General features: G+C 44.3%; 1 protein-coding gene across 1 annotated transcript; it reads right to left on the reverse strand.

Annotated features, from left to right (window-relative positions):
- Positions 1-22,404: 22,404 nt before the first annotated feature.
- Positions 22,405-60,605, reverse strand: TLR8 (toll like receptor 8). The gene is given in 3 exon segments (XM_029604338.1): positions 22,405-25,054; positions 25,056-27,508; positions 59,663-60,605. Coding segments are annotated over 3 exon segments (3,186 nt in total). The 5' UTR covers positions 59,717-60,605; the 3' UTR covers positions 22,405-24,375.
- Between the last annotated feature and the right edge of the window lie 343 nt (positions 60,606-60,948).

Genomic DNA, 60,948 nt, shown 5'->3' on the forward strand with positions numbered 1-60,948 from the left:
GTTTTTCACTGGGTTGGGGAGGAGAATGTTGTCCTTTTTCTTACCTTGTACCATTATGGTATTTTTATCCTACTGTCCAGAGAGTCAAGGAAGTGCAGCTACATGACTTGAAAAAATTATCAGACTATTTTTCATGGATAACATTAATTCATTATTTGAGGGATAATCCGATGATTTTAGCCCAGTGGGTTAAAAATGTAGATGGGGAGGGGTTTATATTTTTTTATTATTAAAAAGACTCCCAAGGATTTGGATGGAAGAAAAAAGAATTATGTTACCTGGCTGTGTCCCTGAAAATACTGGGGAGTGCATGGGGGCTGTCATAGTTCATGCTGTATAATCCTGGGGAAATCCCGGGCCTGTGCTGCAGCTGCTGCAAAGACAGGAGAGGCTGTCAGGGCTGCTGGGGACCTTCGCAGGTATCTCCCGTGGTCCCAAGATGGAAGAGGCAGCTATCAGCTGTTTTTTGACAGTTGCAGGAGCTCTCCGACTTGCGACCGTGAAGAAAGAATTGTATCAGCAGCGTCCCGAGATCCTGGGCAGAGGTGGTGAAAGGCTGTCCCAGGTGGGAGGAGGAGGAGGAGGGATCATCATCCCATGGTCGCGGGAGACCAGGGGCTGCCTCAGAGCACCTTCCATTTTGCAGTGGCAGCACTGGGGATGTTGCTGATGTCCAGGGAAATCAGAACTCAGCATCAGAGACCCGGAAGAAAGTCCCTGGCACCTGCAACATGCAGACCAAGCTGGAAGTGACAACACAGGCTACTTCTGTTTTGGTTTTTTTTGGCAGAAACGGGGTCACCTTTAAAATTAATATTAATGAAAACTAAGTGGCAAAAAATTAAAAGAACCACCGATTGTGGGTGGGAGGACCTTACTTAAGCGCCTACCTTAATTTGAGAGCTCCAGGTAAACATGGACAAACCCAGTCTTAAAGTGCCTCAAATCTCAATTAGACCTTAAACATGGGGAAAAATAAAGTTTGGGAGTTAGGAGAGGGGGAACTTTTCAGGTGGCCACATGGGTTTTAGAGCCCTGATTGGACCCGGATAACCCCATGGAAAAAGGGTGTCAAAAACCACAAATAGCCCTAATTGGACCCAAATGATGGTGGTGGTCCATAGCCCCACTCTGTGTTCTAAGAGATTTTTAAGGGGTTTTAAAGGGCACTAATAATGATGTTTGGGAAATGCTGTAAAAATGGCTCAAAAACATTTTTGAGCCATTTTGAGGAACTCCATAATCAGACTATTGTCCAGCTAACAGAGAGGAGTACTCATAAATAACATTTTTATTTGGAGAAAATGCATTGGGTAAAGTTTAATTTTATTGAAGGACCGGTGACTTATTCTTACTCATAAAATATATTTTTTTTCTCATTGGGGACCTTTCTGCAAAATTTTGGGATGACTGGGAGAACCAGTTTGGAAGGAAAATTAGGTGTAAGAGTCACATTTCTGGGAAGTTTAGACTCCATGCCATGAAAACCTCTGATCCTTTCCAGGTGTTTAATATTGCAGACTCCATTTCAAAGCAGTAATGCTGTAAATTCCAGGCAGCACAGTATGCAAATTAACCAAGCCACCATTTTGTGAGAAGGGGAGGGGCTACAAGGCTGGTGGAATAATATGCTGAAGTTTCCAGCTGATTGTTTAATCCAGATCTCATTTAGGTCTCTATTTGGGCTCAAAAATAGTTAAGTTTATTCTGGCAACTCAGTATAAAGAAGGGGGGGGTGCCACTATGATAAAAACATATTAAAACTTTCCACAAAGAATCATTAGGGACTACTTAAGCTGATATCATCAGAGTAAGGTTCTCTCCAAACTGTTGTTGAAAATAATTGAGAAAAGCCAAGGTAAGAGACAGGATAGGACAGAATTTCAAAACTAGCTGAAACACGAGGTTATTTCTCAACCTTTTTCAGAGGACATATGAAATGAATGATTCTGAGAAATAAAACCTTGATTGACTCACATACATGTAGACTAGCAAAAGTTATTCTAGAATACCAGTGTACATTTGTCTCTCAGAGAGAGAGGGTTAAACTAATAAGTTCTCTATTCCAGGGATGAGCAAACGTTTTTAGCCTCATCCCCCCCACCTCCCACCAAAATTGGGTTACATCCTCAAAGCCTATCACCAACCAATCAGATGTTGAGCCATTTGCCAAATAGCAAGCAATCACACTGCCAGCCAGAAGCTCCAAATTCCAGTTTTGATTCTCTTCAGGTTGCTGATAGGTGCAATCAGATACACACAAACACAAAGAGAGGCAGATAGCACACCACATCCAGACAGGCACCACAGTAAGAGCAGCTCAGTAAAAGCAGCACAAACTCCTTCCACTGCCAGACACATTGTGAGCTAATACAAAACCCTGCAAAGAAGACATTCAAAATCTATACAGCAAACTTATCATAATGTAACGGTAGTAATACCAAGAATGCAAATAAGAGCCCTACCTGTGAAAAAGCAGCATTGTAAATATTACACTGGCTCCCGGAATACCAATACATCACCTACTGGTGAAACGAAACAAACCCGATTGCTATAGATCCCTACACAGACACTACATGCTAGCAGAATCTCTCACCTAGGTCACACGCACAGAGCAGAGGCAGACCTGCACTAAATACAGAATAAAGGATCACAAATTAGAACCAGCAATATGCAGACAAAAACTGAAATGTAAACTCAAGAAACCAGACTCTGTCTACAGTGTAACAGTAGAAAACCAGAACCACCATTCCTCATAAAATCAAGAAACATAAACCATCAATTATAATAGTAGACTCATACTAATACAAGAATAAATACTTCAAAACTTCTGACAAATAGAACATCATCTATTAAAGTCATACACATTTTTAAAAATTTCCCAAGCACCAATAAAATATTTCAAAACAACACACATATCAAATAACATCCAATAATTAAAACTAATAAGGATAAAAGCCCCCGCTGTCCATACCTGGGAACTCTTGATTTCCAGTCACCCTAAGATTGTTGAGGATTAGGAGGCTAGGAGGACACCCAAAGTTTATCCACTCTCGCTCACACACCACTTGTATGTTCATTCTCTCACAAATACATATATGCTCTCATACATACCCACACACTCTCATACATAGAATAAGACCCTCTCCCTCTCACACACACAAAAGCTCTTACTCCACCAAATTCCCTCATACACGCATAGGCTCTCACCCACACAGACCCCCCAAACAGGCACCCATTCATTCTCACACCTACACAGATGGACTCCAGGCAGTTATTCATTCTCACACACACACACACACACACACACACAGCCCAGGTAGGCTCCCATTCTCTCTCACACACAGACAGACTCCCAGGCAGGCACTCATTCTCTCTCACACATACACACAGACCAACCCACAGGGAGGGCACCCATTCTATTTCTCATACACACACAGACCAACTCCCAGGCAGACACCCATTCTCTCTCTCTCTCTCTCTCTCTTTCACACACACACACACACATGTACACACACACACATGTACATAGACCAACCCCCAGGCAGGCTTTTATTCTCTCTCTCTCACATACACACACACACATACATACACACACACACAACCAACCTCCAAGCAGGCACCCATTCTCTCTCTCTGACACACACACAGACCAACCCCCAGGCAGGCACCCATTCTCTCTCACCCATACACACAGAACAACCCCCAGGCAGGCACCCATTCTCTCTCTCTCACACACACACAGACCAACTCCCAGGCAGGCACCCATTCTCTCTCACCCATACACACAGAACAACCCCCAGGCAGGCACCCATTCTCTCTCTCTCTCTCTCTCTCTCACACACATACACACATACCAATCCCCAGGCAGGCATCCATTCTCTCACACACATACACACACACACACACACACACAGACCAACCCAAGGCAGGCACCCATTCTCACTCACACACATACACACAATAGAGACCACCAGGCAGGTACCCATTCTCATACACAAACATATACCCACACATACCTCTCACACACATACAGACAGACCCTCAGGCAGGGACCCATTCTCTCTCTCTCACACACACACACAGAGACACCCCCCCAGGCAAGTACTCATTCTCAAACACACAGAGAACGCCAGGCAGGCACTCATTCTTTCACACACACACACACACACACACACACACACACACACAGACCAATCCAGGCAGGCACCCATTCTCTCTCTCTCTCACACACACACACACACACACACACACAGACCCTCAGGCAGCTACTCATTCCCTCTCAAACACACAGAGAACCCCCAGTCAGGCACTCATTCTCTCTCAAACACACGCCGGAAGGAGTGGAGAGAATGAGACAGGATTTAAGGAAATTGGAAGAGTGGTCGAAGATATGGCAGCTGAGATTCAATGCCAAGAAGTGCAAAGTCATGCATATGGGGAGTGGAAATCCGAATGACTGTATTTGATGGGGGGGGGGGGGCGAAAGGCTGATGTGCACGGAGCAGGAGAGAGACCTTGGGGTTATAGTGTCTAATGATATGAAGTCTGCGAAACAATGCGACAAGGCGATAGCAAAAGCCAGAAGAATGCTGGGCTGCATAGAGAAAGGAATATCGAGTAAGAAAAGGGAAGTGATTATCCCCTTGTACAGGTCCTTGGTGAGGCCTCACCTGGAGTACTGTGTTCAGTTCTGGAGACCGTATCTACAAAGAGACAGAGACAAGATTGAAGCGGTACAGAGAAGGGCGACCAGAAAGGTGGAGTGTCTTCATCGGATGTCATACGAGGAGAGATTGAAGAATCTAAATATGTACACCCTGGAGGAAAGGAGGAGCAGGGGTGATATGATTCAGACTTTCAGATACTTGAAAAACTTTAACAATCCAAAGACAACGACAAACCTTTTACATCAGAAAAAAATCAGCAGAACCAGAGGTCAGGAGCTGAGGCTCCAAGGAGGAAGACTAAGAACCAATGTCAGGAAGTATTTCTTCACGGAGAGAGTGGTGGATGCCTGGAATGCCCTTCCGGAGGAAGTGGTGAAGTCTAAAACTGTGAAGGACTTCAAAGGGGCGTGGGATAAACACTGTGGATCCTTCAGGTCTAGAGGACGCATATAAAGAGCAGGCAGCAAAACACTGCACGGAGCGGCAGTAGCCACAGAGGCTTTCACGGAGCGGGATGCCAGTGGTTGGTGTTCCACCTTCACGGAGCGGAAGGATGGAGGGCTGCCATCTCCCAATTAAAAAAAGAAAAAAAACAAACAAAAAAATAAAACAGGGATGGGTTCATGGGCTATAGGTATTACCAATTATTAGGCTTATTCAATTACCAATTATTAGGCTTTTCAATATTTGATGATAGTTAATGTGACTTTCAAGGCATACTTCACTTTCAATGCATATCCAGCATAGCTCCCTGCTTCAACGGCAGGGGAGAAGAAAAACTAATACTTCACGCATATCCAGCATTGCTCTCTGCTTCAACGGCAGAGAGCTATGCTGCCGCTTACCCAACTAATCAAACTTAATATTTCACTTGGAAGCAGCTCCATCACTGCTCTCTACATTAATAGTGGGGGTGAAAGGGAAATAGAACCTAAGGTTACTAAGAGCCAAGAGAAACAGATAAGTATGAGAAAAAAGAAGTGTGAAGCTTGCTGGGCAGACTGGATGGACCGATTGGTCTTCTTCTGCCATCATTTCTATATGTAAGAACCCCAGTCAGGCACTCATTCTTTCAAACACACACACACACATACACACACACACACCCCACTGGCATTCTCTCACACACACACACACTCCCATTCATACACATACATACACTGAAAGCAGGCCCCCTTTTTTTTTGTTTTGCTGGCAGCCTTGGAGCCTCTCTCACTCCTACTGCCGCTGTCACTGCCGCCACGTGGCTTTTGGGGAGGAACTGATTGCTCATCTCTGCTTCTGAAGCTCGGTCTGCTGCCTCATCCTCTGTGCAGGGCCCCATGATATTAAAAATTGGTGGGAGTAGCACTTCCTTCATGCTGATTTCATGCACCGCGAGATCAGCATAGAGAAAGTGCTACTCTCGCAATTTCCAATACTGCGGGCCTGCACAGTTAGGAATGATGTCCTCTACTCAGCCGCTGGTGGCATGAGGTCCATTGGCGGCTGCACAGCCTCTATTTTTTTCAACCACTGGCGGCGTCATATACCTTTCCCCACAGTACAACATTCACTAGGCTCCAGACATCAGAAGTGCTGGCAACCCACTGGAAGCTTGTTTGCAGCTTCCACAGGGGGGTGGTGGTGCCCCCCCCCCCCCACCCCGTTTGCACACTCCTATTCAATTGAGTGAACTGCTAAAAGGGATCAAAGGAACTACATGAGAATTCTGAATCATACTTTTTAAAATAAATTTATTTATTTATGCCTTTTATATACTGTAGTCCCAAAAGTAGATCACAATGATTTACAAATATAGCAATGAATTACATTTTTAGAGAGATAGTAAATTTCAAACTGCATTAATTTAAAAGTATGAAAAGGATATGAGAATAAAGGAGGAATTCATTGCTACAATAATGGAGAATAATTCCAAGGAATAATTTAAATAGAAAGTTTAAGAAAGTATACAAATCAAAGAAATTTATGATTGAGATCAGTCTTTTTACAAAGTATTTATGAATAATTTCAGGTGAGTTCATAGGCTTTTTTGAAGAGCCATGTTTTTAGGTCTCGTTTGAATTCCTTTTTTTCAGTCGTTAGTCTTAGTGGAATAGGAAGGGTGTTCCAAAGTTTGGGACCAGCAATAGAAAACAAATTATTTCTGATTTGGGTAAGATGAGCAATATTGTTGGAATGTATTGAAAGAATGCCTTTGTTTTGGGATCTTAGGTCTCTTGTTGGATTGTAGAGTTGTAAAGAAATTCCGGGAGGAGATGAGTCATTATTATTGATAATATTGAAGATAATTGATAATACTTTGTATTGGATTCGGAAGGTTACTGGATGCCAAGTAAGATCTATCAGGGTGGGAGTAATGTGGTCAAATTTTCTAGTTCCGGTAAAAATTCTGTCAGAGGCATTTTGGAGTAGTTGAAGAGGTTTAATTAAGTTTGCATTAAGGCCTAGAAATAATGAATTGCAGTAGTCTAGATTAGAAAAAATTAGGGTTTGTAAGATTGTGTGGAAGTCCTGGAATGTTAGTAAAGGTTTCAGATGGTGAAGCATTCTCAGTTTGGCGTAAGCAGATTTGATGTTCTTCGAAATATGTTTTTTCATGTTGAAGTTTTCATCAATTTGGATTCCTAGGTCACGAACTTCATCAGCAGTTGATATATTGGCTATTTCTAAATTTAATATGGAAGGTTTTAGAGATGTATTTTCCTTCTTAGCCAAATTATTTCAGTTTTGTTGAGTAGAGAGTCAATTTTTGGATAGATTTCACGTTTTTGGTTAGGGTTGCTGTTGTTCTCTCAAATGTTTTATCAAAAGGAATATAACATTGAATATCATCAGCATATATAAAGAATTTTGTGTTTAAATTTGATAATAGATTGCAAATTGGAAGGAGATAAATGTTAAATAAGATTGCTGATAGGGCTGATCCTTGAGGGACTCCCTTGTCAATTTTAATTTTAAATTAATTGTGCTTTGACTATAAGCGTACTCCTGTAGTCAGAACAAACCTATAGTGAAGATCAGCTTGCTTCACTAGAATATATAAGTTGTCACCTGAATTTTATTTGTGTGACTTGAACCTACATTCCCTGGTGTAGCTGAACTGTTTAATGGACAAGCCAGTATCTGAGATTCTTTAAAGAAACCAATACAAGTGAGATTATCATTGCAAATTAGCAGATGACCAACTAGTAAACAATGATTGATGTTCTGTACCAAGGAGAAACACACAGGCTGATTTTAAAAGCACTATGCTCGCAAATCAGCACAACGCGTGCTGCACAGATTTTAAAATTCATATGAGTATGCACGTATCTCCTGGTATGTGCACAAATCAAAAAGTTCAAAAAAGGAACAGTGCATGGGCGGGAAATGAGCATGGGCAGGACAGGTCTGTTACACGAAGTCTGCTCGGGAAGGTGCCAGGGTCTTTTTGCGCTCGGGGGTGGACTCTTTGTCCTGGAGCAGTGGAGAATGGCTCCCTGGTAGGGACCAGGAAGCACCTGCCTCCAGGGGGCAGAGCACTGGAGGAGACAGAGGCTAGGATGAGCTTCAGCACTGAAAGTCCACGATCCCCCCAGGTGGAGCCCGTAGGGACCCAGGCCGCTTGGACCCTTTCTCTCGCAGGGTCTCCTGGAGAGATGATAGACAGGCATGCCCCCAGACAGGAGAGGAGCGCGATCAGGTTCGAGACTGGAGGTCAGATGGAGCAAGGAGGACCAGAACAGCGTAGGCAATGACAAGTCAAGGGACAGAGCCAGAATCAGGAGTTGTAGTCAATCAGGCAAAGGTCAGAATCCGGGAGTCAGTCCGAGAAGTGGTCAACAAGGCAGAGGTCAGGTTCCAGAGGTCAGACGAGGTCACAGGCAGGCCGAGGTCAGAAGGCAGGTAGCAGGAAGAGTAGTCAAGGAGCAAGCTGAGGTCAGAAGGAAGGCAGCAGGCAGGAGGGTCAAGGAACATGCCGAGGTCAATACCAGTGAGACAGTCTGGAGGTACTACCTGGGGAGACGACAGACGAACACAGGAACAAGAGGACACTGGAATGGAAGGATGCAGGAACAAGGCTGGAACAGAAGGATCCTGGAACGAGACTGGAACAAGACTGGAACAAGGCTCAGAATGCAGTGACAATCTAGCACAATACTAACCCATTTGCAAAGGCAAGGAAGTGCAGGCAGGGACTTCTTTATATCTGGCAATCAATCAGGGCGCACTGTGGAGCTAAGACCCGCACCTGGCCCTACAAGAGGCTGGGTGGTCCGCGCGGCCAACGCCATGGTAGGCACCGAACCCCGACTTGAGGCCTGGTGCGCAGTGGAAGGCCCGGTGACGGCCGCCATGGGACACCGAGGCCTGGAAGAGCTTGCAGCTGCCGCTAGGGAGGCCGACCCGGGACCCACCGTGGAACCAGAGAGGTGAGCAGGCCCGTGCACGGGCCGGACATGGATGGGATGCGCAACAGTACCCCCCTTCTAGGCCTCCCCCTACGTGGCCGTGACTTGTCAGGTTGAGTCCTATGAAAGGTTTTTAGGAGTTCCTTATCAAGGATGTTGTGGGAAGGTTCCCACGAATTCTCCTCAGCCCCATAATTCTCCCAGCCTAAGAGGTATGCCCATCTCCCTCGATGTCGATGGATGTTGAGGACCTCGTTTACCTGAAGGGAAGCATCTGGTTCTGTAGAGACCCGTGGAGGAGAGGGAACTCTATGTGAGGGCCAGGAGAGGATTAGCGGCTTCAATAAGGACACATAAAACTTGTTATGGATACCCATGGCACCAGGGGCGGATTGGCCTATCGGGGGATCGGGCTTCCCCCGGTGGGCCGGTCTAGATGGTCACGTGGTCTCGACCGAGTGGCTAATGGTGTCTTCCAGCCTGCACTTCCTCAACCCAGCCTCAGTGCCTCCCAGCCAGCCCCCGCTGGAGACCAAGCTGGCGGGGGCTGAAGAAATTAAAATTGAGGCCGGTGGAGGGCGAAGAAAAGACGATGGGCGCCTCCCAGCCAACCCCCACTGGCTTGGTCTCTGGCGGAGGCCGAAAAAATGAAGATGGGCACCTCCCAGCCAGCCCCCGCTGGAGAACAAGCCGGCGGGGGCTGAAGAAATTAAAATTGAGGCCGGGCGGTGGAGGCCGAAAAAATGAAGATGGGTGCCGCCCAGCCAGCCCTGCCGGAGACCAAGCCGGCGGGGGCCAAAAAAATGAAGATGGGCACCGCCCAGCCAGCCCCCGCCAGAGACCAAGCTGGTGTGGGCCGAAGAAATTAAAATCAAGGCCAGGTGGTGGAGGCCAAAAAAATGAAGATGGGCACCGCCAAGCCGGTGGGGGCTGAAGAAATTAAAATCGAGGCCGGCGGGGGCTCGCTGGGTGGTGGTGCTGCTAAACGCTGCCAGAGACCAGCTGTTCAGCTGGAGGCCTTAGATCGGAAGGGTGCTTCTGTGTGTGTGTGTATGTGAGAAAGGAATGGTGCTTCTGTCTGTGACAGGGAAGGTGCTTCTGTGTGTGAGGCAGGGAGGATGCTTCTGTATGTGTGTGGTATATATGTAAGTCAGGGAGGGTGCTTGTGTGAGTCAAAGTGTGTGTGCGAGAGAGAGATGGAGCATGTTTTTGGCTGGCTTGTGGCTGTGAGAGAGAGGGCATGTGTGTGACTGAGCCTGTTTGTAAGTGAGGTAGAACATGTGTGTGATTGAGAGCTTGTGTGTAAGTGAAATAGAGAGAGCATGTGTGTGATTGAAATCCTGTGTGTAAGTAAGAGGGAGCGAGAGCATTGTGTGATTAAGAGAGACTGGCCAGAAAGGTGACATGTGTATGTGTGAGACTGATCAGGGAGATGACTGGTATGTGTGTGCTTGTGTGTGTGTGTGTGAGAGAGAGAGAGAGAGAGAGAGAGTGAGAGAGAGAGACTGGTTGGGGAGATGATTGGTGTGTGAGAGACAGAAACTGGTCTTGAGAGTATGACTGGAAATCGAAAATGGTATGTGCCTGGGCTCCACCTGACTGTGGACAAGCAACTGTTATCTTCAGGAGTCATTGTCCATTTATAATGTATAAAGTATTTATTCAATACAAGTTAATTAGATAGATAAATTAGATAGATACAACTTATGGGATATTCAGTCACTTATCAGACTAAATTATAGTTAGATAGTAGCTCATCTGGCTGTACTTTAGCTGGATGAAAAAAAAAGAAGCATTCCGGGGGCATTCTGGAACATGCCAAAATTATATGGCTAATTTAGCTGAATATCAGTTATATCCTGCTAAGTTAGCTGGATAATTTTAGGCCTGTCTCAGAGCAGTCCTTGTGTGGCCAGCTTGATTCTCAACTCCTCCACCACAAATGGAAAAAGCTTTGGCTGGTCAGGATCCCCCTCAATCTTCTCTAAATAAAAAAAGAAAAGCATTTATAGCGGAAGACGCATGTGCCGAAAATGTATGACAATTGCATACATTTCTACCACTACTATGAAAGTAATGCAGACACACCCAGGATTGCTGGGCACCACGATCTCGGGTTTCAAAATGGGCTATGACTATACTTACTGGGTGGATGGGAGGGCGGGCAGGGAGATGGCGAGGATGTAATTTATTAAAAATTATTTACCAGGGAGGGAGGAAGGGAAGGCTGGTGACTAAAAATGCTTTTCTTTTTTTTTTAATTTAGGAGGGTTTGAGAAGGGGTCCTGCCCAGCCAGAGGTTTTGCTATTTGTGGTAGTGGGGTAGGAATTGAGCCAGGATGACTGTGGTGAAGTTTCTTTCTGTTTTGTTTTTTGAAGGATCACCTCTTAACTGGATTTGATTGATATTAGTGCAATTGCCAGCTTTGTTTAGATGAGCAATCATCTTGCTTGAAAGAGCAAATTAGGTCAAGAAAGATAGCTCCTGTTCCTTTCTTTGCTGGAGGGCAGCTGATTGATGAATTGATAAATAAAGATTACAGAATATTGATAACCTGATCAGGCCAATCGCGACTGCATTGATTGCAGTAGATTACTAAATCCCAGTATCCATCACTGCACTTGCTGAGGGGGAAGGGGCATAATGTGCTATCTGTTTCAGAGCAACAGACCGCAAATCATGAAGATATTATGAGGACTGCAAAAGGTTTGTGTGTGGAGAGTATGTGGCTACCTTAAAGCTGTGCTCAGTGATAAAATTCATGTTGATGTGTGTGTATCTTATTACATTATACTTTCCGAGTCACTGCAAAACTCTTTGATCCTGAGAAAAAGTTTTTTTTCCCTTCAGTTTTAGTTTATAAACGATAAAAATATATTTGTGTGAGCAATAAGGGTCTTGTTTTTTTTTTTGTTTTTTTTTTTACTAATTAATGCATATTAATAAAATAAAACATGCTTTTCTAATGTTACTTTGTACTATTTATTAATGGGCACTTCGGTCAGGGTCCAAAAGGATTTTAGAATTACACCAGTGTCCCCCAAACAGTATGAATGATTTTCATTTCATGATAAGCGATAAGGCTTAATGAAGATTCATAGTGATGCATCCTTTGTGAAAAAGGGACTTCAAGGTAATGTTTTTTTCATCAGGGACTAATTCACTCAGTTCCATTTAAGAGCTTACAGTCCTGTTTTTCTTCAGGGCTGCAAGCCTAGAGATGAAATGGTCAAAGTCAGGACTGTCTCAGCTAGCCCCAGCTCAGATGCAGCCGTTAGGTAATCCTGTATGAAAGGAAACAGCAGTTATTTTTAATATATATTTTTCCCCCCAGTTTACCAGAAGTGAAAAAAAAAAGAAGATTCAATCTGGAAATTCCCTTCAGAAGAGAGGGGTGAGAAAAAGATTAACCACAGGGATTTAAAAACAAACAAAAAAAAAATCCCAGCAAACTCCTTGTTCTGGCCATAATGCTGCTCGTCCAACTGGGGGTGCGGTATTGCAGAGGCAAGGGAGGGAGAGAAGGCAGCTGCCACTACCATAATGGCCCCTGCTGGACATAAGGTGGGATGTTGAGAGACCATCTTGGAAGAGACATCCTTCTAGCTCAGGAGTTCTCCTAACAATTTTTTTGGTGACTGCATTGACAATTATTTTCCTAAACTACTCAAATTCAGTGTGGTAAAGGGCCAACTGAATGCTGTGCTTGAACTAATGCTCATTTACTTTTAAATATGATATTCCTAAGCTTATGGTTATGAAACTTGCATTAGGAGTAATTTCTCTCTTGCAAGTACTCTTGCATTCCAGCCTCCACAGTTTTACAGAAGGGTGGCATTGTCAATGTTGGCTTTGCAGATCCCCTTTCCCTTCATATTTCTTGTGTCTGTTTATTTGACTAGTTAATTCTGTATTGCATTGCTATATTTCATTGTATATTTTATTCTTCTAAATGAAAAACTTGCTAAATAAAATATATATAAAAAAATACTCAAAGTTAGCTGACTTCATCAGTGCAAAAAATAAATCCAATAGTACTAGTTGCTGCATTTGAGAAACTGTTCTAGTTTGGCAACTACTATACATTTTCTCTGAGCCACCAATCAATAGGATTTTCAGCATATCCACAATAAATATGAGGGTGTTATTAGGGATGTGAATCATTTTTCAACGATTAAAATTATCGTCCGATAATGTTTATATCGTCTTAAATCGTTATAGAACACGATACAATAGAAATTCTAACGATTTATCGTTAAAAATCGTTAAATCGTGTTAGTGCGCACTAACTCGAGTTAGTGCGCACTAACTCCCCGTTAGTGCGCACTAACTCGATTTAGTGCGCACTAACTGAAAATGATACAAATAAACACTTTCCAGGTCACTGAAGGTCAGTTAGGAATGAATATGTGTTCCTATTGGCTGGCTGCCCTCTTATCTATTGATATTACCAAGGTTACCACTGAGGTGATGGTTGGGGGGATGGGAAATGGAACTGGAAACTAACGAACACCAACAGAAAATGAAACAAAGTGTTCACACTTCCCAGGTCAGTAAAGGTCACTTAGGAATGAATATGTATGTATGTATTCCTATTGGCTGGCTGGAGAAGGAACATGAGGCATACACGCGTTTACCCATTAGTCTACCAGTTCGCCCAGTCCTTCTCCAGGTCATCGAGACCCTCCTGGTTCTTCAGCCTGAACTCCCTCCAGTCCCCCTAGACCTCCCACCCAGTCAGTACTACACAATAAACACATTTACTATCACTTGTAGGTGCATAAATACTGTACAAGAGGAAGTTGGAAAATAAACTAGCAACCTTCTTGCGTAAGTGTTGACTTCGCTCCAGAATGCCACTTGACTGCCTCTTTTTTACACTTGCATGTGTGCGCATGAAAATACACATGCTTGTTCAACGTTTATAAAATACAGAGTCCGTGAGCAGAGGCTACTTAAGCACATATATACCAATTTTTATGTGCGTAATACTTTGACAATTCAGCTTTAAATTAATTGGTTCCATTGTTCTATGTTTGAGGCACTCACATTTTTGTAAATAAGTAAATAAGTAGTCTACTTCACGTGTAAATAAGTAGTCTACTTCACGTGTAAAATATATGTGTGAATATTTTAAAAATAGATGGGTAAAGTATGCACATTCAATACTAGGGATGTGAATCGTTTTTTGACGATTTAAAATATCGTCCGATATATTTTAAATCGTCAAAAATCGTTAAGTCCACGATACAATACCAATTCCCCCGATTTATCGTCAAAAAATCGTAAATCGGGGGAAGGGGGAGGGCAGGAAAACCGGCACACTAAAACCCCCCAAAACCCACCCCGACCCTTTAAATTAAATCCCCCACCCTCCCGAACCCCCCCCAAATGCCTTAAATTACCTGGGGGTCCGGAATGGCCTCCTGCAATTAAATCGTGTTGTCTTCAGCCGGCGCCATTCTGCGCCGCCATTTTGCAAAATGGCGGCGCAAAATGGTGGCGGCCATAGACCAACACGATTCGACTGCAGGAGGTCTTTCCGGACCCTCGCTGGACTTTTGCCAAGTCTTGTGGGGGTCAGGAGGCCCCCCCCAAGCTGGCCAAAAGTCCCTGGGGGTCCAGCGGGGGTCCGGGAGCGATTTCCTGCCGCGAATCATTTTCCGTACGGAAAATGGCGCCGGCAGGAGATCGACTGCAGGAGGTCATTCAGCGGGGGTTCCGGACTCCAGCTGAACGACCATTCTGCGCCGCCATTTTGCAAAATGGCGGCGCAGAATGGCGCCGGCTGAAGACAACACGATTCAATTGCAGGAGACCGTTCCGGACCGCCGCTGGACCCCCAGGTAATTTAAGGCATTTGGGGGGGGGGTTCGGGAGGGTGGGGGATTTAATTTAAAGGGTTGGGGGTGGGTTTTAGGGTGTTTTAGTGTGCCGGTTTTCCTGCCCTCCCCCTTCCCCCGATTTAGCTACGGACCGCCACTGGACCCCCAGGTAATTTAAGGCATTTGGGGGGGGGGTTTGGGAGGGTGGGGGATTTAATTTAAAGGGTCGGGGGTGGGTTTTAGGGGGTTTTAGTGTGCCAGTTCACGATTTTAACGATTTTCACGATACTCTAAACACCCAAACGGCGACGATACGATTCCCTCCCCCTCCCAGCCGAAATCGATCGTTAAGACGATCGAGGACACGATTCACATCTCTATTCAATACATTGAAATACATGTTCAATGTACTGCGTGTCATCACACGTTGGCCTACATATACGTGTAAATCCTGGGGTAAATATATGCATATTTTATAATGTGTGCATATATAATAGATGCATGTTATAGAATACTATGGTAAAACTACTGTAGTGTGACCCCAGTCTTGGCGGGTTTTGATGGGGTCTCTGATGGCCACTCTCTGTAGTCTGGTCAAGGATTGGTGTTCTGGCATGTGCCTATAGCTTTAAGAAGTTGAAGTGCTAATAGGATTAGTGTTCCAGTGATCTGCCTGTTTCCTCTCTCTAGTCAGTGAATTGGCCTGGAGTTATGTGGAAAGGGCGCAATGCCTCCCTTACCCTGATTAAGCTCCCTAGAGTAACTTTCCTTTATTCCCTTCAGCCCCTTTAATAAAATCATCAACTCTCTCTTATTTATTTCACAACTCAAGGCTATCTTCCAAGCTCCCTAGTTACCAGCTTTTCAGAGTTTAGATCATACCAGTCGCTGTGATGAAATTCTATTACTTAATTTTCTTTCCGGTCTCCCACTTATACATCACAATTTCTAACCACAAGCAAACAGGGTCATTCATTAAAATGCGATGGGCCATTATTGCATGCGATAACTACTGCATTACAACGTTAAGATTTAAATGAGGGAAAGGGGAGAGGGTAGGGCGGGGTTTGGATGGGGTTAATAAAATTTTGATGCCGGGACCGCTGCGGGCGATAATGTTTTACAGTTTATTGCCGGCAGTAGCACCGGAAATAACAACACCTTTTCTATTGGCGCTATGGGGGCAATAGCGGGTGTGCGAAAATGCACTGCTGCGAATCAGCTGCTGGCTCAGTATCACCCTCCCCGCCCCTTTTTTTTTTTTCACAACTCATCATTCTGCAATAATTATAGGAGAATGATGAATCCTGGGGTTAATTCTTTACCACAGCCCCTACTAAGTTTAAGTGCAGAATTTCTGTAATTTCAAGGAACAACCTTAATTTAATCCCTCTGTGTTAATTACAGGGTTCACTCCACATTACCTTCACTGAATACAGGACCTTAGCTTTCCAGATATAAATCACATTTAAAAAGCAAAGACTTAACATCCTGGATTTAAACCTACAAACCTAGCAGAGTGTTGCCACCATTTAACCTCCATATTATGCTTAACTTTTACCCAACATGAGCAGTTTAAATGCCTGGCTTCCACAATAATCCTCCTATAATTTCTAAAGTTTGGCTTAACCTGGTTAACAAGCATTCAAAGTACTTAGACACCAGGGGGCTGATATTCAGCCATAGAGTGGCTAATTAACCCTATCATTCATCAAAATGCATTATGGTGTTAACTTGCACAATAACACATTAACGCAAGCATTAATGCAATACCACATGCAAAAAGTATGGTAACGCATTGTACGAGATTTAGTTAAATGAGGGACAATATCACACCAATAGCATAACACATGCTATTGCACGGTTTTAACTACATCATTTTTCCTGGTGTTAGACTGTGCGATATGCCTGAAATGGCCATAATGCTGTTCTGATCTGCTCCTCCAAGGGGAGGAGCTAGCAATTTATAATACTCTGTAGGCAGAGCTAATGGTCTGTAATGGGTTGGCTCCCTCAGAGTGGCGACCTGTGGAATACCGCTCGTAGTGGAATTGGTGAATCCCTGGGCCGATGGCAGATGACAGCGCCCCTAGTAGGGGATCCTGAGAGGAACCACCGACTAGGCTGGAGTATAGACACCACACAGATAGATCTTTATTAGACTGGGAGTTGAACCACCAGTGGTGGCAGTAATGAGTCAATGTGTTGGCAGGGCTGAAGTCCTTCTGATAATGGAATATAATCTCTGGGTTACTGAGCTGTAGAGAGAGACTAGAAGTAGTGAGTAGACAGAGTATACTGGATACAAGATGGTACAATCACAATAGTAGATGTCTGCAATGGTCTCTATGCCACAGAGAGTCTTCTGTACATTCAAGAACAGGAGCTGTAGGCGAGCACTGGTTCCTTTAAACAGTCTGTAATAAGAACTCACAATAGCTGTATATGAATTGTCTTCTAGAGTAGAAGAGAGTCTGTAGAGGAACCGGTACTCGTGGAGCGAGTACCGGTTCCTATCTGCAATCTTGCCAATATAACTCACGATCTCCGTACCTGCGATAACGTCTTGGACGGAAGGGAGTCTTCAGAGCTATAGGAATGTAGGCCCTTGTGGAGCGAGTACCAATATCTATTTACAATAGAACTCACTGTGTTCACATCTGCGATCGCTTCCAGGCAATGAGGAGTCTTCTGAGTATTCAGGGACGTAGGCCCTCGAGGAGTGAGTACTGAATTCCATCTTGGCAATCTGAAATCAAGAAGAGAAAGCGGAGCTACCGTGGAGCGGGTACTCCTGGTAGTTTGAAAAGGTCGAGCAGTGGAGAAGAATTCCCCTGGCTGGCTCGGATCGTTGTTGCAAGTAGCGTGGACTGCCAAAGCAAGTCCAAAAGGAGTTCCTTGCTAACTCATTAGAGGTTAGCAAACAAAGGGGGTCATTTATCAAAATGCGATAAGGCCCTTACTGCATGTGAAAGCACTATATCGAATGGTGTGATGCAAATTCAGAAAATAGGAGGAGTGGAGATTGCACAGCTGTGATGTCTCCTGTAAGGCCTATTTGAGGTGAGAGAGAGAGAGAAAGAAAGAGAGAGAGAAACTGGCCATAATGTCATTCCCATAGGTAGGTATTTGTATCCCTATGGTAGGCCTACCTAGTAACTCAAGGTGGGGTTTAGGTAAGAGTATAGGGGGTTAGGGGCCATTTTGACATTCTACATGACACGTACGAACAGAACAGTGGTTTCTTGTGAAGATTTGATGACCTTTGGAGTGAGAAAATTCACTCCAAGATGAGATTTGGGCAATGTTCTCTCCACCTAGCTTGATGTTACCCAGGTAGAGAGTCCATCAAGCTAGGTTGAGAGAATATTGCCCAAATCTCATCTTGTAGTGAGTTTCCTCACTCTAAAGGTCATCAAATCTTCACAAGAAACCACTGTTCTGTTTGTACGTGTCATGTAGAATGTCAAAGTGGCCCCTAACCCCCTACACTCTTACCTAAACCCCACCTCAAGTTAGTAGGTGGGCCTACCATAGGGATACAAATACCTACCTATGGGAATGACATTATGGCCAGTCTCTCTCTCTCTCTCTCTCTCTCTCTCTCTCTCTCTCTCTCTCTCTCTCTCTCTCTCTCTAATGTGGTCATATGCAGGAAATACAACAGGTCTGACACCTATCGCAAATTCTGATAATGTGCACCAACTTAGCTCTTCACATAGGTAATTAGTGCAGATTGCAATAAACTGAATTTTTGCATAAACCACACCCCTTTTGCAATCGCATGCTGTACTTACCGCATTTTGATAAATCCAGGCCAAAGACCCTTTTTAAAGTGAAAATGGATGACGTCACTACAGGGGGACGCCCCCGAGGTTCATGCCCTTGCTGGTACAAGTGTGGAGCACGCGCGCGCCCTTATGTCATCAGGAACATGGTGGATCCGTAGCGTCAAGCCAGTACGGGGACACCGGGAACAAGGGGCAGGGAGAAGCACGGCCGCATCTGTCCATCAGAGCTGAAGGGAGTCGCTCCCAAGGTAGAGAGGGTGAAGCGAGGACAAGAGGCACGAATACAACAATGCAATTTGTGATAAATTTTTGGAATTTCATTTTGGCCATTTCTGGGGGAGAGAGAGAGACTCTGGGAAGGGCCTCACTGTGTGCACCTATTTATATCTCTATAGGAGGGCCACCTAATAGGTCAAGGTGAGGTGGTGGTGGTTTAGAGTTTAGGGGCTAGTTTCGCATGTAGAGTGAGACGTTCAAACAGCACAGTACACCTTGGTGAAGATTTGACGTCATTTGGAGTGAGGAAAGTGTCACAAAGATAAAATTTTGTCCTATGTTATCTCACCCTATCTTGATGGTACCCAGTTATAGAGTCTCACTCTCTCTCAGCACAGGATGTGAAGTGGTAAATTACTGTGTGGTAACTCTAAAATTTCCATAAACACACCCCTTTTCTTTAGTATAGGTGTTATCAATGCAGCTGTGCCGCTGAATATACCTGATTATTTTAAAGTTAGCAGGGTAAGTATATCTGGCTAACTTTAGGACAGCCCTATGGCACAACCAGAGTTAGCTGCATTGGTTAAGCGGCTAACTCTGAATATTGGAGTTAGCTGCATAACTTATAAGGCTAACTCTGGCCTGCCCTGAAATACCCCTCGACTGCTCCTTGTGAGCGGCACCAACATTAATAATGAAAGTCAGCAGGGGGCTATAATGGGAGGGAGGGATCGGGACCACAGGCACAGTCGTGGTCCTGATCCCTCCTTGTCCAGGGGTTCCTGTTACCACAGAAACTCATGCAAGGACAGGGCCATTGCAGGACCTATGTGCATGCACTGACTCTCAGGCCCAGGGCTGGCGGGAGGCATTAGGTGAACTAGGCGGCCGCCTGGGGCCGGAAGTGGGCAGGGTGCTGGGGTTCGACATCAGGGCAGCATTTTTGAAAGGGAACAAGTTGTGCACTGGGAGGCGGAGGTGAGGGACATCGCGGAACAGATCTCTGGATGTGGGGGGTACTGTGAATTGCGTGGGGAGGGGGGAAGAGAGGGAAAATGTGATGGGGTGATGACGTCACCGCCTAGGGCGGCTGGACACTCTCGCACCAGCACTACTCAAGCCCCCATGCTGTCTTCCACTATTAATGCAGCTGTCGCTGGTGCCTGAAGAGTGCTGACCTTTGAGGCACTTGTGAGCCCAGCTGAAGGTTTTGTGACCCCATTTGGGGTTTTGGCCCATGATTTGGGAAGCCCTGCTCTATGGGAAAAGACCTTGATGAATCAGGTCCAATGTTTTAGTCAATCTGTGTCAAACTTCACCTTGTACAGAAGTGAGCTCAACAGTAATTTATTTGTACTGGGATAAAATAAAATGTAAGATTTTACCTTGTATTCTGCAAAAGCTATGAGCTATGTAAATGGCCAAATATCAGGAGATACTTGATCTACAGTATTTTTTCTGATTATGCTAAAAAGAAATTGTTTCTGGGTTGGGAAATATTTATCTTGGTCCTACAAAGGTTTTCTCTTGTACATACTTTTTTTTTTGTATGCCTCAGAGTTGTGCAGATAGGAAGCCTTTATAACTCCATATGAAGCCATTTCTTTTAGTCAACAGCTGCACTCTGTTTTCTGTTTCTGTGTGTAGGTGCTTTTACAAGCTTTCAGATTTAATGCCAAATATACACCAGTCCCAGAATGAACAGAGTGATATTTGTTTCTGTTCATTTTTCTAAATAAGTCCATTTCTTATTACTACTTCAAGATATAATAGTGTTATGGACAGAACTGGACTGTTGTGTATGTCACTTGCATATTGTGATGGTGATCCTGGAGGAAACAGGATCTAATAAAAGGCAGGTTGTGATGCCTTTTATTGGAACAACATAGATATTATCCAAATATGTGATGTTATTTACTAAAATATCATGCATAACAGTGGATTCTAATGTGAGTTAGTGCACACTATTAATAAAGAGATCCCATTGGGAATAATGGGGCTGGTGAAAAATAGCATGCACTATTTCATGCTGCACTGTATTCTGAACATTTCTAACCTGTTAGTCCTAAAAAATACTTCATCCTAGACTTCTAGAGACTAACAACTAAAAGAAATATTAAATGTAACAAATAAACAAAGACATCAGAAAACCAAAATAGAAAAGACAATATACAGCAACATAAAACAAAAACACAGGTCAAAACATATGTAAAATAGTCAGATAGGTAAAATATAAAACCAAGTTGACCAAAAAATATATATATATTAATAACGCGCATGTTATAAAATCGGGCATACATGTGCGTGTGCTGGGTAGCGCACGCGGTATGCCCATGTGCAACCTTTTAAAATTTACCCCATAATCTAAAGCTGGATCATCATCAGAGAGTCTCTTAGAGACTAGGGTTTTCCATCATTTCTAGAAATGTTACCATGGCTGGAGACAGATTATTTATGGTTACTGAAGGTTTGGTCTTCAGCATTCAGTTTGTTCAAGCTATTACTTCTCTGTCTGGTCCAGCTTTAATTATGTTAACTCTGTCACTCCTTCAGTGTTATGTGCATAATCTACCACACCAGCATGGTTTGAGGGAACAGAGCAGGAAGGGGTGAACCCATGGGAGATGCAAAGTGGAAAACATGGCAGACAGATTGGTTGCAGAGTGAAACTGGAGGCGCAAGAGGGAGACAGGTTAACCTTGGAGCAAGGGGTGAGACAAAATGGGGCAGGAGGAGCAAGAAGAAACAATGCAAGCCCAGGATAGCTTAGAGAAGGCACAGAGAGAAACGGGAGTACAGTGAGGAAACTTTGAGTCCAGGCCACAAACAGGGGGAAGTGCTAGTGGGGCCTGTGTGTGTGGAGGATCATTTTCACAGAGAGCCAGCTGAGTAACTGAGAAGTTACCAGGCTAGGTTCTCTGGGATGAAAATTGTACCCCTAGAAGTACCTGGAATAGGATTATAGCTCAACCTACTGACAACTGTGGTAGAAAAGACAGGATAATCTGAGAAAAGTTAAGTCCATAGACTTGTAGTGTGCTATGACTCCATTGTCTCTGTTCAGTGCTGAGTTTTTGATTCAGCAGTTTCTCACTGGAAAGTCCCTTTGAAGTTCCTTGTTTTAGGAGTATGGCAATCTTAAGGTCAGATAGAGAATGTCCTGGAAGGTGAAATGTTCTCTTACTTGTTTCTGAATGTTGCCATTTCTAATGTCATATTATTGTCCATTTACTCCCGTTCCATACCCTATCCTGCCTTATTCATTGCCTTCTCTTTGTTCTGTATCTTTCCACCATTAACCCCCCACCCCCTCATCTTCATGCACATTTACCCACCTTCTGTACTACACTTCATGCATCTAACTACGTGGATTCTGGTCCTTGAAAGCTCATCTCTCAATACATTGATTAGTCTATAAGATGCCCCTTGCCTGTTATTTATTTTTTAAATGATTCACAGAAAAATTACTAAGGTTTGGGGATTCAAATAAGCTTGCTAAGCAAGGAAAATTGCAGAAGAAACAACTTTAATATGCAAGAAAATTGCAAAAACCCCTGACAATTGCAAAGAAGCTGGAAGTTGCTCCTTAGTTTGTCTGTACAGCTTTCTATTGGCCTCACAGGCAATGCCACTGAATATTCAAAGGTGCACCTTCCAAATTTAAACAAATGAAGTGCCGCCAGCGTTGGCACCCTCAACTCTTGGAATTCCAGAAGTTTCATTATTATTATTATTATTACTATTAATCATTTATATAGCTCATATCAGATGTATGCAGAGCCATACAGAGATGTGTAATGGACAGCTCCTACTCCTTGGAGCTTACAATCTAATCAAGAGAGACAAAAGATGATACTTCTCAACCCAGTCCTCAAGGACCACCTGTTCTTGTATTTTCAGAATATCTACACTGAATATGCATGAGATAGATTTACATACAAGGCAGTGCATGCAAATCTATCTCATGCGTATGCATTATGGATAACCTGAAAATGAGACTAGACAAATGGTCTGTGAGAGCTGGCTTGAGAAACACCGCTTTAAGGCTCCTGAGTTTAAATGTACTCCGAAGAATATTATACACGTTCCTCTTTCCATACTACCGGAAAAAAAAAGCACAAGCAGGACAGAGGACAGTGTGAACTCTTGTAAGTAAAGGGTAGCTGGCTAGAAAGGCCACCTATTGGATATATGTAAAAAAAGATATCTAATCAGACCACTTATCTCTAAATACCAAAAACAAGCTACAGTGAAATGTGGTGTTTGTAGATAGGATTCACTGTAATATAAAATCTTTGAAAATGCACCAATCTGATCTGAGATTGGGCTAGAAAGATCAACTGATTTGCAATGAATTGTATGGCCTAGCGTTTCAGATCAAGACAGTTAACAATGAATAACCACACTGAAGATACAAGTAGAGTAATAAAATGAAAAATAAAATTGGGTTATAAAAAGAAATGTTGCAAGACACAAAACATGTTCCATGAATTCCCAAGGAAAAATCGCTGCAAATCAAATGGTTAATATGAAAGTTAGGTGAGTTTCAATCCCCGCCTGGTTTACTGTGATCAGAATGAGTCTTGGATGAACAGATGGCGTAGTGGACTAGCCCAAGGTGAAGCACTCACTAGTAAGGCTTGTCGAGACCCATCTGGCAATTGGCAAGATTCCAATCTAAGGTTCAGACCCTGGATTTATATACAGTGAAACATGAGTTCTTTTCCTCTCACTGGTAAAGATCACTCCCAATCAGAAACGTCAGCCTGCAACTTTAGTGGTGGTTCAACAAGATACGTTTAGTTGCAGGCGCAAAACTAGTGTCAGAATCCAACCAACAGGCAGCTCCCAATGAATCGAAGTTACATGTTCTCAAATAAGATGTTAGCAGCAATAACATATACAGTTTAGGCAGCAATGTTTCTGGTTGAGGCTAGCACACTTTCCTCATCAAACTGTGAAAGATATAGTACAGGACTGGAGCTGAGATTCTTGTCTCTCCGAGCTGAGCTGAGGTTGAGCCTCTAAACTCTACCCAGTGGAAACACAATAAAAGTCTTACAGTTTTTTCAACAATCACCAGCAGTTGCTCCCAAGCATGGGAATGGTATCCTTTAGGTTATGCTGTATTTTTCTGCTGGAGCAAGCGGAAATGCCCAGACTTCTCATTATCGAGAAAAAAATTTTTTTTATGATATAAGCCAGTGGTTCCTGAACCTATCCCAGAGGACCCCCAGCCAGTTGGGTTTTCAGGATATCCGCAATGACTATACAGGAGATAAATTTGCATGCAATGGAGGTCATGCATGCAAATCTATTTCATGCATAGTCATTGCGGATATCCAGCAAACCCGACTGGCTGGGGGTCCCCAGGACAGATTTGAGAATCTCTGATGACAGCATTAATTATAAAAGACCAAACTTCATACATATTACTTATTGTCTATGTGCATAGCTGTGAAATACTTTTTTCCTCTACTGACATGTGATAGAATCTCTGTACAAATTGTTATATCTCCTACAGTTCTCTGTTAGCACAACATTTTTTAGACTTTGCCAGAAAAAGCCTTTGGCATGTGGGTTTTTGGGCCACTTTAGTATAGAGCTCCTACAGAGCCTCCTCCTCAGCCGCAAGTACTGGGAATGTTGTAAAACTGGCTGTAGGAGAATAAGAACAATCACATCCATATTCTCATCCATCAGCCTTTGCAGTGCCAGATAAAAAGATGTTTTGAAGTTCCCACTTTTTACATAGTTTTCTGTCAGGACAAATATTGTCTTCTTGCTTTGATGGATGCTCTGGGTAAGGTTGTCAATGATGGCCTTTCCTGGTTCCCAGTCTCTTTCCTCCAAACACAGGAGAACTTGCTTTTCTCCTTTTTCTTCCAGGTGAACTCGCAGTTCATTCATGATCCAGTCAGTGACGGCCAAATCTCTGGTATCATAGGCTACAAAAGCATCATAAAGACTTTTGGATGTAGCCAGTGACCTATAACCTTTTAATTTTGCCATGCAAAAATGGTAAACATACCACACATCCCAATAAAATAAGTGCTTCACAATGGCTATTACTGTAATACTAATGATGGCAAAGAAAGATGTAAAAAACAATGCCATAGCCAAAGTATCCCATGTGCAGGTGCTCAGATCTAACACTACGTCCCTTTTGGTCTCCAGGAGATTGACAAATGACATCTGTTGCAAGACGTGGTATACTAACATTGTTTTTATTTAGCCACTCTATAAATTTTTCAGTTTCACATGTGCATTCAAATGGATTTCCTTTCAATGATAAAACCTCTAATGAGTTTTGATCTCCCAATAAAAATATTGATTCATTTATGACCTGCAGCTGATTGTAACTTAGATCAAGATAAATAAGGCTGTTGGCTCCATCAAGAAACCTATCTGCAAGCACCGAAATCCTATTCCTCTGCAGTAGTAGAGTTTGCAAAGAGAGTGTGCAATTGGCAAACTTGATAGTTATATTTGATAGGTCATTTGAGCTCAAATCAAGCAGCTTCAGGCTCTTAAACCATTTGAGATCTTCCCAGTCAAAATTTGCAAGTTTATTGTTACTCAAGTACAAGTTAGTGAGGTTTCGGGGAAGTTCTTTCAAAGGTATATCTTCAAGCCTGTTGTATGATATGTCAAGATGTGTCAGGATATAAAAGTGCTTAAAGAGCTGTAAGTATCTTGCATCTCCTTTTTTCCACAAGACATCGAGGCGGTTGCCTTTAAAGATTAATTCTTTCAGGGAACTGCTGTTAATATTCGCCTCTGTTAGAGTGAATATCTCATTCCAGCTTAGATTTAGAACTTTGAGATTTGGAAGGTTCTCAATAAACACTAGACGATGAGTAATGCCTTCAACTGCAAAATAGTGCAGGTTGTAGCTGAGATCAAGTACTTCAAGGTGTGGAAGCTCCTTAAATGCAAAACAGGAAGCCAAGTCTAACTTATTATATGAAAGGTCCAAATATAACAGGTTTGGTAAGTTCACAAATTCTGTGCCATTCAATTGTTCGCCAATACCATTTGAAGACAAATTCAGACATGCTATATCCTGAAAGCCTGCAAATTGTTGTGGGTCAATAAAAAAGATGCTGTTTAAACTTAGGTCTAATGTTTTCCCATACAAACTGCACTGGGTCTTAACTAAAGGATAGAACTTCTTGTACTGGTCATCATTAAACTTCATTGCTGCATTTACTGGCAGATCAAAATAATTACCTGTTGAACGGTATTGAATTATATGATGATTTTTTAATGATTCATTAGTTAGTGTGCTATTACCCACTGTGTAAGGAGATATTCTATTCTCTGACAAGTAAATTGTAGTTAGATTAGAGAAGCATTGAAATATGGAAAAGTCAATTTGTTTGATGAAGTTGACCCCAAGGTTAAGTACATTTAACTTAGAAAGATTTGTGAGTGGTTGCAGGTGCTGACTGTCAAGTTCTTTGAACACATAGCCTCTTATATGCAGTTGTTGTAGAGAGATCAGATTGGAGAAGTTGCTAGAAAGACCAATGTATTGTGAATAAACTTGCCTCTCATAATTAAAAGATAAGTCGAGCACTTCTAAAGAGGGTAGCTGTACTAGAAAATCTCCAGAGCTAATTTCCTTTCTCAAGTTGTTAAGTGCAAGATTCAGCACCTTCAATTCTCTTGTGTTTTCAAACCAGGTAGGCTCTATTTTGTAAAGTGAAGTGCTAGCGAGGCTTAGTTCCCTTAAGTTTTTCAGAGTTTGGAAAGCATTGGCATCAATTTCAATAGCTACATTTCCACTGCAGGGTTCACATGGATAAGGTGCATTAAAGCACCTTGGACAGTTCCCACTCAAGTGAAGGACTTCTAAATTAACCAGATTCTTGAAGGCATCTTTACTGATCTTTGTTAGCTTATTATTGCTGAGATAAAGTTCTTTCAATGATGAAGGTAGAGTGGAGGGAATTTGGGTCAAGTTGTTAAATGAGAGTGACAATACTTCCAAATTTTGTAAATCTGAGAAAGTACCATTTTCTATGAAGAAAGATTCTCCACATGGATTACCAAAGTAACAGTTGTGGTTCAAATAGAGTTCTTTTAATTGCGTGAGATCTGAGAGGTTTCTTTTTCTGATGGAGAAAATCTTGTTGTACTGTAAGCTCATCAAGATTAGGGATGGTGGTGTTCCAACTGGTATTTTGGATAGATCACTGCCATCAACTAGCAATTGACTAAGTTTTGTTAAATTGGAGAAAGCTCTATCTGAAATGCTTACCTCAGTTTTACATAAGTCCATATTTCCCATCAGTGATCTTGGACAGTGATTCCAGTTTAAATTTATTTTTGTAAGATTATGCCACTCCTGAAATGAGTCATCAGAGATGCTATTAATATAGTTTTCTGAAAGGTTTAATTCTGTTGAATTTGCATGAAATTCAATTGGCGGAGGTACTGTGGTCAATCGACGGTCGCTACAGTCAAATGTGATAGAGGATCCATTCAGTGTCATGTCACATTTCAAGGTCTTAGGGCTTTGGGTCACAGCAAAGAACTCAGAAGCACCATACATTAGAAGAAGTAAACATATGTGACACTGATTTGATAGAGACATGTCTGCCTAAAGAAAAGATCATATAATTAATGAATTAGCATTGAGAAAACCATGTTATACACATCATATTATCTTATTTGAGGCTTCAATTAAGGAAATAATTTGTTAATAATATTGAACATTTCATCATTTTTAAGCATGATCAGGAACAGCCTCAGTCTCTGTCATTTTCACAGGTATCTAAACCTACTTTTAACCAGTATAATACCAGAATTTTCATTTAAACACATTTATTTTATTTTAAGACAATATTTCATTTAAACATACTTTATCAGGGAATCTTTTTTCTGCACATGCAGAAACAATGTGAGGGAGCTTAGCTTTTTTGCCAGTTTTAATACCACATGGACCATAAGCAGTTATATTAAATCATTTGCTTGCTAGAAACCCATTGATTATGCAAATTACTTCTCTAAATTTAAAAGGAGCATTTTCAACAGAGCATTTGTTTCTAGTCTGACAGGCAAATAATGTGTAGGGAGGATAATTTTCCAATGGCGGCATGCAATGGCTTATATGCATGTATGTGTCCATGTGCATATTTGCTATAGTATTTTAAGTGCATATGATATGTGCTAGGGATGTGCATCGGGTGCCTGATCGTTTGCGCTTTCGGGTTTGTCTGGCTGCGGGAAAATCTTGTTTTCTCACGGATCGGCATTTTTTTTTTTTTTTTTGGTAAAAAATCGTTTTTCGGCTTAGTGCACGCTAACTCCCGCTAGCACGCACTAACAAAAAATAACAAAAAGTAATAAAAAATAACAAAAATAAACTTTTTTTGTTAGTGCGTGCTAGCGGAAGTTAGCACGCACTAACCCGAAAAACAATTTTCACGAAAATTTGGGGGGAAAAGTGTTCGTTGTGCGGTTTAACTGATGTATAACGAATTAAGAAATATTATACGATATTTCAATTCGCTATAAAAACGATTCCCTAATGTGCACATTTTATAAAATACATATAATTCTATCAAGCAACATACATGCATACGTAGGTTTACACGCCAATATCTGCAATGCATTGAAACAATGGATTGAACTAGAAACTTACATAATAGGGATGTGAATCGTGTTTTGACGATTTAAAATATCGTCCGATATATTTTAAATCGTTAAAAATTGTTAGAGCCGCTATACAATAACAATTCCCTCGATTTATCGTCAAAAAATCGTAAATCGGGGGAAGGGGGAGGGCGGGAAAACCGGCACACTAAAACAACCCTAAAACCCACCCCGACCCTTTAAAATAAATCCCCCACCCTCCCGAACCCCCCCAAAATGCCTTAAATTACCTGGGGTCCAAAGGAAGGGTCCCGGTGTGATCTTTTACTCTCGGACGTCCGGTGCTTGAAGAAATGGCGCCGGCGCTACCTTTGGTTTTTCCGTACGGAAAAACGATTCGCGGCAGGAGATCGCTCCCGGACCCCCGCTGGACCCCCAGGGACTTTTGACCAGCTTGGGGGGGCCTCCTGACCCCCACAAGACTTGCCAAAAGTCCAGCCGGCCGGCGCCATTTTGCGTAAAATGGCGCCGGCCGTAGACAACACGATTCGACTGCAGGAGGTCGTTCCGGACCCCCGCTGGACTTTTGGCAAGTCTTGTGGGGGTCAGGAGGCCCCCCAAGCTGGCCAAAAGTCCCTGGGGGTCCAGCTGGGGTCCGGGAGCGATCTCCTGCCGCGAATCGTTTTTCCGTACAGAAAAACGATTCGCATGCAGGAAGTCATTCCCGGACCCCCGCTGGACTTTTGGCAAGTCTTGTGGGGGTCAGGAGGCCCCCCCCAAGCTGGCCAAAAGTTCCTGGGGGTCCAGTGGGGGTCCGGGAGCGATCTCCTACGCTCCTGACCTCGGGGGACAAAAAACAAAATGGCGCCGGCGCTACCTTTGACCTGTCATATGACAAGGCAAAGGTAGCACCGGCACCATTTCTACAAGCACCGGAGGTCCGAGAGTAAAAGATCACACCGGGACCCTTCCTCTGGACCCCAGGTAATTTAAGGCATTTTGGGGGGGTTCGGGAGGGTGGGGGATTTATTTTAAAGGGTTGGGTGTGTTTTAGGGTTGTTTTAGTGTGCCGGTTTTCCCGCCCTCCCCCCCCACTGGACCCCAGGTAATTTAAGGCATTTGGGGGGGGGGTTCGGGAGGGTGGGGGATTTATTTTAAAGGGTCGGGTGGGTTTAGGGATGTTTTAGTGTGCCGGTTTTCGATTTACACGATTTTCACGATATTTAAAAAACCCAAACGGCGACGATCCGATTCCCTCCCCCTCCCAGCCGAAATCGATCATTAAGACGATCGATCACACGATTCACATCTCTATTACATAAGTCTTGATTTCCACATGTAAATCAGCCAATTTCAAAACATGCATGCATTGAGGAAATTAAAACCAATTAGTCCACCAGTTCACCCAGTCCTTCTCTAGGCTATGGAGACTTTCCTGGTTCTTCAGCCTGAATGCCCCCCAGTCCACCCAGACCTCTCACCTTGTCAGTACTACACAATAAACACATTTAATATCACACCAGATAATTAGCAGGTGTAAACATATGCAAGCTGGAAAATGTCCATGTGAAAGTATCTTTTAAAATAGCAACTTGTGAGAAGTGTTATCTCTGCCCTGGAACATCCCTAGACTGCCCCTTATTTTACATGCATATATATCATATGAAAGTGAATATATGTGCATATGCTTGACTTTTATAAAATATAGAATACATGAGTATAGGCTACTTATGTTTAGAGATGAGTATCTTTTTATTTTTTCATTTCATGGTTCAGTTCGGATCACCTATGGGTAATTTCGTTTTTTCCACGGTTCGGGATTTTTTTTTTCGTGGTTCCCGAATCTCGTGTTAGTGCGCACTAATGGGAGTTAGTGCACACTAAGTATGGTTAATCCATACTAACATTTTAAAGTTAGTGCACACTAACACAAAATACGAATTTTTCCAAAATTTCAGAAATATTTCCTTCATTTCAGAGCATTCTCAACCGTAATGAATTAGACAATTTCAACAAAATTGTCTAATTCATTTAAAATGAATGCACATCTTTACTTATGTGCATATGAGCTATATTTTACGTGTGCAATGTTTTGAAATTTTACCTTTAAGTGACTAGGATTGTTACATTTAAAGTTGGGCAATTGACATTGTAGATGTAAAAATTAAAAAAAAACATGAATCTTGGCCTTTGTTCTGAAATAACAATTTGTATTTAGACAAGGAAATAACATGAAAAATACAATTTTTCCAATTAAGAAAACTGATTCTGAACAGTAGGAGTTTATTGAGTTATCCATATTGGTTTGAGAATTCTACACTATGGTATAGTAGCTGCTATTGTTTTTTAAAGAAGTAGATGTAAAGATAAGGCAGAAAAGATTAGCACTGATAAACATTTTGAGGTAATCAAATTTGCAGATACAAAAATTGTTCAGAGTAGTTAAATCACAAGCAGATTGTGATAAATTGCAGGAAGACCTTGTGAGACTGGAAAATTGGGCATCGAAATGGCAGATGAAATTTAATGTGGATAAGTGCAAGGTGATGCATATAGGGAAAAAATAACCCATGCTATAGTTACACAATGTTAGGTTCCATATTAGGAGCTACCACCCAAGAAAGAGATCTAGGCGTCATAGTGGATAACACATTGAAATAGTCGACTGACTCAGTGTGCTGCGGCAGTCAGAAAAGGAAACAGGATGATGGGAATTATTAGAAAGGGAAAGATGAATAAAACGGAAAATGTCATAATGCCCAAATGTCAGATGAAATTTAATGTGGACAAGTGCAAAGTGTTGCATATAGGGAAAAATAACCCTTGCTGTAGTTACACGGTTAGGTTATATATTAGGAGCTACACCCAGGAAAAAGATCTATTTATTTTATTTATTTATTTAGAGATTCTTATATACTGCGGTACGTATAGATATACATCACCTCTGTTTACATTAAACATTAATATTAGCAACAGGCTTTACATAAAAAGTGTTAAATAAGTACAAAAAATAAGTTAACAATAATAAATAGATAGGAATAAGCAACAGGCTTTACCTATTACATTTTCAAGAATAATAAAGCAAATAACAGCTTAAAGCTATAAGTAAATGATGTTTCAACGACCAAATATATATAATTATTGTAACTATATTCAATAATGTGTGTTTCGGTAAAAGTAATTAAACACAATCGTAGTTTAGGCTATTAGTCCGTAAGAGGCAACTTCTGGAGTCAAGTTCAAGTTAAACATGGGAAAGGAAGGGGAAAGGGGAACAGAGGGAAAATCGGAGAGAACCAGTTAGGAGAAGAAAAAATCAATAAAGGATAATTTAATGTAATGTTAGTCCTTGTTCATTGATAGTATGCCTGTTCAAACAACCATGTTTTGAGGTTTTGTTTGAAGGTTTTGTGGCAGGATTCGAGACGTAAGTCCAAAGGCATATTGTTCCAGATGTTGATACCAGCAATGGAAAAGGAACGTTCTCTTGTGGAAACATGTTTGATGTGTTTGAGAGGATGAGAGATTAATTTGGCTTGGTGGGTATTTCTTATTGGTCTGTTCGATGTGCGGAAAATAAAATGATCAGAAAACCATTGCATCTCTTGATTGTGGATTGATTTATGGATGAGAGAGAGAACTTTAAATGTGATTCTGTAAGTTACCGGCAGCCAATGTAGAAACATGAGAGCTGGGGTGATGTGTTCATGTCGTCGAGTATTGGTGAGTAAGCGAGCAGCAGCGTTTTGTAGCATCTGTAATGGTTGAATTGTGTTTTTTGGTAGACCTAGAAGTAATGCATTACAGTAGTCTATTTTTGGTAGAATTGTTGCTTGCAAAACAAAAACAGTCCGGAAGTCCTGAGGATGTAAGAGGGGTTTAATTCTTTTCAGCGTATGTAATTTAAAGAAGCCATTTTTGATTGTGGACGAGATAAAGTTCTTTAAGGATAAGTGATTGTCAATCATGACCCCAAGGCTGCGGACATGCTGTAGGTGTAGCTGGTTTGTTGTTGTAATAGTTGAGGTGTTAGTGGAGGAGTTCTTGTGTGGCGTGATGATGAGAAGTTCAGTTTTGTTAGTGTTAATTGCAAGGAAGTTTTCCATGAGTAGGTTTTTTATTTCAGTAAGAGCGGCGTCCCAAGTTTTCAGTGCATTATCCAGTGAATCATTGATAGGAATGAGGATCTGTACGTCGTCAGCATATATGAAATGACGTAGATCCAATTTTACCAGCAGTTTACAAAGAGGAGATAGATAAACGTTGAAAAGAGTTGAAGAAAGTGAGGACCCTTGTGGAACACCTTGTGATAGTTTTCTGGATTTAGAAGTTTGGTGTCCCAGCTTGACACTGTATGTCCTATCTTTAAGGAAAGATTGGATCCAGCATAAAGCAGTGCCAGTGATGCCAATTTGTGAAAGGAGGGAGAGGAGGGTATTATGGTTTACTGTATCAAACGCTGACGAGATATCAAGTAGTGCCAGCAGATAAGAGTGACCGGTATCCATGGTTTTTAGTATAGCGTCTGAGAGGGACACAAGGAGGGTTTCAGTGCTATGGTTCTTCCTGAATCCATATTGTGAAGGGAAGAGGAGTTGATTTTCATCAAGAAATTCTGTGAGTTGTTTATTTATGACTTTTTCTAGTATTTTTGATAGTAAGAGGAAGTTCGAGACAGGCCGATAGTTAGCAGGTTCAGAGGGATCCAGGTCAGATTTTTTGAGAGTGGGCTTTATTATAGCATGTTTGAGTTGTGTAGGAAAGACGCCATCTGCATTAGATTTGATTGCAGGGGCAATCCTGGTTGGTATGGCGAGGAGTGTTTTTGTTGGCATGATATCAATTGGATGTAAAGCCGGTTTGATTTTCTTCAGTATTGTTTCAATTTCTGCTACAGAAGAGCTTTCAAAATTTGAGAGAATGTGTGATGAGCCTGTGGTGCTTGTGGTCAGTAGGCTTAATGGCAGTGAAGGTGAGGTGAAACGAGCCATGATGTTGGAAATCTTGTCCTGGAAATAGGAGGCTAATTTCTCACATTTATTTTTATCCTCATTTTCAGGGTGGCTGTTAGTTGATGGGGAAATAATGTTAGAAACGTATTGGAAGAGGGCACGTGGATTGTACTGGTATTGATGAATTTTTGTTGTGTAAAAGTTTTTCTTGGCTTCATCCGTTGATTTACGGTACTTGTGGAGTAGTGATTTGAATTTTTGGAGCTGAGTTGAGTCTTGGTTTCTTATCCATTTTTTTTCCAGTTTACGGAGTTCGCGTTTCATATTTCTGAGGTCCGTGGTGTACCATGGTTTTTTATCTTTCTTCTCTGAGTTGATCTGTTTTGTTATTAGAGGGCAGAGTCAGTCAGCAATGTCGCTGGTGAGTTGATGCCAGGTTAGACAAGCTGAGTTGGCATCTGTGAGATCTAATTTATGGTTATCTTCTGTGAGGGCTTCAATGATGTCTTCCATTTTGCATTTTTTTCTGAATTCAATAGTTCTATATTTAGGGAGTGTAATATGGTGAATACCATTAACTGAGCAGGTGGTGTCTACTCAGTAGTGGTCTGACCATGGTATGGGAGTGCATTGTGGTGGGTCTGAGTGGATTAGAGCATTCGTGAATATTACGTCCAGTGTATGGCCTGCTTTATGCGTTGGGCCTGATACTGATTGTTTAAATCCAATGGCCCTAAGAGTAGAGATAATTGCTTCACATGCTGAAGTAAGAGGTGAGCGGTCAAAATGTAGGTTTAGGTCACCTAGGATGATGGAGGGCGTGTTGATGTTAATGTATTTAGTGATATATTCTGTAAGTAGCGAGGGTTTTTTTTCCAAAATGCCCGGTGGAGCATAGGTTAAGCAGATTTGAAGGTTCTTTGATTTAAAAATCCCAGTTTCGATCTTGTGTGGGGGTAAGCTTGGTTGCAGCGAGAGTTTGAGTTTCTTTTTTGCAGCCAGTAGAAGTCCCCCTCCTTTCTTTTTGGGTCTAGGAATTGAAAATATATCATATGATTCTGTTGGTAGTTGGTTTATAATAGAGGCGTCAATGCTTTTGAGCCAGGTCTCTGTTATAGCACATATGTCAGGGGACTCCTCAGTGAGGATATCTCCTAATAGTATGACTTTTTTTAGAAGTGATTGTGTGTTTAGTAGAAGGATGGAGAATGTCATTAAACCCATGATTTGAGTGATTGGGGAAGTCATGATAGGAATGAGAGATCTGTAGCATGAGTTAATAGTTTTTGTTTTCATTGAATTGGTTGTGTAATTAGAGTATTTTAAAACTGGAATGTGGGAGGTGAACATAGTGAAAGTGAGAGAATTAGTAAAATAAATCACTGTATGTGGAAGTTTGGGAGAGGTCTGATCAATCGAGTAAAAGGCTAGTTAGTAGAGATGTGAATCGTGTCCTCGATCGTCTTAACGATCGATTTCGGCTGGGAGGGGGAGGGAATCGTATTGTTGCCGTTTGGGTGTGTAAACTATCGTGAAAATCGTTAAAATCGTGAGCAGACACACTAAAACCCCCTAAAACCCACCCCCGACCCTTTAAATTAAATCCCCCACCCTCCCGAACCCCCCCCCCCCCCAAATGCTTTAAATTACCTGGGGATCCAGCGGTGGTCCAGAACGGTGGCGATCCAGAACGGCCCCCTCAATTGAATCCTGTTGTCTTCAGCCGGCGCCATTTTGCAAAATGGCCGCCGCAAAATGGCGGCGGCCATAGACAAAAACGATTCGACGCAGGAGGTCGTTCCGGACCCCCGCTGGACTTTTGGCAAGTCTTGTGGGGGTCAGGAGGCCCCCCCAAGCTGGCCAAAAGTTTCTGGGAGTCCAGCGGGGTTCAGGAAGCGATTTCTTGCCGCGAATCGTTTTCCGTATGGAAAATGGCGCCGGCAGGAGATCGACTGCAGGAGGTCGTTCAGCGGTCCGGAACCCCCGCTGAACGACCTACTGCAGTCGATCTCCTGCCGGCGCCATTTTCCGTACGGAAAACGATTCGCAGCAAGAAATCGCTTCCTGAACCCTGCTGGACTCCCAGAAACTTTTGGCCAGCTTGGGGGGGCCTCCTGACCCCCACAAGACTTGCCAAAAGTCCAGCGGGGGTCCGGAACGACCTCCTGCGTCGAATCGTTTTTGTCTATGGCCGCCGCCATTTTGCGGCGGCCATTTTGCAAAATGGCGCCGGCTGAAGACAACAGGATTCAATTGAGGGGGCCGTTCCGGACCGCCGCCGTTCTGGACCACCGCTGGATCTCCAGGTAATTTAAAGCATTTGGGGGGGGGGTTTGGGAGGGTGGGGGATTTAATTTAAAGGGTCGGGGGTGGGTTTTAGGGGGTTTTAGTGTGCCGGTTTTCCTGCCCTCCCCCTTCCCCCGATTTACGATTTTTTAACGATAAATCGGGGGAATTGGTATTGTATCGTGGCCCTAACGATTTTTGACGATTTAAAATATATCGGACGATATTTTAAATAGTCAAAAAACGATTCACATCCCTATTAGTTAGCTGGGGGGAAGAATGATGCGATGTATGATTGTTGCTTCCGCTGGTGGAGTGTTGGAGGGAAAGAATAGAGATGGATGATTGCTGGTTCAGCTAAGTTGAGATCGTGGGTTGAATGCTGAGATAGTAGGTTGAAAGCTGTGTAACTTGATTGTGCGCTGGGGGGGGGGTAGGGTGAGATGGTATCTTTAAATGATAATTAGGGGGATTTATGTGGTGTAGGTAGACTTAATAGTAATGCATTGAGACATGTGCTGGATCTTCTAAGTATTATTTCAAGAGTGGACCTTCTACTGTCTGGTGCGCACGAAGGGGCGCCCAAAGGGGCATGCCCCTTTGTCGTGCTCCTTCGTGCGCGCGACGCCTAGTTGCCATTCGTCGATTTAAGCCAAAGGGGCTGTCCCCCGATTGGCTGTGCGGCTGAAGTTGCAGATTGGTTCCGGCGAAGAAGGAGGCGGAGAAGAGGCGCGGATTCGACCGGAGCAGCCTCGTGGTCGGCGCTGGGGCTGCCGTGGGTAAGATGAGATTTTAAAGGCCTTACCCCGGCAGGTCTCGGTGCCGAATGCCATCTAGGCATCATAGTGGATAATACTTTAAAATCGTCGGCTCAGTGTGCTGCAGCAGTCAAAAAAGCAAACAATAAAACAGAAAATGTCATAATGCCTCTATATCGCTCCATGATGAGACCGCAACTTGAATACTGTGTACAATTCTGGTCATCACATCTGAAAAAAGATATAGTTGCGATGAAGAAGGTACAGAGAAGGGCAACCAAAATGATAAAGGGGATGAAACAGCTCCCCTATGAGGAAAGGCTGAAGAGGTTAGGGCTGTTCAGCTTGGAGAAGAGACGGCTGAGGGGAGATATGATAGAGTTCTTTAAGATCATGAGAGGTCTTGAACGAGTAGATGTGAATCGGTTATTTACATTTTCGAATAATAGAAGGACTAGGGGGCATTCCATGAAGTTAGCAAGTAGCACATTTAAGACTAATCGGAGAAAATTCTTTCACTCAATGCAATAAAGTTCTGGAATTTGTTGCCAGAGGATGTGGTTAGTGCAGTTAGTGTAGCTGGGTTCAAAAAATGTTTGGATATGTTCTTGGAGGAGAAGTCCATTAACGGCTATTAATCAAGTTTACTTAGGGAATAGCCACTGACATTAATTGCATCAGTAGCATGGGATCTTCTTAGTGTTTGGGGAATTGCCAGGTTCTTGTGGCCTGGTTTGTTGGAAACAGGATGCTGGGCTTGATGGACCCTTGGTCTGACCCAGCATGGCAAGTTCTTATGTTCTTAAATCCTCTAATGCTGTGCCTGTCCGTCCAGGCCTTTTGTCCCTATGAGGGCTTGACTCCTATCCTCTAATGCTGTACCTGTACATCCAGGCCTTACATTCCTACAAGGGCTTGACCTCTATCCTTGAATGCTGTGCCTGCTGCCAATCTGTCCAGGCTTTACGTCTCTACGAGGGTTTGACCTTGAATGCTGTGCGCCTGTCCGTCCAGGCCTTATGTCCCTAAAAGGGCTTGACCTTGAATGCTATGCCTGTCCGTCCAGGATTTACGTCTCTACAAGGGTTTGACCTCTAATGCTGTGCCTGTCCGTCCAGGATTTATGTCTCTACAAGGGTTTGACCTCTAATGCTGTGCCTGTCCGTCCTGGATTTACATCTCTACAAGGGCTTGACCTCAAATGCTGTGCCTGTCTGTCCAGTCTTTATGTCCCTAAAAGGGCTTGACCTCTAATGCTGTGCCTGTCCGTCCAGACCTTATATCCCTAAGACGGCTTAACCTTGAATGCTGTGCCTGTACGTCCAGGCCTTATGCCCTTAAAAGGCCTTGATCTCGAATGCTGTGCTTGTCCGTCCAGGCCTTATGTCCCTAAAAGGTCTTGACCTCTATCCTCGATTGCTGTGCCTGCCTATCTCTTAGTACCTGTTGACCAATGTTGAACCACTGTTCATAAGAACATGCCATACTGAGTCAGACCAAGGGTCCATCAAGTCCAGCATCCTATTTCCAACAGTGGCCAATCCAGGCCATAAGAACCTGGCAAGTACCCAAAAACTAAGTCTATTCCATGTTACATTGCTAGTAATAGCACATGGCACCCTGCTCCACATCGCCATGCTTTGAAGGCTCGTGCTCCACTCTAGGGGCCAACCCATTCTGGGGAGCCCTTTCCTGCTCAAAGGAAAGGGAACTCTCCCCGGGGTAGATGGCCAGCCTATCTCTTAGTACCTGTTGACCCATGTTGAACCACTGCTCGCATGGTACCCTGCTCCACATTGCTACGCATTTAAGGCTCGTGCGCCACTCTAGGGGCCATCCCATTCCGGGGAGCCCTTTCCTGCTCAAAGGAAAGGGAACTCTCCCCGGGCTAGCCGGCCAACCTCTCTCTTAGTACCTGTTGACCCATGTTGAACCGCTGTTCGCATGGCATCCTGCTCCACCTTGCCACTCTTTGAAGGCTCGTGCTCCACTCTAGGGGCCATCCCATTCTGGGGAGCCCTTTCCTGCTCAAAGGAAAGGGAACTCTCCCCGGGGTAGCTGGCCAGCCTATTTCTTAGTACCTGTTGACCCATGTTGAACTGCTGTTCACATGGCACCCTCCTCTGCCTCGGCCTTGAAAATTCTCGTTTGTATATCTGCTAACTCCACCAGATTTTAAAAGACCAGCGAGAGCTCACTAGACGCCAATGGACACACCACACAAGGGGTAAACCCATTCTAGGGAGCCCTTTCCTGCACAAAGGAAAGGGAGCTCTCCCCGGGGTCAGCCTGTCTTGCCCCTATCAAAACCACAGGGACCATACAACCTCCGCTCTGTCAGCCTATCTTGACCCTATCAAGCTTTCTGCCACTCTGCCTTGCTGCCAGATGGCTCACTCAACTCCTTGTGGTGTTCTTGCCACTATCATGGTTCCTCAGTGTGTTGGTGCTAGTCTTTCAGCTTGCTATGTTCCCCCTTCATTGTGCTGTAGGATGTTGATGTTACTTGTCTTGCTGCTTTACCTGTCATGCTGCCTTTGAGGGTTCATGCATCTGTTATCGGTGCTCTCTTTTGAAGCTGTGGTATGTTTTGACACTCTCGCTTCTGCTTTGCACCTCTGTTAAAGCACTCTTGCCACTCCTGGTACCCCTTTGCCCCTTTACAGCGTCTTAGGCTATTATGCCACTTTGCCACAGTCTAAGTACTTTGGAGCTCTTTTCTCGTTCTGATGATTGCTCCCCCCCAGAATTTTCATCAGGATTGATAAGAAAACTCCAATTCTGCAGCCAAAAATAGGCTGCAAATACTTCCCCATTGACTTTAATGGGAAATCGGAAAACAAATAAAACTAATCAACAAATTGGGTTTCTCCCCCTGAAATGAATGCAACGGATTTGGGCCCCGGTGAAACGAATACCAAATCAAAACAAATTTTTTCCTTCTGCACATCCCTATTTAGCAGAAATATTGAAGTATTTTGCAGAATATTATTTATTTCAGTAATGTACTGGTATCTTTTCAGTTTGGAGGACACTAACTTAATGACAATAGAATTTAGTAGGGATGTGAATCGTTTTAGGACGATTAAAATTATCGTCCGATAATTTTAATATCGTCTTAAACCGTTATGGAACACAATACAATACAGATTCTAACGCTTTATCGTTATAAATCGTTAGAATCGTGAGCTGGCACACTAAAACCCCCTAAAACCCACCCCCGACCCTTTAAATTAAATCCCCCACCCTCCCGAACCCCCCCCCCCAAATAACTTAAATAACCTGCGGGTCCAGCGGCGGTCCGGAACGGCAGCGGTCCGGAACGGGCTCCTGCTCTGAATCTTGTCGTCTTCAGCCGGCGCCATTTTCCAAAATGGCGCCGAAAAATGGCGGCGGCCATAGACGAAAAAGATTGGACGGCAGGAGGTCCTTCCGGACCCCCGCTGGACTTTTGGCAAGTCTCGTGGGGGTCAGGAGGCCCCTCACAAGCTGGCCAAAAGTTCCTGGAGGTCCAGCGGGGGTCAGGGAGCGATTTCCCGCCGCAAATCGTTTTCGTACGGAAAATGGCGCCGGCAGGAGATCGACTGCAGGAGGTCGTTCAGCGAGGGTTCCGGCGCCTCGCTGAACGACCTCCTGCAGTCGATCTCCTGCCGGCGCCATTTTCCGTACGGAAAATGGCGCCGGCCATACACGTATGGCCGGCGCCATTTTCCGTACGAAAACGATTCGCGGCGGGAAATCGCTCCCTGACCCCCGCTGGACCTCCAGGAACTTTTGGCCAGCTTGTGGGGGGCCTCCTGACCCCCACGAGACTTGCCAAAAGTCCAGCGGGGGTCCGGAAGGACCTCCTGCCGTCCAATCTTTTTCGTCTATGGCCGCCGCCATTTTTCGGCGCCATTTGGGAAAATGGCGCCGGCTGAAGACGACAAGATTCAGAGCAGGAGCCCGTTCCGGACCGCTGCTGTTCCGGACCGCCGCTGGACCCGCAGGTTATTTAAGTTATTTGGGGGGGGGGGTTCGGGAGGGTGGGGGGTTTAATTTAAAGGGTCGGGGGTGGGTTTTAGGGGGTTTTAATGTGCCGGTTTTTCGATTTTTCGATTTTTCACGATTTTTAACGATTTTTCACGATATTTTACCCCCCCAAACGGCAACAATACGATTCCCTCCCCCTCCCAGCCGAAATCGATCGTTAAGACGATCGAGGACACGATTCACATCCCTAGAATTTAGTAGTATCCTTCAGATCTGCGAAACATTAATTTGATAAGTAGGTGACAACTATAAAGAGGTGTTTGTTCACATATTTTGGTTGTCTAGTGGTGGTTGTCAGCGTCGCGAAGATGGTTGCACACAACCATTGATGTAATACAATGGAGATATGTTGGTCCACAAATATAAATTGTGAAACATTTGTGTGTTTGGGATGTGTGACACAGAGAAGTGCATTGTGAAATTTCAGTTGATCCATTACATCAAATGGTGCTGTTTAGATAATTCTGTGGCAACAACAGAAAGTACATGATACCATGGCTTACAAATAGCTCTGCTAAGAAGCAGCATTGTTGAGAAATGGTACTGCTAAAGAGTACATTTGTCAGGAAGTGGAAATAATAGTAATTGTTTGTAGCTATCAGTTTGGAGGCCACATTTAAGAGAAATAAGCATTTTCCATCATGGAAGACTTCTGTAGTAGTATTGTTAATGTTTATTAATAATGTATGACTACCTGAAAATGGATATCAGAAGTTCATATCATCTTATACTGGTTGAAGATTTAATATTGTGAAAGGTCATCCCCAAATGGGTACTAGTTATTAGAGATGTGAATCATAGAAACATAGAAATGACGGCAGAAGAAGACCAAATGGCCCATCAAGTCTGCCCAGCAAGCTACGCACTTTATCCATTTTTTTTCCCTTTTTCTCTCTCCCACCTGTTACTATTGCCTTCCAGTACCCTCCAGCCCTAATTCCCCTCCACCCAATTTAGAGAGCAGCTTTGAATCTGCATCCAAGTGACATCCAGCTCAATTGGGGGTAGCAACCGCTGCAACAAGCAGGCCACCCCCTTGCCCCATACTCTTACCCACCCTTGTTTTTATTTTTTTGTTTTTTTGTTTTTTTTTTTTGGAAATAGCAGCCCTCCATCCCTCCGCTCCGTGAAGGTGGAACACCAACTACTGGCCACTGGCATCCCGCTCCGTGAATGCCTCTGTGGCTACTGCCGCTCCGTGCAGTAGCCACAGAGGCATTCACGTTTGAATGCCGCTGTGTTTGAATGCCGCTGTGGCTACTGCCGCTCCGTGCAGTGTTTGAATGCCGCTGTGGCTACTGCCGCTCCGTGCAGTGTTTGAATGTCTCCACTTTATTCACGCCCTCTAGACTTGATGGATCCACAGTGTTTATCCCACGCCCCTTTGAAGTCGTTCACAGTTTTAGACTTCGCCACTTCCTCCGGAAGGGCATTCCAGGCATCCACCACCCTTTCCGTGAAGAAATACTTCCTGACATTGGTTCTTAGTCTTCCTCCCTGGAGCCTCAGCTCGTGACCTCTGGTTCTGCTGATTTTTTTCTGATGGAAAAGGTTTGTTGATGTCTTTGGATCATTAAAGTTTTTCAAGTATCTGAAAGTCTGAATCATATCACCCCTGCTCCTCCTTTCCTCCAGGGAGTACGCCTCCCAGAGGGAGAAGTAAATCCCCGCGCACCAGCGGGCCGCTAGCGCGCTGAGACGCGACCCGGGGGCGGTTCCGGAGGGCGCGGCCATGCCCCCGGACCGCCCCGGGCCGAAACCACGCCCCCGGGCCCGCCCCCGAAACGCCGCGTCCCGCCCCGAAAACGCCACGCCAATCGGCCCCGCCCCCGACACGCCCCCCTCGAAAAACCCCGGGACTTATGCGAGTCCCGGGGCTCTGCGCGCGCCGGCAGGCCTATGTAAAATAGGCGCACCGGCGCGCAAGGCCCTGCACGCGTAAATCCGGGCGGATTTATGCGAGCAGGGCTCTTAAAATCCGCCCCATAATCATTATCAATAGCAATATCAGTATCATGATACCTGTTGCATCGAATGGCCACTATCTAGACTGGAGTGATGTAAATAATTGAGAGATAATTAAAATTAAAATAAAAATGAAAGTGAAAATTGAAATTCAGAATTGAAATACTGCACAGCATGAGGGGAAGGGCAACCGGTTTATATGAGTGTTAATGCATGCAGAAATACCTTACTGATGCGCAACGTAATCTGAGAAAGGTTGCCAACTTTTGTGGAAGGAGACCATCGTACGATTTTTTTATTTTTTTATTTTTTATTTTCAAATTTCAAATTTTTCTTACATAAACAAATATGTTGAAATACAGTACATCATTCTGGCGTACATATTTCTCATCAACCATCCAGGTACCAGTAACATATAATTCCACATAGAAATTACAAATATTTCCAGATTATGCACTTAAATAAAAGAAATTATGGGGCAAGTGAAATATTCAGAACGAATATCGTACGATTTTTTACGGCAGTCAAGGAAGCTAACGTATGGTAGGTATGAAGATGGGCTATTACATCTTTAAGTTGGGGCAATTTGTTCATCTTCCAATGCAAAGCAACTAAAGTGCGGGCAGCAATGAATACATGAACACAGAATCTATGATATAGTTCACTCGTATCATCAGGAGGCATATTCAGTAGAGCCACCTCTGTGGATGGCATCAGAGAACAGTTAAGTAGCTTGCTGAGCCAATCGAATATAGTGCCCCAAAAAAGCCGAATCTGCAGGCAATCGCACCAAATATGAAAATATGTGCCTTGCGCTCCACAGTTACGCCAGCATGTATCCAGAATATTGGGGTAATACCGATGGAGCTTGTCAGGTGTTACATACCACCTATATATCATCTTAAGACAATTCTCTTGTAGCCTGGCTGAAATGGAACTTCGTCTCGCCCTTAAAAAAATGGCTTCCCATGATTTAGGACCCAAAAATTTACCCAGGTCTACTTCCCAATGAGATAAACCGACAAGGTTTGTAGCGATATCAACAACTGGTACAGTTTAGAAACTGCGCCTGGCAGGCTATCGCACTGTTGGATATATGTTTCTAAAAATTTCAAACGGCACCAAAATGTTCTGGGGAATTGAACATATGATAATCAAAATATATAAATAAGTAACACCCCAGTGAATTTAAAAATTTTTGCAAATTCTTAAATTATTAATAACAATTCTCTGCTCACAACCAAGTCTTTATTTAAATGACCACTGAAAAATTTTTTTTTAGAAAGGTCAACTGCAATGTGTGGTGAAACACATGCAAGCTGCCTAGTATTGCTAAAACCGCAACATTTTTAAACAAGTAGAGGAAGGGTTTCATATATAAATGTTTCAGCCCAACACATGGTCTGATAAATTTCCATGTATAATCATCAACCAATCCTCCTCCACCTGTAATGTTATTTTTAGCTCCGTGCAACCCTAGTGAAAACTGCAACACATTTTTTGTCCCGTTATTCCTTAAAGACAATTTGTTTTACATGTAGAATTCAAATATCATTTAATTGAGCATAGCTTTCAGAGTCCCGACTTATCTGATGATGTTAAATCCACCCGACGTAGCTACGTTTCTGGTCCGCGACGGAACCTTTCTTCAGGGGATACGTTCTTCTGAAGCTTTATTTTCAGCTATCGTTACACCGACTGCTTCAGAAGAACGTATCCCCTGAAGAAAGGTTCCATCGCGGACCAGAAACGTAGCTACGTCGGGTGGATTTAACATCATCAGATAAGTCGGGACTCTGAAAGCTATGCTCAATTAAATGATATTTGAATTCTACATGTAAAACAAATTGTCTTTAAGGAATAACGGGACAAAAAATGTGTTGCAGTTTTCACTAGGGTTGCACGGAGCTAAAAATAACATTACAGGTGGAGGAGGATATATGTTTCTAACATTGAGCGACCCGGGCGCATTAACTGATCCTGTTGAAGACCGCATAAAATGAGTAACTTGAGCATAAGCTAAGAAGTCTCGGTGATCTAAGGAAAATTTATTGAATAGTTCATCCTGAGGAATAATATTGCCCAAATTTAAAAAATGCCCTAGGGTATTAAGGCCCAGCTCCTTCCAGATGGCTATCCTCCTGGTCTGATAACCCATCTCTAGCTGGGTAGTGTTCAGTATAGAAGACTGATAGAAATATTTATATTTCCCAAACAATCTTTATCTATGACTGGTCCACAGGCATAAAGTTACATTCAGAGACCCTGGAATTTTGCGGACCGGACGCCATGTAGATTTTGGTTGCCACATGAGAGCCGTCAGTTCCATAGGTCCTACTATATACTGTTCAATTTGTACCCATTGTTTTGGAGCTTTAACGCGGTGGAAATCTAACATCGCCCTCAACTGAGAAGCACCATAATACCACGCCAGATTTGGTACTGCCATACCTCCAAGCAGTTTTGGTAGATAAAGTACTTGTCGAGCTAGTCTGGGAGGCCTCCTTCTCCATATGAAATTAAATATTTTTTTCTGCCATGTACGCAGAATAGCGGATGGTATGTAAATCAGTAACGAGGTGAATAAATACTAAAATTTGGGGAGCACAGACATTTTAATGTTGGCTATCCGCCCCATCCATGTATATGCTTCCTTGTTCCATCGGCTCAGATAAACAGTGATTTTGTGAATAAGAGGAATGTAATTGAGAGCATATATCTCAGAGAGCTTCGCTGATATACGTACTCCCAAATATTTAATGGAAGATTTCGCCCACTTGAAAGGAAATTGTTGTCTAATGGCAATGATATCCGATGAAGAGAGGGTAACATTAAGGAGCTCTGATTTATCTAAGTTCACCTTGAGACCGGACACCTGTCTGAACTCATTTAATTCCCTCATCACCCCTGTGAGAGATACAATAGGATCAGTCAATATGAGGAGGACATCATCCACAAAAAGGGATAGCTTGTATTGATGATCGCCCATAGGGACTCCCTTTATATCTGAAGCCGAACGAATACGGGAGGTTAAAGTTTCCAAATATAGTGCAAAGAGCAAGGGGGACAGAGGGCATCCCTGCCTAGTGCCCCTGCCAATATTGAACGCCTGCCCATACCCATTATTAACCTTGACCCTAGCTTGAGGATGACTATACAGTTTTTTGATTCACTGGATAAAAAAAGGACCGAATGCCATTTTTTGCAGAGTAAGAAACAGAAACTGCCAATGCACCAAATCAAATGCATTTCAGCATCTATAGATAAAAGCACGGCAGGCTCCTGCTCCTCCCTCACCCACCACATCAAATCCATCACCTTACGGATATTATCAGCCGCCATGCACTGAGGTACAAAGCCCACCTGATCGGAGTGAACTAGGTTTGGTAGGAACTTATTAAGCCTTAAGGCTAATAGTCGGGCTAGTATTTTAAGATCGACATTTATTAAGGAGATAGGTCTAAATGAGCTGCAAATCGTGGGGTCGTCCCCCCCCCCCCTCCCAGTTTAGCTAGTACAGTGATGCCCGCCACATTGGCTTGTGCATTTATCGAACCATCAGCACGAGGACTGTTGAAGTATTGGGCTAAGGGCTCAGCTAAGGTGTGTGCGAATTTTTTATAATAAGCCCCGGATAAGCCATCAAGCCCAGGAGACTTGCCCTGCTTTAGCGACTTTATAACAAATAGTACTTTGCTAGCGGAAATTGGGGACTCCAGAATCTGACATTGTTCCGGAGTAAGGCTAGGCAAGGCAACAGACTGTAAATATTCATGTATATGAGTATCAAGAATATTCTCATCCTTGCTATAGAGTTGTTTGTAAAATTGGGAAAATGCCTCACGAATACCTGAAGAGTCCGTGATCATGACACCATTTGTGCCCTTGATCTTGGACACATTGTTCTGTGATATCCTGGCTCAGAGTTGTCTAGCAAGTAGCCTACCCGCTTTATCACCCCCCCCCCCTCATTATAAAATTGCCTAGTGAGATTCATAGCATGTAGTAGCAATTGGTTATCCAATTGAGCTAAATCCGATTTACAGGCTAGAAGCTTTGTATAACAACGATGGGACTGCATTCTCATATGCTCCCTGGTTAAGTGAGTGATCTGAGCCATCAAAGGCCACTCTTCTCTGATTTTGAAGACGTTTGCATGCTGTAGCTCTTGAAATGAGTAACCCTTTCAGCATGGCCTTAGAGCAGTCCCAGAGATTTCCGGGCGTAGTGTGGGAATTATCATTAAGTGCAAAATATTCTTGTATCTGGGATTCCATCAATTTAGTGAATTTATCGTCCTGCAGCATGGACTCATTTAACTTCCAGAAACGATCACCTAAATCTTTAGCACCCATGTCTATCTCTAAGCTAACTGGCGCATGATCAGACCTTGTGATAGCTTCTATATTAACTTTTTTAACCTGATTACAGAGGAGTTTATCTACTAGCAGGAAATCAATTCAGGAATAGCTAGAATGAGGGGCTGAATAAAAGGTATACGATCGGGAGTACGGACAACGATTCCTCCAAATGTCAACTAACTGCCATTCCTCCATAAGGCCTTTCAGTTTAAGGCGACTAGATTGTGCTGATGAGGCCTGACCACTTGAGGTATCAAGGGCCTGGTACAACGAAATATTAAAATCGCCCCCCACAATTAAGGCACCTTCCGTGTGTTTTAACAAGGTATTCTGAAGGTCTTCCAAGAAGGTTTCTTGGTCTCGATTGGGAACATACACTGAAACCAGAGTGTATATTTGATCACCCATACGAATTTTTAACAGGACATATCTACCTGAAGGGTCCAACACTTGGGCTAGGAGATCAAACACCAGTTGAGCAGAGAGGAGTATACCACTACCCGCATATTTATTTGACCTCCCATTAGCTGCTAAGAAAGTATGAGGATATTCTCGGAAAGCTAATAAATGCTGATATTTACGCTTAAGATGTGTTTCTTGTATAAATGCTATATCTGCCTTAAGATGCTGTAGTTCCCTTCAGAGTAGAAAGTGCTTCCTATACATATTTAGCCCTCGTACGTTAAGAGAAATAATTTGAACCATAGATCATAATGAAGAGAGTGAAAACCTTAAGAGAGTGTGGTGTCCCTCAAGGCTCCTCCCTCTCTTCTACTCTGTTTAACATTTATATGCTCCCTCTTATCACTCTCCTTTCTAATCTTGGTATCACGCACTTCATCTATGCAGATGACGTGCAAATTCTTTTCCCTTTCACAAATTTCCTTCTTACCGCTCTCCAAAACTGGGAAGCATGCCTTGCCTCTATCAACCAGCTTTTCACCAGCATGCACTTGGCTCTTAACCCTCAAAAAACAGAACTCCTTATCATCTCCTCTAAACATTCATCAATCCCTATTCCTCCCTCCTTCTTTTCTTCTACCTTCCCTACCCACACTCGAAACCTGGGTGTCATACTTGACAACCAACTCACCTTTAAACCCTTCATCAAATCCATCCTCAGCAACTGCTACTTCAAGCTGCAAACCCTTAAAAAACTCAGACCCCTGCTTATTTCTCTGACTTCCGTACAGTACTTCAGTCTATTATCTTTTCCAAAATAGACTACTGCAATGCTCTCTTGCTTAGCCTCCCTGCTACCCACACTAAACCTCTTCAACTCCTTCAGAATGCTACAGCTCGTATCCTCACAAACTCTAAAAAGAAGGATCACATTACACCAACTCTGATCGATCTATATTGGCTACCGATACAGTCGCGTATCCTCTACAAAACTCTTACCCTCATTCACAAAAGCATCACCAATGATCACTCCCACTGGATCAATCCTCCGCTCCTTCCTCGCACATCCACAAGACTAACACGCTTCTCCCTCCGAGGAACCCTCTGCACTCCCTCTATTAAATCCACCAGACTCATCTCCACAACAGAGCTTTCTCTCTTGCTGGCCTTACCCTTTGGAACTCCATGCCCCCTGACCTACGCACTGAAACTTCTACACCCAAATTTAAAAAAAACCTTAAAACCTGGCTCTTCCTACAAGCCTTCCCTTCTATATCTACCCCCTCTGTGACCAATTGCTAAAATCCTCGATGCATAATTTTAGATAACAACGAAAGGCTTTCCTGAAATTTCCAATCTCTTTGAATGTCTTGTTAATTGTCATGTATAAACGAACCTTATGTAAAATCTTCTAAATTAATCAGTACCACCTATATTCCATGCAATTCTCCCCTCTTTTTCCCCCTAAAAACTCATTGATTTCAACGAACATGTATTCGAATTTTGTACATAGCCTTCTGTTCATAATTTTTTTATCCCTCCTTTTCCCAGTTAAGCAGCACCCAGTTGAATATATTTAACTGTTTTCATGTTTTTCTTGTTCTTGTTCTATGTAAAGGCCATGCCTAAATGATACTCAAGCTATCATTGTTCTAAGTTATTTGTAAACCGATACGATGTGCAAATGCTTGTCGGTATATAAAAGTCTTTAAATAAATAAACATATGCCCCACATAATCACATCCCCTACAAGAGAAACTTCCCAACCCTCCGTGCAGACACCAAACCCCACCTAGATTCATATCAGGTATTCTATAAAGCCAATTGAAGAAAATAAATAAAAGAAAAACAAACAAACTTGCCCGTCGTCACCCCGCAATCCCCATGTAAATATGACTCGCCAACCCTCAGCAAGTCTAGAATCTGGGGGTTCCTGAATTACCACCCACTGACCATAGTCATCCCGCTCTCCCCTCTGAATAAATAACAAAGATAACGGCAAAATTTGAACAAAAAATAAAAAATTTTTCAATATCAAGTGATAGCAGTAACACTATAGTCTACCCGCCATATCAATTCAGATCCTACCAAAGTCTGACACAGTTCTGATCCTGATGAAAGATGAAATGAGGATCAAATTACAAAAAGTTCAGCCCTCCTCAACAATTTGTGCTCCGGCTTGTGATTGCTGTCTTCACAGTTGCCCTTTCCCGGGAACTGGCTGACGCCATCTTGAAAACGCCTCGTGTGCTACCGCTGAAGCTGGTTTATCTTGTGATACAAAGGTGGCCACGATTCCCGCCTGCTGAAAGCATTCCGTTGCTTCTGCCACTGACTTCATGCAGTAGGTAACTCCTTTGCTCTGAAATACTAGGGCAAAAGGGAATGCCCAACGATATCGGATCTCAGCATTTCTTAAAGCTGCAGTGACTTCCCGCAATTGGTATCTTTTTTGTAAAGTCGAGGGGGCCAAATCATTATAAATAGATACCCGGATGTCTCGCCAACTCCATTCAGGCTTGTCGCATGCTGCCTTAATGACCGCTTCCTTGACTTTAAAGTGGTGGAATTTTGCTATTATGTCCTGAGGGCCGTTATCTCTCCTTGGGCCTATCGCTTGGTGTGCTCTGTCCAGGTCAATCTTTATTTCTTCCGCGTTGTTCGCTGTTGCAGCTGTGTTATTATGGTTGAGTAAATGGGTGCACAGGGAGATAACTGTTTCCATACAATCCTGAAATTGCGCCATCTCCGGTACTCCCCGGATCCGTATGTTCGTGCGCCGCGATCTGTTTTCAATATCCTCAACCTTGTCGGTAAGAGCATCCAACACATAAGTGAGTTGTTTAGATTGATTTGTTAGCGTTTCGATCAGAAGACTCTGATTATCAGCCCTGCCATCAAGTTCATCCACCCTGCGTCCCATAGAGCTAATATCTTCCTTCATATCAGCTATTGACGCCAGCAAGTCAGCTTTATGGGTTTTGAGATCTTCACGTAGCTCCATAAACCAGAGTCTTATTTCGGATCTCGATGGGAGGTCCAAATAGTTGCTTTCAGTGATCTGTGCTGATCCACCTGCCATCGGTTCGCTCAATCCTGCTTCGGCATCCGTGTACGGCCTTCTCGGCTTCGCCCGCGAGAAGCTCCTCTGCATGTTTGCTAAAGGAGAACTGCTTTAAGACCATCGTTCTCTTTCTGGAGATCATCCTGGTTAGTTCCGTCGGCTGTTGCAATGATTCCGGGTAGATAAAATTAAATTTCACTATAAATTTTGCCTTGATAGTTGACGGGTCACGGAGCGAGGGAACTATGCGTCCATCTTGTATCATGGCTCAATAGCGCCCCCCCGAAAGTTTGCTTTTTGCTTTGAGAACACATCTTCAAAGTCTGCATAGGGAGCAGGTATGCCTGAGGAGGTGGTCACCAGAAAAACTACAGGTAGTGGTACCACTTTGTATAGACATGTATGCTGGCAGATGGAACCCATTCCACCAGCTGGAGCGACCCCTAATCAAATTGAGGGGAGTGAAGTTGGAGTAAGGGTAGTCCTAAAACTACCGGGTGAATGGATTTTTCTAGAACCAATAGTTCGATTTCTTCAGTATGAAGGGCGCCAGTACGAAGTTGAACTGGCTCTGTAGTCAAAGGAATTCGTCCAGGAAGTGATTCTCCATAAATTGAAGCAATGAACAAGGAAGTCTCTAAGGGACGGGTTTTTATAGCCAGAAGTTGAACTAGATCCTCGAGGATAAAATTGCCTCTTGCTCTGGAGTCTACCAGAGCAAGAACTGGAAAGGACCGGGAGTCCCAGATTAAGGTGACCGGTATGGATAGCTGAGGGGCCGGAGACATTGTGCCAAAGTTCAGGATCCCAACTGAACTTAGGCTGGGAAGTTTGCTGGACGGAAGGGGCAGGTCTGTAGATGATGGCCAGATGCTCTGCAATACTGACAAAGGCCTGTTTGTCTCCGCTGAAGGCGTTCTTCCGGGGACAGCTGCCCATGGCCCAGCTGCATGGGTTCTTCCATCTTGGCCACAACAGAGACCCTACCGGAGGCAGGGCTGATGGTTGGTGGTGAATGGGAACGAACCCGAGAGGGCTTCTTGGGCATCCAATTCTTGGAGATGATAATCAATTCGGCCTGTTAGATCGATAAGAACCTTGAGAGAGGAAGGGAGATCCCGTGCTGCCAATTCATCCTTCAGCTGCGAGGAGAGTCTATCCAGGTAGATAGCTCGCAGGCAGTCTTCCTGCCAAGCGAGTTCCGAGGCTAAGGTCCGGAATTCAATTGTAAAGTAAACTAGGCTTCTTTGGCCTTGTCGAAGGTGCAGCAAATTAGTGCTTGCCATGGCATGCCGCCCAGGATCATCAAAGGTTTGCTGAAACACGGCCACATATCGAGGCAATTCCTGGAGGAGGGAGTTTGATCGCTCCCACAAGGATGAATCCCAAGTCAGGGCCTTCCCTTCAAGGCGAGACAAAATGAAGGTGACTTTTGTTAGTTCATCTTGAAAGATGGAGGGCTGCATAACAAACTGCATATAGCATTGGTTGATAAACCCTCTGCAAAGCTTGGAGTCACCATTAAAACAAGGTGGTGCTGGTAGGGCCAACAAGGCTCTAGGAGACGGCTGTTGATGAGAGGGAGCCGGTACTGGAACTGAGTTGCTGGATATAGCATCAAGTCGGGCATGTAGACGCTCAAGAGAGGAGGCCAGTGCCTCGAGAAACTGTTGCTGTTCTCGTACCTTTAAAGCCAGGCCAGGGACAGCCTGGAGGGCAACAGCTCCTTTGAGTCCATGGCCTTTGCAACCTGTTGCACCAGAGGTGGACCCTTGGGCTGAGGTGAGGTTGACGCAACCCATAGGAGGTTTCCTACGGGTCCCCACTGTCGGCAGATGGAGAGGGCTGATGAATGGAGGCCGGCTGGTGCTTCACCAATACCAGCCCTCGTTCCCAGCAGGTTGAGCCTTTGGGTGCCGGGGCCGGCTAGACTTAGGTGGGCCTCCGTATGTTGTCATCAATGGAAAGATCAAGGTCAGCCCAGAGGCAGCAGCAGCCGAGAGTAAAAGACTATACTAGACGAGGCGGAGTCCCGGAGACCCGGGCACCAATAGAACCAAAGTCAGACAGGGGATGCCCGAGCAAGAACAGGCCAAAGCCTGAATAGGCCAAGGCCAGGACGTAGACTGAAGAGGCATCATTGAGCAAGTTGGAGTCAGGACTGGCAGCAATCTAGGAGCAGTGGCAAGCAAGGCTGAGGTCTGGATGAGGAGAGAGTTAAAAGTGTAGTCGGACAAAGCAGAGGTTTGGGTCTGGAGAGAGGTAACGGAGTAGTCAGGCAATGCAGAAATCTGGGTCTGGAGAGAGGCAACGGAGTAGTCAAGCAATGCAGAGGTCCGGGTTTGGAGAGAGTCAATGGCATGGTCAGGCAAAGCAAAAGTCCGGACTTGGAGAGAGAACGGCGTGGTCAGGCAAAGCAGAGGTCCGGGCTTGGAGAGAGAGAACAGCGTGGTCAGGCAAAGCAGAGGTCCGGGCTTGGAGAGAGTCCATGGCATGGTCAGACAAAGCAGAGGTCAAAGTCCAAGAAGGCAATCCGAGGATAGGTTGAAGATCAGGAATGAGGAAATCAGGAACAGGAGTCAGCGAGGACCAGGAACTAGGAACGAGGAGAATCACAAGGAGGCAATGAGTAGTCGACCAGTGAGGAGACCTGTTGCAAAGGCAATCCTAGGGAGTGGAGCCCGGGCTTAAGTACTGGAGCTCCAATGACATCATCATCCGGGGTTGCGGCTCGGTTTCTACCGTGGGCCCTACTTAAGATGCAGTGATGCATGGCGATGAGTGGTGGGTCTCTCCGCAGGCCATGCAGAGAGGCCCGACGCAGAGTCCCAGAATCTGTAGCTGAGCCAGAGGCACCAGAGGCACCAGAGGCGGCCCGAGGACGGAGCCGATGGCCTACCACTGCCAGAGATGAGGGACCAGGCTCTGGATTAACTTGAGAGAGGTAAGAGGGTCGGGGTGCGGGTCTGCTGCGGCCGGCATGCATAACAAGTAGAGACCTGTAGAAGATTTAGTTAGTTTGTCCTCTGGGGAGAAAGAGGATTAGAGGTTTAGAAACTTTCTCTGGAAGTATAGAGCATTAGAGCGTAAAAAGAGCTCATCTCTAGTTAAAGAGGAGTAAGTGTTTTCCTGGAGTTCTTCTGAGTGCTACAGCTGAGAAAACTCTGGGAAAGCTAATCTCAGTGAGGAATAAGGTGTGCTACTAGCAAAGCTAACCTCTGTGAGGAGTGCTTTTGTTTGAGATAAAGCTGGCAAAGTAAATAAAATTACAGGGAGGAGTTTGATTAGTACAGTACAAACTCAGGAGTTTCAAGCTTACTATCAGCGTTATCTTACCTGCTGATGAAGCAAGGTGAAGCACACTGGATGATGATCACTACTGCATGGGATCTCTGGGATATTTCCCAACAGAGACCAAAGAATTTGAAGGAGTGGTAGAGTGCGTTTGGGATCAAGATATCAAGCCGGCTGTACTGTGGGAATATCCAAGTAACCCACCTTTGCATGCAACAGCATTTATTAGAAGTAAGAAAGGAGGGCAGTACCAGTAAAACACTCATATATCATTATCCAGTAACCGACCAAAGCTGACACAGGAGAAAGTCAACGCATTAAATACTGCCACCTATAAAAGATTTGTGTTTAAAAGACTTATTCTTGCCATGACAAAGAACAGATGATTCTTCATCTGTTTATATCTACTGGAACATAATTGTCATTGAGTTAATTTTATAGTAAAGTGCTTGGAAATACATAGACTTCTTTGTAACATTTTGCATGCAAGGTGTTGTAGCATGATTATGTCTACCTGTATGATCTCCGAGCTGTGGATTACCCCTATTTAAAGACTCCATTTCAGCACCCCTGCAGCTACCAGTCTACAGTCTATTTTCCTTTCTCTTCCTTTTATTTATTTTATTTACCAGATTAGCCATAGACCTCACACTGAGCGTATTGTTATTCCTGGACAGCCCAAGTCTGGATTGGAAGAGAATAAACTCCATTCCCTCCCACTTCACCCACCCCCTTTCTCAGAAAAAAAAATTTCGTGAATTTTATACAATACATTGCAAGGACAGAGTGGTTCTACTTATCGATTATGTGTAATTTAACACAGTTTTATAAAATTACAAATTACAAATGAGGAGGATTAGGGGGTCGATTTTAAGACCCACGCGCATACATCCATGTGCAGGCAGTTCTAATTAAGGAGCGGACTGGGAGGGAACTTTCCTATCCCTAACCCTACCCTTCCTACCTCTTCCCCTCTCCTCTCCTCTCCTCCCCGACCCCTAACCTCCCCGGGACCAGAAGTAATCTTCGTGCACTGGCCGGCTGGACAGTAGCTATTGGTGCTGGCCCACCCCACCCAGAACATGCCCCCCCGCTCGCCCTTTTTGCAGGACCCGGCACTTTGGTGCATAACGGGGGTTACGTGCATGGCTGGGCTCATTCTTAAATGTGTGTGGCACGCACAAGGCCCGGCCAAGCGCATAACCCCCGTTTTTTACATGCAGGGCCCTTTTAAAATCAGGCCATTTATGGACGTAGCCCTTTTAAAATTGGGCCGTAAATTTCAAAGGGATTTAGAGCCTTTTTCCCTAATAGAAACAGAATGGGAGAAAAACCTTAGTAAATTAGCTAAATAACCAAGGAGTTACCCAACTAGACTGCCCTGGCTGAAAGGTGCTCTCCTCACAGCAGGAAGATACACCCCTACCCCACCTTTTCAGTTTTTCTAGGTTGGTACCTTAGCAAGAAGGCCATCGTGGTGGTAGGGATAGGTAGAGGAGGAACAGAACATGCATAGGTTTGATTTTGAAATCGAAACACGGTGTTTTGGTCCCTGTTCTGCTGCCTGCAGGAATAGCAAGTCTAAACTACGAGGGTAACTTCCCTTTGGAAATTAAGGTAGCTGCCAGGTCCATAAGTATTCCTGCACTCTGAAGCAAGGTGGGCTAATAAATTTGCCCCCATAATATATGAATTGAAAACTTTCGGATGTGATTTAATTCAGTACTTAAATTGAAAGAACTTTTTTTTTCTCTACCTTTGTCATCTGAGTTGTTTTTGATCTTCCCTTTGCTCCAATCTTGTCAATGGTCTCCTGACTCCTTTTCATTTTATTTTTGATAACACATCTCCCTTTCTTCATCCATTTTTCTTTCTTCCTTGCCTTTCTCCCACAACTGTCTTTCACTTCTCTATAACATAATACTCCAAACCCCTCCACCTTCGTTTCTCACTCTTTCATCTCCCTTCTCAATCTCTCTTCTTAATCTCCTGTTCTCCCTTTCACTCATTTCCCTTCAAACTACTTTGCCTCCCTATCTTTTCCATTTCCTTCCTTATCACCCTTTGTCACCTATAAGCACCAGTTGTCCCTCCCCTCTATGTCTCCATTCTTTCCAAATACTAAAACTCTCCCACAAATTCTTCCTTCTTTCCAGCTTCTTTAGCTTTCCCTCCTAATACTACATGTGCATCCTGTGTGGTCTGTAAGTGCTCAGCATGGTACTAGAGGATGGTTGCAGGAACTATGAATGGTAAGCAGTGCTCGCTCATTGGGTCTCTGTATTGCAGCCACCATCTTCCTTTTCCCAAGCTGCTTTGGGCCAGTTGGGTAGAGGAAGTATTGGAGGAGTGGCTGGAGATTGGGGGTGGGGTCTAAAAAAAAACAGTTGGAAAGATTTGCCTCCCACCCTAAAGGGTCTAGCTCCATCTATATTTAGAACATAACAGAATCTGGAATTAAACAGATTTGTAAACAGATATAATCCCTCAATGCTTGTTTGAATCAGGGCTTTGGAGAAATGAACAAAAAAAGCCCAGAATAGCATAATGTTCATACAACTGCTCATAAAAAAATGTCTATGATTTGTAGTTATAATATATGCATTTCTTTCTTTTAAAATCCTTCTCGTTGAATTTAGACGGACAGCATAGGGAACCAAAGTCCTTCACTTATTCCAAGAGCAGGTCTGGAAGGGGCGTCAACAGTGCAAGCTTCCCCACCTTGCCCTGCCGACGTGTTGAAATCCTGCTCACCTCTGACTTCAGAGGGTGAGAGGGCAATTGAGTCTCAAGGCATAGGCCTTTGGCCTGTCTACTGAGGCATGTGACAATTGGTACCTATTTTGATCGTGAGTTTTTAGGGATGTGGGCACCTGTCTACAGGGGTCTAGTCTGGACCAAGCCAGTTCACGTAAGCCACTACATGGCTTTCAGATAGCAATGCCTTTCGGCCACTTCTGAGCCGAGCAGAATTTGAACCAGTTGACCTAAGGGTAATAGGCCCTTTTAAGCTATATTATTTCCTGAGCCAGTGAATGCTGACTGCTAGAATTCATTGAAAGCTAGTAGTGGTTTTGCTTTCGCTATTGTAATAACTTTGTAACTTCTTTGTTCTTGCAGTGTTTGGCTAAATGGAAAGTGGGGGGAAAAAGAGCAGAATCAGTTATAAGGAAATAATATGTTTCCTTCTCTTTACCTGCAGATTTCAAGAGGGGTTTCCAAGCAGAAGCTGCAATAAAAAATCACGGGAAATGAAATAATCCTTTGTTGTCTGGGAAACTCGCCAAATCATGTGCTGTACAGTACTTCTCATGTTTCCTCATGAAATGTCTCAGGTTTTTTGCATCTGTTTGTATGATTGTTCATTCATAACCCCAGAACCTTCAGATGAATTCTTACATAGATCCACAAAAATGTAAGCAGTAAAATAAAAAAAAGTAAGAGAATAATTCTTCCAGCTACCTGTAATCACACTTATGAGCGCTTCAGTGTTACAGAGGGAAAGCTGCTGAGTGTAGCACTATGCACTATCCAGCTGGAGACACTATATAGTGCAAATTCGAATTCATAATTTTGTATTTAAGGCAGTTGTGGTAACATAACATTTCGTCAAGTTTAATGTTCTTGAAAGCTGTTTCTCTGTAGTCACTCTCATTATTAAAGAATGTTAACATTCTGGCGCCATCCATTACAGCCATCCATTAAGGCCGGCACCATCTTTAAAAATGGCGCGGGCCATCCAGTGCTCCTACCATGTGACAGGGGCTGGCCAATGGTACGGATACCCTGTCACATGGTAAGGGCAAAGGGCCATCAGTGCCATTTTGATTAGTGGCAGCCGACAGCCCAGGAGCGGGAGGATGGCCCAGGAGCGGGAGATCGCTCCCGGGACCCCCACTGGACCACCAGGTACCTGTAAAATGTTTTTTGGGGGGGGTCGGGAGAGTGGGAGACGCAAAGGGTTTAGTTTTAGAGGGTCGGGGTGGGTTTAGGGGTTATTTTTGTGTGCCGTTTTTCCCGCCCTCCCCCAAAACGATAAGAGAACCCCCACGATCAATATCGTGGGGTTTTCCTATCGTTTTGGGGGAGCCCCCGATTTCTGACGATTTTGAAAATATCGTCCGATATTTTTAATCGTGCAAAGCCCGATTCACATCCCTATCGGAAACAACGAGTGTGTGAGGCCAGACGGAGGCTGAGGGCAGGAACAAGATGAGACATGGAACTCAGGAACTAGGAAGACTCAAGGTTAGGTGGAACTTGGAAGACTCTGACAAGGTTTCAGGATTCAGGGGAGTACTCAGATTGAGTACTTCCCTGCAGCGTGCCCAGAAAGCCGCCCATGGCTGGTTGCGGACCACGCCAGAAGCAAAGCAGACTCCATGCGAGACAGTGGAAACTTGGAACTGGAACCATGTCAAAGATTCAGGAGAGCCTGCACCGAGGCAAGCCCTACACAGCCTCCTGTGGCTGGTCGCGGACCACGCTGAAAAGGAGCAGGTTCTGGCTTGAATCTTGGGCATGGACGGAAGCAGGCACAAGGTACTCCAAAGTCCAGGAACAGGATTCAAGACTCAGGATTCAAGACTCAAGATTCAAGGCTCGGAACTCGGATTCAGGAACCTACCTCAGCATTAAAAACAGGGCCCTCCGGAGGCTTGCGCTGCAGACGTGAAGAGAGGCCTTGTGCCACGAAGCGCCCTACACAGCCCCCCATGGACAGGTCATGGACCACGACGGTGGCACACCAAGAAAGGTAGACAAGCAGGAATCCTGGAAGCAGGACGAAGAACTAGAGATGAGGACATCAGGACCAGGACTGGAACACGGAACATTGGGAACACCTGGGACATCACTTCAGGAACACGTAACATATAACAGACGACGAGGGAGCTCCATTGAAGAACAGGACCAGGAACATCAGACAAAGGAGACCAGGAACATCAGACAAAGGAGACCAGGAACATCTGGAACATCTAACATCAAATGAAGAGCCATCTAGACACGAGGAGACCACCGAGAACCTTGAATGGAGAAGAGAAGCATGGGCAACCATAAGGATCTGATGCGAAGGCCCCGAGGAGAGGAAGCAGAGCTTTTTTATAGGGCTAATGAAGGAACAGGCTGATTACATCATCTGATGGGGCCACAGGGCTTTTCCCACTGCTGGCCCTTTAAAAGAAAAGCAAGGGCGCGCACGCGTGCGTGCCTATGCAGGGCCCAGAACAGGCAGTAGCAGCAACAGTGGCGTTCCTGCTGCGAAGTAGAGCACAGCAGCGGCGGCATCAGGGCCGCAAGGGGGAGCATCCCGGCAGTGGCTCCATGCTGCGAAAGGCGAAGACTCTGGTGGCCTTCCTGCCTCAGATGGCGGCGATGGCGTTAGCTCCACACTGTGGAGGGAAGCCATGGCAGTGGCTGCAAGAAGGAGGAAGGGCGGTTGGCACCGACCCAACCGGCACAGCAGGCAGCAAAGGTGAGAGGGGCTGCTCACGGGATAGGCACCACGAGCAGCAACCGTAACATCAATTTTAGAATAGCCATTTACATGCACCTGGGTTTTTATAAGTGTACATGGCTTTGAAGATTACCCCCCAAATATACTAAGACAGAAAAGAAAGGGGACATAAGAGTCAGATCAGAAAAGCAAGCAACGGAGTCAAGAAATGGGCAAGTGGATATTTTAACAGATTAGGCAGTACTGTCACTTTAAGTAACTATATATTTAAGAAAGGAAAATTCTTGTAATCAGTTTGTTTTAACATCAAAGGGGTCATTTGAGTACTTACAGAACACAGTAGCAAGTAGATGTTGTTTGCTACTGACATTGATGAACTCATAAAGAAAATATTCATCATTACTCCTTTGTTATTGCTCAATAGCTTATGGGACTTTTGTTGTGAAAGAATAGTGTAAGTAATGAGAGAAATTGTTTTTAACCAAACGTGCCAATGTTTTGCATACTAAGTATTCATAGGGAGTCATATTTACTGCCATTTTGTTGCGGTCTGCTCCGCTTCCCCTCTCTCCTCGTAGACCGGCGCTTACCTTCGGGCCAGGGAACGCCGCGCTCACCACCCTCCGGCTCCCAGGGACGCGCATAGGCCCATGTGGCCTCCGCCATTTCCTTGCCCCGCTTGCAGTGGCCTCGCGTGTGCGCGAGTACGGACTCTTTGGGCGCCCAGAACCCGGAAGCCTGGCTCCGCCCGCAGTGATGACGTCACCCGCCACCCAGATATAACCGGCGCTCAGACTATTCCTCTTCGCCTTGCAATGAGGTTCACTACAGTCCTGTAGCTCTGAGTTGCGTTCCTTGCTGTGTTTCCTGCCTGCCTTGACTTCGGTCCGTCCTGACTACGCCTTGTTCGCTGCCTGCTACCAGCCTTGTCCTCAGCGTGGCCTGCTCCAGCGCCTGCCGGCAGCCTTGCTTCGCCACAACTCCGGACCCCACGTCAGGCGCCCCTTGCAACTACGCCTGTGAGATGAGTTGTCTCTGCTGTCTCCTAAGTCCCAAGGTGCTGGAACCCTACGGGCCCCTCCTGGGGGGTTCCCGGTGCCCAGGTGAAGCTCTTGTCTTGAACTCTATTCTCCCTGAACTGTCTAGTTCCTTGCTCCTGCCTCTCTCACTAGCACCCAAGTCCCAAGGCGCCAGAACCCTACGGGCTCCTCCTGGGGGGTTGCTAGGTGTCTGGGTGAAGAGCTTGTGCTAGTCCTGTTACCACCGGTTGTACCTGCTTCTCTGTTGCTGGACTCTCTCTCTGGGGCCCAAGTCCCAAGGTGCCGGAACCCTATGGGCTCCTCCTGGGGGGTTCTGCGTACCTGGGTGAAGATCCTGTATCAGACTCTATTGCTACTAAACATCCTAGCCCTCTGAGTCTTGGCTCCGCCTCCCGACCTACTCCGCCCCTCGGGGTGGGTTGGCCCAAGGGTCCACTATTCAGCCGCAGAACCCGGCCGTAACACATTTTACTATTTATACCACTGTAAAAGGGGGCACATAACTCGGGGTGAGGTTTGGGGGGGTGGGGTATGTTTTGGGGGACAGCAAATTTTGCTTACCTGTAACAGGTGTTCTCACATGACAGCAGGATGTTAGTCCTCACATATGGGTGACATCATCAGGATGGAGCCCAATCACGGAAACCTTCTGTCAAAGTTTCCAGAACTTTGACTGGCCCCTACTGGGCATGCCCAGCATGGCACTAACCCTGCAGCCAGCAGGGGTCCCCCTTCAGTCTTATTTGAAAGCTACAGGCAGTGCCGAAAAATAAAAGAACAAAACGTTACGAACCCAACACCGCGGGGCAGCAGGCGGGTTTCGTGAAGACTAACAT

Source organism: Rhinatrema bivittatum, chromosome 5, assembly GCF_901001135.1.
Source record: "Rhinatrema bivittatum chromosome 5, aRhiBiv1.1, whole genome shotgun sequence".
Lineage (NCBI taxonomy): Eukaryota > Metazoa > Chordata > Amphibia > Gymnophiona > Rhinatrematidae > Rhinatrema > Rhinatrema bivittatum.